This window comes from Xenopus tropicalis, chromosome 7, assembly GCF_000004195.4.
Source record: "Xenopus tropicalis strain Nigerian chromosome 7, UCB_Xtro_10.0, whole genome shotgun sequence".
Classification (NCBI taxonomy): domain Eukaryota; kingdom Metazoa; phylum Chordata; class Amphibia; order Anura; family Pipidae; genus Xenopus; species Xenopus tropicalis.
Window position 1 is genome coordinate 6,816,801 of NC_030683.2, and position 60,948 is coordinate 6,877,748.

The 60,948-nt window shown below is 42.5% G+C and overlaps 2 protein-coding genes across 2 annotated transcripts in view; both read right to left on the bottom strand.

Moving 5' to 3' along the window:
* LOC101730963 (alpha-2-macroglobulin-like protein 1) overlaps positions 1-14,015 on the bottom strand; it is a 50,092-nt gene extending 36,077 nt beyond the window's left edge. The window contains exons 1-7 of the mRNA XM_031905382.1: positions 13,738-14,015; positions 12,455-12,638; positions 9,918-10,080; positions 9,480-9,532; positions 7,587-7,607; positions 5,423-5,576; positions 5,256-5,340 (exon numbers count right to left, since the gene is read on the bottom strand). Coding sequence (XP_031761242.1) covers positions 5,256-5,340; positions 5,423-5,576; positions 7,587-7,607; positions 9,480-9,532; positions 9,918-10,080; positions 12,455-12,638; positions 13,738-13,808 — 731 coding nt within the window. The 5' untranslated portion in view covers positions 13,809-14,015. The remainder of the gene's footprint in view (positions 1-5,255; positions 5,341-5,422; positions 5,577-7,586; positions 7,608-9,479; positions 9,533-9,917; positions 10,081-12,454; positions 12,639-13,737) is intronic.
* A 3,237-nt stretch (positions 14,016-17,252) lies between these two features.
* LOC108645185 (alpha-2-macroglobulin-like protein 1) lies at positions 17,253-60,000 on the bottom strand. The gene is made up of 35 exons (XM_031905741.1): positions 59,904-60,000; positions 58,508-58,691; positions 56,185-56,347; positions 55,425-55,484; positions 52,531-52,698; positions 52,367-52,451; positions 49,933-50,056; positions 48,840-48,954; positions 46,933-47,042; positions 46,682-46,843; positions 44,502-44,735; positions 43,835-43,901; positions 43,455-43,618; positions 43,223-43,363; positions 41,702-41,815; positions 40,465-40,585; positions 39,055-39,141; positions 38,601-38,721; positions 37,809-38,034; positions 37,156-37,282; positions 32,801-32,922; positions 31,992-32,052; positions 31,013-31,096; positions 30,563-30,739; positions 28,115-28,193; positions 27,635-27,698; positions 27,094-27,171; positions 26,531-26,693; positions 21,438-21,646; positions 20,469-20,684; positions 20,263-20,387; positions 19,793-19,883; positions 18,908-18,976; positions 18,713-18,815; positions 17,253-17,519 (listed from the first exon to the last, which is right to left on the bottom strand). Exons 1-35 carry the CDS (start codon positions 59,972-59,974, stop codon positions 17,455-17,457), a joined length of 4,350 nt encoding a protein of 1,449 aa, XP_031761601.1. The 5' UTR covers positions 59,975-60,000; the 3' UTR covers positions 17,253-17,454.
* Positions 60,001-60,948: the final 948 nt, after the last annotated feature.

Here is a 60,948-nt window from a genome sequence, read left to right on the forward strand (position 1 = left end):
CTGGCCCATTGTCCTTTCCAATAAATATTTTATCTCCAAATCACCTTCACTAATCTCACCATCTTTCGGCTGCATTGCCTACTAAGGGGCACATTTACTCAGCAATTTTGGGAAAAAGTTGATTTTTGTTTTACTTCTAGATATTTTAGAGATTTACAAATGGGTTCGTAAATGCCTCCCATAATTCATGATTTATAATATTTAGTTAACGTTTTATTGTCAAAAAGAAATTCGGCAGGTTTGAGTCCTATGAAGGCTTAGAATAGTCACTGACGGTCTGTCCTTGACACATTTTTAAGGATAAATTAATCCCCTCATTGTTTTCTGTTTCATCCAGTTTCAAGGAGAAGTTAATCCCCTCATTGTTTTTGTTTCATCCAGTTTCAAGGAGAAGTTAATCCCCTCATTGTTTTTGTTTCATCCAGTTTCAAGAAGAAGTTAATCCCCTCGTTGTTTTTGTTTCATCCAGTTTCAAGGAGAAGTAACCCCCTCATTGTTTTCTGTTTCATCCAGTTTCAAGGAGAAGTTAATCCCTCATTGTTTTTGTTTCATCCAGTTTCAAGGAGAAGTTAATCCCTCATTCTTTTTGTTTCATCCAGTTTCAAGGAGAAATTAATCCCCTCATTGTTTTAGTTTCATCCAGTTTCAAGGAGAAATTAATTCCTCATTGTTTTTGTTTCATCCAGTTTCAAGGAGAAATTAATTCCTCATTGTTTCTGTTTCATCCAGTTTCAAGGAGAAATTAATCCCCTCATTGTTTTCTGTTTCATCCAGTTTCAAGGAGAAATTAATCCCCTCATTGTTTTTGTTTCATCCAGTTTCAAGGAGGAATTAATCCCCTCATTGTTTTCTGTTTCATCCAGTTTCAAGGAGAAATTAATCCCCTCATTGTTTTTGTTTCATCCAGTTTCAAGGAGGAATTAATCCCCTCATTGTTTTCTGTTTCATCCAGTTTCAAGGAGGAATTAATCCCCTCATTGTTTTTGTTTCATCCAGTTTCAAGGAGAAATTAATCCCCTCATTGTTTTTGTTTCATCCAGTTTCAAGGAGGAATTAATCCCCTCATTGTTTTCTGTTTCATCCAGTTTCAAGGAGAAATTAATCCCCTCATTGTTTTGTTTCATCCAGTTTTCAAGGAGGAATTAATCCCCTCATTGTTTTCTGTTTCATCCAGTTTCAAGGAGAAATTAATCCCCTCATTGTTTTTGTTTCATCCAGTTTCAAGGAGAAATTAATCCCTCATTGTTTTCTGTTTCATCCAGTTTCAAGGAGAAATTAATCCCCTCATTGTTTTCTGTTTCATCCAGTTTCAAGGAGAAATTAATCCCCTCATTGTTTTTATTTCATCCAGTTTCAAGGAGAAATTAATCCCCTCATTGTTTTCTGTTTCATCCAGTTTCAAGGAGAAGTTAATCCCCTCGTTGTTTTCTGTTTCATCCAGTTTCAAGGAGAAGTTAATCCCTCATTGTTTTTGTTTCATCCAGTTTCAAGGAGAAATTAATCCCCTCTTTGTTTTTGTTTCATCCAGTTTCAAGGAGAAATTAATCCCCTCATTGTTTTCTGTTTCATCCAGTTTCAAGGAGAAATTAATCCCTCATTGTTTTTGTTTCATCCAGTTTAAAGGAGAAATTAATCCCCTCGTTGTTTTCTGTTTCATCCAGTTTCAAGGAGAAATTAATCCCCTCTTTGTTTTCGTTTCATCCAGTTTCAAGGAGAAATTAATCCCCTCTTTGTTTTTGTTTCATCCAGTTTCAAGGAGAAATTAATCCCCTCATTGTTTTTATTTCATCCAGTTTCAAGGAGAAATTAATCCCCTCGTTGTTTTCTGTTTCATCCAGTTTCAAGGAGAAGTTAATCCCCTCGTTGTTTTCTGTTTCATCCAGTTTCAAGGAGAAGTTAATCCCTCATTGTTTTTGTTTCATCCAGTTTCAAGGAGAAATTAATCCCCTCGTTGTTTTCTGTTTCATCCAGTTTCAAGGAGAAGTTAATCCCCTCGTTGTTTTCTGTTTCATCCAGTTTCAAGGAGAAGTTAATCCCTCATTGTTTTTGTTTCATCCAGTTTCAAGGAGAAATTAATCCCCTCTTTGTTTTTGTTTCATCCAGTTTCAAGGACAAATTAATCCCCTCATTGTTTCTGTTTCATCCAGTTTCAAGGAGAAATTAATCCCTCATTGTTTTTGTTTCATCCAGTTTAAAGGAGAAATTAATCCCCTCGTTGTTTTCTGTTTCATCCAGTTTCAAGGAGAAATTAATCCCCTCTTTGTTTTCGTTTCATCCAGTTTCAAGGAGAAATTAATCCCCTCTTTGTTTTTGTTTCATCCAGTTTCAAGGAGAAATTAATCCCCTCATTGTTTTTATTTCATCCAGTTTCAAGGAGAAATTAATCCCCTCGTTGTTTTCTGTTTCATCCAGTTTCAAGGAGAAGTTAATCCCCTCGTTGTTTTCTGTTTCATCCAGTTTCAAGGAGAAGTTAATCCCTCATTGTTTTTGTTTCATCCAGTTTCAAGGAGAAATTAATCCCCTCTTTGTTTTTGTTTCATCCAGTTTCAAGGACAAATTAATCCCCTCATTGTTTCTGTTTCATCCAGTTTCAAGGAGAAATTAATCCCTCATTGTTTTTGTTTCATCCAGTTTAAAGGAGAAATTAATCCCCTCGTTGTTTTCTGTTTCATCCAGTTTCAAGGAGAAATTAATCCCCTCTTTGTTTTTGTTTCATCCAGTTTCAAGGAGAAATTAATCCCCTCTTTGTTTTTGTTTCATCCAGTTTCAAGGAGAAATTAATCCCCTCATTGTTTTTGTTTCATCCAGTTTCAAGGAGAAATTAATCCCCTCATTGTTTTCTGTTTCATCCAGTTTCAAGGAGAAATTAATCCCCTCATTGTTTTTGTTTCATCCAGTTTAAAGGAGAAATTAATCCCCTCATTGTTTTTGTTTCATCCAGTTTAAAGGAGAAATTAATCCCCTCATTGTTTTTGTTTCATCCAGTTTCAAGGAGAAATTAATCCCCTCATTGTTTTCTGTTTCATCCAGTTTCAAGGAGAAATTAATCCCCTCGTTGTTTTCTGTTTCATCCAGTTTCAAGGAGAAGTTAATCCCTCATTGTTTTTGTTTCATCCAGTTTCAAGGAGAAATTAATCCCCTCATTGTTTTTGTTTCATCCAGTTTCAAGGAGAAATTAATCCCCTCATTGTTTTCTGTTTCATCCAGTTTCAAGGAGAAATTAATCCCCTCATTGTTTTCTGTTTCATCCAGTTTCAAGGAGAAATTAATCCCCTCGTTGTTTCCTGTTTCATTCAGTTTCAAGGAGAAATTAATCCCCTCATTGTTTCTGTTTCATCCAGTTTCAAGGAGAAATTAATCCCCTCGTTGTTTCCTGTTTCATTCAGTTTCAAGGAGAAATTAATCCCCTCATTGTTTTCTGTTTCATCCAGTTTCAAGGAGAAATTAATCCCCTCGTTGTTTCCTGTTTCATTCAGTTTCAAGGAGAAATTAATCCCCTCATTGTTTTTGTTTCATCCAGTTTCAAGGACAAATTAATCCCCTCATTGTTTTTGTTTCATCCAGTTTCAAGGAGAAATTCTTCCCCTCATTGTTTTTGTTACATCCAGTTTCAAGGAGAAATTAATCCCCTCGTTGTTTTCTGTTTCATCCAGTTTCAAGGAGAAATTAATCCCCTCGTTGTTTTCTGTTTCATCCAGTTTCAAGGACAAATTAATCCCCTCGTTGTTTCCTGTTTCATTCAGTTTCAAGGAGAAATTAATCCCCTCATTGTTTTTGTTTCATCCAGTTTCAAGGACAAATTAATCCCCTCATTGTTTCTGTTTCATCCAGTTTCAAGGAGAAATTAATCCCTCATTGTTTTTGTTTCATCCAGTTTCAAGGAGAAATTAATCCCCTCGTTGTTTTCTGTTTCATCCAGTTTCAAGGAGAAGTTAATCCTCTCGTTGTTTTCTGTTTCATCCAGTTTCAAGGAGAAGTTAATCCCCTCATTGTTTTTGTTTCATCCAGTTTCAAGGAGAAATTAATCCCCTCGTTGTTTTTGTTTCATCCAGTTTCAAGGAGAAGTTAATCCCTCATTGTTTTTGTTTCATCCAGTTTCAAGGAGAAATTAATCCCCTCTTTGTTTTTGTTTCATCCAGTTTCAAGGAGAAATGAATCCCCTCTTTGTTTTTGTTTCATCCAGTTTCAAGGAGAAATTAATCCCCTCATTGTTTTTGTTTCATCCAGTTTCAAGGAGAAATTAATCCCCTTGTTGTTTTCTGTTTAATCCAGTTTCAAGGAGAAATTAATCCCCTCATTGTTTTTGTTTTATCCAGTTTCAAGGAGAAATTAATCCCCTCATTGTTTTTGTTTCATCCAGTTTCAAGGAGAAGTTAATCCCTCGTTGTTTTTGTTTCATCCAGTTTCAAGGAGAAGTTAATCCCCTCATTGTTTTTGTTTCATCCAGTTTCAAGGAGAAGTTAATCCCCTCATTGTTTTTGTTTCATCCAGTTTCAAGGAGAAGTTAATCCCTCATTGTTTTTGTTTCATCCAGTTTCAAGGAGAAATTAATCCCCTCATTGTTTTCTGTTTCATCCAGTTTCAAGGAGAAATTAATCCCTCATTGTTTTCTGTTTCATCCAGTTTCAAGGAGAAATTAATCCCCTCATTGTTTTTGTTTCATCCAGTTTCAAGGAGAAATTAATCCCCTCTTTGTTTTCTGTTTCATCCAGTTTCAAGGAGAAATTAATCCCTCATTGTTTTCTGTTTCATCCAGTTTCAAGGAGAAATTAATCCCCTCATTGTTTTTGTTTCATCCAGTTTCAAGGAGAAATTAATCCCCTCATTGTTTTCTTAACTTAAACACATTATTGTTTTCCAAGAATGAGCGCCATTGCTCCTAAAATGGCTGCTGGAGCACTTCCTGTTTGCTCATGACATTTTATAAATACAGCAATGATTGAGTTGAATTTGAATTTATTTCATGTTGAGTTTATACGACTTTCAAGGCCAGTTCCTTTCTTATTCATTCTTTTTTTCCTCTGTCCTTTATTATTCCCTTTCTATGGAACAAAAATACTCCAGCTATGTGTGTAGTTAGGTACTAGAGATAAATGAATGCTCAATTATTGGTTGGCCCCAAAGGCCCAGCCAATAAAGTTTGTGGATTTGGGGAAATACTGTACAGTTAAAGCCATTGCTGGAAAAGGATGAAAGTAAAATTGCAGACGACTTTAGCTATGAACTCAATGCAGAGATAATGCACAGATACTGACCTGCCGCATATTTTCAGCTGGAATTGTTCACTGTTGGATAAAACAGCCTTGGGGAACTGAAAGACGACCTCATATTTATGAAGGGCTGCCAAAATGACATAAACACATGTGTGAAACAATAACAATGAAATGGTATTTGGTATGAGGAAAGGCAAACAATTTCTCACCGAATCTTGTCACAAAAAAGTGCTGCTTAATGTCCCCAACATGAATGTAATAAAAACCAAACGAAGGCTCCGGTGACAGCGGGAAAGAGAGCTCAGCGATTCCCTGTGTGAGATTCACATTCTGCCACCAGGCAATATGTCTCTGGTTTGGATCCTAAAGGGAACAGAACATTATATTTAAGGGATATTGTAATATTAATTGTTCAAATTTTGCATCTGGACTAGTAGCCCACAGAGTAATGAGCGAGTAAAATGTAATGGTCACCAATGTAAAGTAAACATCTGATTGGTTGTTTGGCGTTACTAGACATGGAGCAATTTCCCTTAATCATTTTTCAATAGATCTATGCACCTTTCTGGAGTGATCCAAAGTTCAGTGTTGTAAAGGATTACTATTACTAACTGGGAACTTTCCTAGAATAGGAGGGTGGGGAGTCTTTCAGGCAAGAGGCAGTTGGGGACCAAGAGGGAGAGAAACAGGATCTAGACAAGGAGAAGAGGGTGAAGATCTGGAGCCGACATACAAAAGAGAGGTGCTTTCCCTGGTCTCCTGTTTTATTCATGATTTAGTATCGGTACATATTTTTTTTTTAAAACAGGGGTTTTTAGTTACAAAGATATGATCATTGTGAAGCCACCATACCACATCAAGGGAATCCCTATATGTCACGCTATTTACCTTTGGGTATATTATTCATAGGTTGGTACCTCCATTCATGGTTGAATTTCTTGGGAAAAAGTGTTTCCTGACCAAAGTATTGGTCTTACAGGTTGATCTTCCCCTGTTTCTGTTTTTATAGGGAAGGGGTCTCCAAGACCAACAGCCATTTTTAAAGACATAATACCAGTGTTAATGGGATGGATGATGGGAATACCAGAGGTTCTGGAACAGGACAGAACTGGGGAAGCAGCACAGGCTGGGGAGGGGTAGAGCAGGGGAAGACATAGACTAGAGGAGGAGAAAGTGGGCACAAGAACAGATGAAGAATAGGACTAGGCACAATGGATTTGGATAAGAAGAGCAGGCTAAGCAGGGATAGCAAAGTGAGAGCCAGGAGGAGCCAAAGCTATGGACAGGCTTTAGTGCTCAGGAGACCAGAAGAGAATAATATTTTAGTGAAACTGAGCCAGCCAGACCAGAACCTGTCAGGCCCACTCAAGATAAAAACCAGGATTGTACAGTCTCACGTTCAAGAGGTGAGGGGTATCCCTCATACCCAGGTGGGTAAAGAGAATGAATTGAGAAGCTGGTGGTAACTGAGGACATGATTTCTTGGTATCCAACAGGGTCCCCAGGATTTTTTTTTCCCCAGGACCCACAGGTGTTTAGTTATCACTTCTCAACTTAAACCTTGTAGGAAAACCAAGTTTAACCCAAACTAAATCAGATACGAGCACTGTAGCTTCTGACCTAAAGCCCTTGTTGTTTGGTTGGTGGTGGACTAAATATTAGGGCGTCTTACCCACCAACCCCTTGCATGTTGCTCTCAGTTCCCCCAAACCAGGTACCAAATAAATCGTCCTGTAAGCTGAGGTACTAAGTGTGCATAGAGGCCCCTAATAGCCAATCACAGCCCTTATTTGGCACCTCCATGAACTTATGGTGCTTGTGTTGCTCCCCAAGTCTTTTTTCATTTTATTGTGGCTCAGGAGTAAGAAAGGTTGGGGGCCCCTGGCCTGACATATGTTAAAGTGCAGTTCTCAGCAACACATTCAGCTTAGTGGCTCTTACTTGGTCCCCCAACAATAATGGTCACTCAGCCACTCCCTATACCTACCTACATTCCTGAAACTGGGACTTGTTGGGCAACTCTTCAAATCCATGCCCTGTTACACGTAACCCATGCCCCTCCCAATGCCGAACCACACCTACATTTCAGTACGACCAACCCATTTTATGTCATTCAGGTCTTTCAGGTCTGTCACACAAAATATAGGGGTGACTGGTTGGTGTGACCTGCACCTAGCATTTGTACAACACACAGCGCTGCGTAATATGTTGGCGCTTTATAAATAAATGTAAATAATAATAATAACACTGAGGCAAGAACTCAAGGATCTGGCAATCTATTGGATTTAAACCCACTGGGTTGGATTTGTAGAATATACACTAAACCCCAAATCTGTGATAAACGTTGAATCTACACTTTTGTAAATCACTTACCTGTATATAAATGACTCGGAACTGTAAGACACAGAGAGAAGACAACCTTTTAGAAAAATATTAATAAGATATTCCCGGCAGTTAACCGTTAGGAGACCGGTGCAGGTACAAAGAATCTATTGGTTATTTTGGCTTATAGAGCTATAGGAAACCTTCTTTTGTTTCTTCACAACCATAATTTTGAAGGTGAATCCTCTCCCAGCAGATTAGAATGAGGAGCCGCTGCATTAAGATGTTTTGATCATGGTTTTTTCAATCAAAACGATGAAGGATTTTAAACCCCAATAACAATGAAGCAAACTTCTCTATCAACTGGTAGAGTATTCATCCCATCAGTTAAACAAGCTTCACTGAAATGTACAAAGTACCCTTGTTGGTGAGGAACTTCTTCCTTATGGTTATATACCAACTGGCCCTATACTGTATGTAGGATTCCAGCTATAAATACCAACTGGCCCTATACTGTATGTAGGATTCCAGCTATAAATACCAACTGGCCCTATACTGTATGTAGGATTCCAGCTATAAATACCAACTGGCCCTATACTGTATGTAGGATTCCAGCTATAAATACCAACTGGCCCTATACTGTATGTAGGATTCCAGCTATAAATACCAACTGGCCCTATACTGTATGTAGGATTCCAGCTATAAATACCAACTGGCCCTATACTGTATGTAGGATTCCAGCTATAAATACCAACTGGCCCTATACTGTATGTAGGATTCCAGCTATAAATACCAACTGGCCCTATACTGTATGTAGGATTCCAGCTATAAATACCAACTGGCCCTATACTGTATGTAGGATTCCAGCTATAAATACCAACTGGCCCTATACTGTATGTAGGATTCCAGCTATAAATACCAACTGGCCCTATACTGTATGTAGGATTCCAGCTATAAATACCAACTGGCCCTATACTGTATGTAGGATTCCAGCTATAAATACCAACTGGCCCTATACTGTATGTAGGATTCCAGCTATAAATACCAACTGGCCCTATACTGTATGTAGGATTCCAGCTATAAACACCCAGGTGTTGGGTTCCTTGCTTTTATAGTGACAGGTAGAAGACTAGCCAGTAAGTAGGAATATTAAACTCCATACCCATAGGAATCCCTGGTTGAAGTATTGTGGATTTGTGGGTGAAGTTCAAAGGGAGTGGGGAGATAATAAATTGACCAACTAGAGTATCACGGCTGTAACTAGAAATTATAGCCCAGAGACCACTAATATGGGAATGTCTCTTACAAGAGGCCGGCCATCATTGTAGATATATTTTTTCATTTGCCGGAAGAAGACATTTTGAGTTTGATACATTCTATTGGCCAACTGATTTGTGTAGCATTTTAGTCTCCTTACTATAGGTCTCATTAGCAGGAGGGTTACTGAGTTTGCCTGCTTGGTTTGAGACGATAGCTGGCATTTAGTCGACATGCCCATCTTATTATTATCCCACCATAACTGTACAGTCTTTGAGTGTCTTTAAAGGAGAACTAAAGCTTTACAAAGAAGTGGAGATGAAAAGCTGCACATTATTTTTTCAGATTCTGTACAATCCCAAGGAACCCATAGCTCTTTAGCAATGGAGATCTGTGCCTCTCAAGATGCCCCCAGTAGCCCCCCATCTTTTTTTCTGCTGATTCCCAGTATATTCTCTTGCTGCTGTCACTTACCTGCACATAGGGACCGACTTAAAGAACCTCATTCTCTTCTTAATGATTTACAGAGCCCCCTAAGCTTAGCTTCTCAGCAGCTGCCCAGAGAGCACTGAGCATGTGCGGTGTCACTGACAATCCAAGATGGGTTGCTCCTGTGACAATTTGCTAAACCTTTAGGGTTTAGTTCTCCTTCCAAGTTGCCTTAATTCCTGTTCATTCTCCACTTACCCGAGTTTCTTTCAGTTGTAGATTTTCTTCAAGATTTACAACTCGTATTTGCACTGTGGAGAAATATAATTAATGTGACACAATCAACTTTGCATGACTCCAAGGGAATAACACCAGTATAGCAACATCTGTGGCTTCTCAGGGTGGGGGCCCAGTAGAGCAGCTATAGAGGAAGTTGACCCTACGGTTTGGCCTCCCCCTGCAACCTGCTTCCTGCTGTGGAGTCTGTTATTCCACTGATTCATGGATTTTACAAATGTCTTGGGCAGTTCAGCTATCCGGGCAATGTTAGCCGGCAGTGGATGTTTCGTTGCAGGCCAGGCAGGCAATTATTAACTAGAGTTAGAATTTTTTAATGGTTCTGTTAGGCTGAATTTAATTATATGTTCAGTTCATCTCCATCCAATAGGAAAGAACATATCCAATTAAAAATCGTACCTGTGTCCCCTGGTTTGTATAAAACTTTGTCCGTCTGAATGAAAGTGCTGGTTCTTCTCTTCCTCACTAGAACTTTGCTGCTGTTGGTTATGGTCTCCCCTGCGCTCTCAATGAGAATTTCCATGGTGGCCACTTCTTCATTCCCTTCAGAGGGCGGAGGCACCTGAATAGAAGACAATACCCATCATCTCTGGGTGGATTGTCAAAATCAATGATTTCTTTTAAAAATCTTTTTTTTTTGAAGGTTCTGGTTGCAGTCAGTTACTGTCTATTGCTGAAGAACTTCTTTATTGCTTTGTGGGTACAGTTGGGGAAGAATTATGACTGCTCAAGCTGAACGTCAGTCACTGTCTGCTGCTGAAGAACCTCCTAATTGCTAAAGTGTTTGGGGGTACAGTTGGGGGCAAGACTTTCAGCTTGAGCAAGTCCACCACTGGCACAAACCCTATTAGCAGTCTCTTTCTTATGGCCAGGAAGTAGGGACAGGTTGTGTCTGAGCTGGAGAGACTGTTTTGCCTTTGTGTTCATCTCTATGAGCAATATAAATGAAGCTGAAGCTGTGCCTCAAATTGTCCACAGATATGTAATATCCCAGCCCATATGATTCATTTTCACCTTGATGTGTATTTCCAAATATTTTACTATTACAATCAATCAGACACAACAAAGGGTGAAGGGAAAGTGGTGTTTACTTGGAATCTACCTTGCAAGGGCCATACATGGATAGCTTCAGTTTCAATGTTTGCCCTGACTTGCTGCAGAAATAACAAACAAGTAGATTTCCTTGATTGAAACAATAGACACAGAGTATGTTTGGTACAAGTCCTATTCATTGCACTTATTATTGAACAATGTACAAGGGTCTCATACAAAAAGTTCCCTCTGAACAATAATGAACTCTTCTATTCATGGGCCTAGGAATGCCAGGGCCAATTACCCCTTAGCTCAGTGGTCCCTAATCTTTTTTGCACAACGGACCAGTTACAAGCAAGACAATTTTTCCAAGGACTGGGGGTGGGGACTCCCACCTAAGTGGTAACTTTCCCTGATGCTTAGCATGGAACTTTAACTACTTTGGTTCTTGTCGCGATCAGTAGAAAGCTGTCATGGTGTAACCATTGGGGAGCTGGGGCTAGAGGTGTCCCGGTTCAGCACAGCCCACGGCCCGGTGGTTGGGGACCCCTGCCTTAGCTGGCTGCACTTACATAAATACAAGGTACCAGCAGGGGGAAAAGTTGTTTCTCGGTAGGAAGTGCTTGGGGGAACCTCACCTGAACTCCCCCTATATACATTACATGTAATGATTAGCTAGCTGACTTCATCCCTGTTTATCCAAATCCAAAGAGTGAAGCAAGACTTATTTAAACATAGTTGAACAGCTAACATATTAGCACAGAGTACACAAATGAGAAGAGCACCTCTCGCAGAATTCCTGCTTAAAAAAGCTTTATTACTGACTACTCACACAACATGTTTCGTGCTCCCTCAAGCCCTTTTTCAGCTTGAAAATTCTGTGAGAGGTGCTCTCCTCATTTGTGTACTCTGTGCTGTTTTGGTTTGTGGATAGCCATTTGGAAGACGGATGCATCTGGTCTGACAGGCTGAGCGCTTGAACAACCCACAATCGAGCTAACATATTAGGTTTGGCAGGGTTCTTGTGAAGATCCAGGGCAGGATGGAAACCAGAGAAGGGTCACTGGTGAGGAACCCTACTGTATTAAGGCCATAAATCTGTAATCATCTTTTACTCTGTTAGTAAGAGAAAGTCCTACAGTAAAGCAAAAGCTACGACATACTGAGTCAGACTCAATTTGATGAAAAATGTATCTACTAATTTAATTCAAGATTTACCCATAGACATCTATTGAGGTTTAGTGGGTTAGAACACAAGACTATTTCACATTGAATGCTGGTCTATTTTGGGAGGACTTTGGAAAGACAATTATGCCTGGAAGAGTGGAAGACAAAAAAGATGACCTGGAAAAATAAAAATGGATTCAATCACAAGAATCATGAAGATGCTACTAAAGCAAATAAAGTGCTGTCTCGTATAAAAAGGGCATTGACTCAAGGGATGAAACATAATTTTGCCTCTTTATAGGCCCCTGGTAAGGCCTCACCTTGAGTACGGGGAACAAAAATCTACAATTAGTATCAATGTTGGTATTTATAGTTTATGCACAGTGTGTGAGTGTATAGATAAGCCAGTATGGGTTTGTGGGTGTTGGGTTGAACTTGATGGACTTAGGTCTATTTTTTCAACCCAAGTGAACTAGCTATGTAATTACTCTGGAATTAAAGTGTTTAGTAATTTGTGAGCTGGGATGGAAATCAAGTCATACCATGTGCCATACCATAGTGAGACTGATCAGGTTATCTGATTGCTTGATATGAGTTTGCTAGACTGAGACGTTATGGAAGCTACTTAAATACCCGTTTGAATCCAAAACGTTATTTGGGTGATTTCATTCTAAACTTTTCACTATCAATATAAGTAGAGTGTATCACTGTGTGGGTGCTGTGGGGCTGATGGGTACCTGGAATGTCACACAGCTGAAGAGGGATTTCTGCTGGAGGTTCCTCTCTATCACCGTTGAGTTCCGTTCGGCCATGTTCAAGGTAACCTGTATCCGGCTGTCTCCCTCCGCCCCACTGAGGTGCACACAGGCTTGTTCAGAATGGGGGGCCACCAACTCCGAGGGGAAGATCACCACATAATGCCTGTGGGGGAAATCATTTAGATTGTACTACAGCAGGGAATGGTAATTATCTGGCTATTTCACGTGATTTTTTTATTTAGTCAGAATGACCAGTCTGGTATGGAAACCAGGAGAGCACCATGGCATTGGGACAATGTCTCTTTGGCCTTTGGCCTCTAATAAAGATGCACAATCCTGGTGAGACCACCCAGAGTGTATAGTGGTGGTCTCCACAGTAAGGGCTTCTACCCAACTTCAATAAAATCCAGTGAGTGTGAATAGCAATACCATATGAGTGTGCAATATAAGGCATCTATTCCCAGCATCAGGCTGGGACCCCAGGGGCCCACCAGAAAACCTTAGACCATGGGCCCATTCTCCAAACTATGTTCCCTCCACACCTTACTCAACCATTATATTTTACTAGTGTTTTATCATTACATACTATGATCTATTCTTCTATCTATTTAGTTTCTTTGTTCCCATAATGAACTAGGGAATGTCCATGTCATAGGCCAAATGGTTAGAAGCAGGAGGTCCCACTGACACCTGGGCCCATCGGGAGTTTTCCTGGTATCCTATTGGGCCAGCCTGATACTGTCTATTCCTGTGGGTACAGACCCTCACGGATCAATGGAACCAACTCACAGTGGCGTAACTAAGGAGACAAATCCCGCAGCAGCAGATGGACCTGGTGACACAGGGGGCGCAGTAAGGACCCATGATTCCTGCTATCTCTTAGGCCAGGGTCCCTGTTATGGCCCCCTTGTACTTGGGATCTCTGTTCCTGCTGCTGACCAAAGCCAACTATCCCCCCCTTACAGTCCCCTTCCACCTGCCTTTTACATCAAGCACTGGAGCAGGCATTGGGGGGTAACTAGGGGCCCACAGATAAGAGTATGGGGGCAGCCTGTGAGTGAGGGTTCAGGAGGGGGCAGGTGGCAGATGCTATGCTACACCATGTGCTGAAACCTGGTCAAACAAGAAGTTAGTGTTTACCCTTATGCGGAATCTAGACTAGCTTCCAATTAGACCCCCATTCACTGCTGTGGGCCAACCAATGGGGATGAATAGGTACAACAAACATGCGTATTCAATATCAGCTCTACACAAATACTCACAGCTTTGCCTCCAATGTCCCAGAGAGATGCAGTAGGACCAGCGCCAAGCCCAGGGCCCTGAGCAGCACCATGTTGCACGTCCTCAGTCTGTCTGTCTTTGCCGGGGGACTCAGTGCTGAAACAACAACCTTTCAGTCTAAGCTAAAACCTTTTCCCAAACCAGAGGGTCAAGAGAAGTAAAATCACTTGTATTAATTGCTGCTAATGCCCAGTCTGGCACTGTTAGAAGACACCATAAATGACCCTTCTGCACAAAGGCAAATGCTCGGTAATGATCTACACCCTTATTTCAAGGGGATCTAAGCCCACCCACAGCCCAACTAGTTTCACATTCACTCTCAGACTTGGCCACTGACCAGGGAACGGCAAATATTTGTTCTACTGATCAACCCAAGGTCTGCACTAGGGGGTTATGAGTAGTAGTTATGTCAGAGTAAACACAGTGAGTATCTACGAAACCCCAGTAAGCCTGGTCAAAACAAGTAGCAGTGAGAAACACGGATAATCTCAACATTAGCAAAAGGAAAATAAAACTGCTGAGATACGGAGACACTATGTATAGGAACTTGTGGTCTTGTAGATTGTGTTAAACAGATCATTTTCATTTACCAAAAATGAGGAAAAGGGCAAAAAAAGTCCATCAGTTTCAACCTCTCATGTCTATATGAAACCTGCCTAACTGCTAGTGATCTGGGGCAAACAAACTCCATCTGAAGCCTCTCTAATTTGCCTCAGGGGGGTAAAAAATTCCTTCCTGACTCCAAGATGCAAATCGGACCAACCCCTGGATCAACTTGTAGTAAGAGCTATCTCCCATATCCCTGTATTCCCTCACTTGCTATAAAGCCATCCAACCTTTTTGAAGCTACAGATGCAGCCAGTAAGTTTTCACATTTTGTCCCACCATGTCCAGACACCAATTTTTAAGTGTTAAATCCTGCCTCTAGGTGGTGCTAGAATGAAAAGACTTTTCAGCAAAACGCAATAGACCATGTGCTACCTGGTGATGAATTTTGTTAACTGGAAGAGACATAATGCAACAACATGGTAAAGGAATATTCCTGCATCTGTACCTTATTTATGTTAGTATCAGTCTCCTGATACCCCCTTTTAATACAGCTCAAACCCCTATTTGCCCTACAGCTGCTGCCTGGCATTGCTTGCTACAGCCTAGTTTATTATCTACGAGGCTCCAAGGTCCTTCTTCATTATGGATATGCCTAGTGCCGTCCCATTAAGGGTCTTTATTAAGACCAATAGACCTTAGCTTAGAAAGCAGTCGTTTGTGGGGAACTCTTGCAAAATCCAAATAGATCCCGCCTACTGCACCCCCAATGTCCAGCTTTTTACTTACAAGCAAGCAACGAATCCAAACCCGCACTCCCTCAGCCCTCCAACGAAAACTCACCGCTCGGTGCACAATGCTAGAGAGGGATCGGCACCCTCCCCACAGATTCCAAACAAGCAAATAGCAACGGCACTCAAGAGCTGCATACGGGCCTTGCCCTTAAAAAATCCTTTATTGCGGAAATGCAACGTTTCGAGACGTTGCATTTCCGCAATAAAGGATTTTTTAAGGGCAAGGCCCGTATGTAGCTCTTGAGTGCCGTTGCTATTTGCCAGCTTTATACTTACCTCATCATAAAAAGCTATCAAATTTGTCTGCCATGACCTGTCCTTCATAAAGCCATGCTAATTACTGCTCATAATGCCATTCTCCATAGGTAATATAACAGATGAAAATCAGAATCACAAAGAGGTGTGGCTAAACCTGAACTAAGCTCTCTTACTACCCAAGGGTGTATTCCATCTGCCCCTGGTGCCTTGTTTGCATTAATTTTGAGTAACCCTTTATGTACCATGTCCTGCGTCAACCACTGACTAGACTTGAGCTGAGTCATCAGTGTCCATATCAGGTGGGTCTTGAAACTCTGACTCTGTTGTATACACTGAAGAAAATAACTGGTTTAACACATTTGCCTTTTCTGTATCGACTATAACCACTTTATTTCCATTAATTTATTAACTAATAGGGCCACGCTCCCAACCTACATCTTTTTACTATTAATATACTTAAAAACCTTTTTGTGGTTAGTCTTGGCCTCTGACACAATCTGTTCTTTATTTTCTATCTTTGCCTTCCTGATTGCTTTTTACAATATTTGTTAGTGTTTATATTGATTGAATGCAGCTTCTGTCCCCCTCTTACATTTACTTCTTCAGAGAAAACATTTGAAAACTTTTATACAAATTGATTTGTATAAATAACATCCCATTTGGCCAGTTTGGTAGGGCAAAATGTAACTCTTGCACAGTGGAAAATGTTGAAACAGACACGAAAATGGGGAGATTTTTGGAGAAAGGTTGTGAAAAGGGGTCTGTGCTGTGGGCAAGAGATAGGGCCTTCCAAACTGAAAGACCATATATGTTAAGTAAGAAATATAGGGTATAGAAATGACCATTTTTAATTGCTAGGTACAATGTAACTATAGGATTTAATAAAAGAATTGAATAGACACTGTGACATTTTACACACAGGTATTTGTACTTGTAGGTTGTAATAAAAGATATGACACTTAAATACTTTTTAAATCACAGTGCTGAGTTTGTGCCAGCATGGCTTTATGTGCAATACATCTTGCCAGACAAAAATAATTGCCTTCTATGAGAGAGTTGAGCAGAAACCTAGACTCTAGGGTGGTGGTGGATGTGATCTAATTGGATGTTGCTAAAGCATTTGATACAGTACCACACCACAAGCATACTCGTTAAATTAATGAAAGTAGGCCTGGGACATAATATTTGTACTTGGAAAGAGAACTGGCTAAAGGATAGACCACACAGAGTGAGGGGAAATGGAGCATTTTCTCATTGGACCAGTGTTGTTTGTGGGGCCTGTCCTTGGTCCCTTGCTTTTATTATTAATAACCATGCAGTGGGCATTGTAGGTGCTATCTCTTTATTGTTGATTATACTACATTGTGCAAAACTATAAGTAACTAAAAGTAATCTTTGCAACATTTCACAGAGTGGGGTCCCACTCTCCATCCTTATTTCTGAGGGACCCAGCCTCTCTGGGATGTTCTTTTTACACCCGATCATGTTACAGACATGTTGACAATTAACCTAATGAGTTATAAGATGTTGCACCACATGTTTAATTTAACATTGTACAATTGTCCGATCTTTTGTTGCCTTATATTCAAAAAGAGCATTTATCTTTCAGGAAAAAAATTCTCAGACTGAGCATCTGACATAGGGAGGCTTATCTACATCTTATCTTCAGTTGCCCGGTTCTTCATCTAGGAAACAGAATGCAGGTCAGTGTCATTAATAAAAAGAACCCAAAAGTATTAATTTAGCCACAAAATATTTTCTAGTCTAGGAGCTAGTGACGTGTGGGTATATCTGATACCAGCAAGTTAACCCATGGGTTGGGGTAGATTTGAGTAAGAAAGTGAGATTGCTGGTGTGTGGGTGGCAAGTCCAGCTTTTTCCAGAAGGTCCCGCCCCCCTGTTGATGATGTCAGTGGAAAGCCTCTACCCATCCGGGACATCATCAGGCATTCTGGAACTCTACATGTTAATCTCATGAGATCCGTCTTTGACTGTGGGATCAGGTGACAAGATTTTCTCAGTAAATGAAATTTGGCCCAAATGAGCAATATCACGGAATAGCCAAGAGGGGCGCTGAGCTGTAGGGGGAAATGTATGAACTCAGACCTGTACTGGGTTCTTACCCGAGCTGCAGGGGGAGTTGTACTCGGTAACTGCATGTTCCGCTGGAAGCAGAATAAGAACAGAGCAGGGATTAGTTTAGCCCCCAGTACCTTAGTGTGTCATGCCCAATGGGTAAAATAGTGAGAAATTAGTACATGGTTAGGACATAGTTAAGGTTTATGTTGATCAGGGTCAGGCTATAATTCTGATTAGTTATCAACCTTTAGGGCAACAATGTCAGGCCTTGGGTAACTGATTCACATTCCAGGGGCAAAAGGCCTTGGGTCGATCCTCAGTGCCTATGCAAACTCCTTTTGACCCATACGCCATTAATAAAAATGTTTCCTGTAACGTTGGTTTGGGATGTGGAAATGCCAACAGTTTGCATGAAATCAAAGTATTAAGTTACTCTGCCCATTTAGTCAACTTTTAGTATTTTATAAATGGCCTATTGTAAGCAACTTTTCACTTGGTCTTCATTATTTATTTTTTATAGATGTTGAACTATTTTCCTTCTTTGTCTAACTCTTTGCAGCTTTCAGATGGGGGTCACTAAAGACCAGTTGCAAATTGTCTCAACATATTACTCTCTACATCAGTGATCCCCAACCAGTGACTCGAGGGCAACATGTTGTTCACCAACCCCTTTAATGTTGCTCCCAGTGGCCTCAATGCAGGTCTTCATTCTTGAATTTCTAACTTGGAGGAAAATTTTGGAGGCATAAAGACCATGGGTTCTACCAAACAGAGCCTCCTGTAGTCTGCCAATCCACATAGGAGCTACAATAACCAATTACAGCCTTTTTCTGGTCTTCTCCACCTTTTCATACTTGTGTTGCTCCCCAACTTTTTTTATGCTTAAATGTTGCTCATGGTCAAAGTTAATTCAAAGGTAAACAACCCCTTTAATGGTCAGAAATATATCAGGCCAAATTTGTGGGCTCTTTCTCCAGGGAGTGTGCCCACAGGGTGCGTTATGTTGGGGAGCATGTTTTGTATCTGTACCCTGAAGTTCACCCCCAAGGAGGTCATTTTATTGAGGAAACATATTGGACACTGCCATTATACTGATAACTGATGAGCGACATAAGCACTTCAATCTTTTTTATATAGAATAAACATTTTGTAAACATATCACACCAGAGTATCTTCTTATAACAACGTCCATTTTTTTAAAAATATGTAGGAAAGATATTATTTTACCCAAAATGGCTCAAGTCACACTGGATTTTCTACCTAAAGAGAAGCCCCTTACTTGGCTCATAATAATCATAGACCTTCACTGTGGCCGGCTTTAGGTTCTTCACCACAATGTCTTGTTCCACCATGAAGGAGAGATGAACTGGATCATGTCCTAACTAGTAGGGGAGAGAGAGAGAAACCTCAGACCCCAGTTCTTCTTTACAAATATTATGAAAGATGCTGAGAAATCAGAGACCCAAGTTCCCACCTCATTCAGGTATAACGCCAGGACATCATTTTGGGTCTCAATGTGCTTTATCGTATTGCTGCTCACTAGCTGTGAAAATGAAACCAAACCTGAGATCAAAGTCCAAAACACTTACAAAAGTTTCCCCAAACATGTCTGGCTCTCAGTCCATACAAACCGCTGTTCTGCCTGGGATCCATAACAACAGTATCTAGGCTTCAGCATCCCCTTAATCACTTGAGATTCTTTCTACTCCTCTAACCCACTCGGTCCCCTCCCTTAGGAATTTACTTTGGCTCTTGACTACTGAGCATGCTCAGTTCTTCTTAACTCTGGTTACCAAACACGCCCTCCAGTCTAGCAGCCAATAAAGAGAGGGCAATGCTGGTTTCCATACAAACTCTGCTGTAGCTGTGCACTCTCCTAAGTTCTGCCTGTGTAAGCCTGCATTCTTCATTACATGAACTTTACATCACTGATGATGTCAGAGAGAAAATAGCCGCCGGGGGAAAGCTGCTATTTGTTCAAAGAAAAATGTGATGGTGCTGGCGAACGGAGGGGATATATGCAATACAGATGGTGTGGTTTGGGTGGGGGAGATGGGCCCAACTTATATACATGGTAGGAAAATGTAGGGTTTACATGTGCTTTAAAGATGTCATTTGTATCACATAATATGATAGAATATTAGAAGTCACCTTGGAGTTCCATGGCTTGTAGAAATAAGGTCCTATAATGCCATGGTGACTAATATCCTTATATTTTACAATCATTCTTAGTATTCCTGGTATCTCACTGCAGCTACTTTCAAAGCTGGCACTCCTGGACCCCATTGTTGACTCATTAAAATGCCCCATGTCAGTTATAATCTAAAAACCCGTGTTCTACAGAATAATTACTACTTACCTGATGCGTTGTGCTCCACGCGGGTATAAAGCCTGAGAGCATCTTGACCTCAACCAGAGCCAAGTTGGATTCCTCCCGAGACCCTGTGTATCTGCAGGAAGAGAAGCACAGAAGAGTCAGTGACTGTGGGACTCATTCTGCCCAAGTGAAGTTGATGCAGACTTCATTCCTAGGAATAATACTAGTTCCTGAGCTCCAGAGATAACTATCTTGGGCAGTCTAAGGTTTCTTGACATGTTTCTTGATTGTGTTAATAAGCAATGTAAGAAGAATAAGATCACGGGGTGTGTATGTGTCTAAGTACACCAGATGTGTAGCAGTATATCAGGTTGCATATGTATCTTACTGGAAAAGTAGAGGGAAACAGTCAGTAGTTGCCCCTAAGTCAATGAGACAATGTGTGAGCTTCTGTACTAGAGCAGTAGGGAGACACAATGGTGGAATATATTGGAATAAAAGAGAACACTCACTGAATGTAAATGTCTATGCCCATCTGTTTCATTGGCTCCTGGGGACATTGCTTTGGTTGGGTCTCCACTCGTACTGAGAAGGTGGCGTCACTTCTAGGTGGGGGAATGTTGTATCTCAGGACAGTCTGTGGGACGAGAACAAGGGACTGAATCGGACTGGGAATCTATCAGATTGAAGAATAGTAAGAGAGTGAGTGTCCCCTCACCTGTACATACACACAGCCGCTCCCAGTGGCTGACAGAGAGTACTCCCCAGGGATATCTGGCAGTGAGGCTTTCTGTAGCAGGAGCCGGTTAGTCTGATCCACATGGAACTGTTGATGGAACCCAGTCTTGGAAGTGACTGTGACTGTGACATCTCCCTTGTCAGAGAATGTGGCCTCGGCATACTCAGCAAGAGCCTGTAGCGCTACAACTGTGTCCTGTGAGATGAAGGAGGAGGGTAAAGCAAGCTCAGATATAGCCAGATACATCACAATAGAGTTTTCAGGCACTAAGCGTCGAGCTTTTCTGAATTAAATTGCTTCTCAAATTGAATCTTGCCCATGAGTTTTCACATTATAAACCTTTTTCTCACTGAACTGCAGCTGGCCCATATTTTGAACATTAGACTTTTTATGAACTGTAATAATGGATCCCCCTCATATCTAAATGTTATAGGCATGGGCAAAGTAGCTCCAGGCCCAAGAAGAGGCCATATAACCTCTGACTTATTAGAAAGAGAAGCCAGATGGACCTTCTATTTAGACATTAGAGAACCTAATGGTTTAAAATTAGAATTCGTCATATCGTGTTATGTATAATACATGTAGCTATGGGTGTCATAATATAGCTTTTTGTATACTATACTATAAATAAGTATGAGATTGTAATTTGATGCCCCCCCCCCCCAGTATGATTGGACTAGGTTCCATTACATATATCAATGTGAACTCATTGGATTTAGCCTATGATTAAGTGCCCTTAGGAGGCACAAAATGCGTCAGGCTACTAATATGATTGTTTAAAGATATGTAAAGTGAACAACTGCTTAAAATCTTCTACCTCTGTGGGTCAGGAATAGTGCCAGACTAATAATTACCACTGGTTTTATTTCCCACCCTTGCTGAAGGTCCAGGGCACTATCATTTTTCCTACAATACTTGACTCCCTTATATTGGCTTCCTTCCAGTTACCTGAGTAGAGTAGAACCCCCCATAAGGATTTTGCTGCTTGCTCAGCCAGTTGACTATCTCAGAAGCTTTTCTCTGGTCCTTCTTAGTTTCTGAGCGAAGGGCCAGCAGCACGTAGGAGGCTAACTCCACTTCAGCTGAGGGAGCGCGGTGCCAGGATGAGAGGTTGAAGGCCTCAAAGGCAGGTATCTGCTCCCAGTGTAACTGTCCATCTAGGGATACAAAGAATAATGTTTTTATTGTCTTTACTGCTGTTAACATTAATTGTTAGTTCTGTGTCCACTTCATAGAGTGGAGGGAACATCAAAAGGCCCCAAAATAGCATTCTTTTCAGTGGATAAAGGAGTGACCTGTTTGAATGGAGTGACACGGTGAGCCGTCTGAACCTAAAGTCTAGGTACATCGTTACAGTGCCTACCTAGTTAGTTTTGGTGGTTAGTACAATATTAAATGCAAAAGAAGAAAAATTCTGGATAAAAAATGACTAAACTATGAAATATAATAAGAAACCTAAATAGTCAAATAGGCACTTTGTGGTCACAGTTTAATCACCTTATCTCACCAGTGGCTGGAATACAGACCATATTATCCATCTTGTCCCTGACTATGCCCTGGGAATATCATTCAGTTGTTCAGCCTATTCTCTTTGTAACATAGTGAGTGCTTTCCAAGATCTTCTATGCTGTGGGCCTAATGTCCTCTATTTATGTATTTGGTGGCCAAATTAATGTAGAACAATGATGTCATACAAAGAGTTGAATGGAAAGCTTGGGCAAGCTGGGGGTCATAGTATTTTCTTGTAAGGACACGTTCAGCCCTCGGGCCTCTAGCTGGACAGACATGACCTAACTAATTATAGCCAGAAGATGGAAAAAAAAGTAATATTAGCAAACCTCCACCAGATATTGGCTGAAACTGACCTATATTTTCACACGGAACAAAGACAGTCATTACGTAACAAAATGAGGAAGGCCACTTGTTAACTGAACAAGAACTAGTGGGGTCAGATAGTAGGGGGGGAGGGGAGCAGCAAAAGGATGATAGGGCAGTAAGCTGGGTGACAGTTAGAAAATCTAGTGTGGGGAAAAGGAAAAGGGAGGCTGCTCCAGGGTTTGCGCATCCCAACAGATTTGCCAGATTGTGTGAAGAAGATGGGAGTGTGAACTCTGGATTGGCGGTTCTAGGTGAGGCTGATCTCTCTAACAGCCGGGAGACCAGTTTCACTAGTAGTGGTGGGGAGGAGAGCAGAGCTAGGCCTAAACAGATGGTGGTTATAGGGGATTCGATCATTAGGAAAGTGGACAGGGTAATCTGTCAAGCGGATCGCTTCAACCGGACAGTTTGCTGTCTTCCTGGTGCCAGGGTTCGGCATGTGGTTGATCGGGTTGACACATTATTGGGAGGGGCTGGGCAAGACCCGGCTGTCTTGGTACATATCGGTACTAACGACAAAATGAACGGTAGGTGGGGGACTTTAAAGAGTGAGTTCAGGGATCTAGGCTCTAAGATTAGGCAAAGGTCCTCCAATGTCATTTTTTCGGAAATTTTGCCGGTGCCGCGTGCAAGTTTAGGGAGACAGCGGGAGCTTAGGGAGCTAAATGCGTGGCTAAAGTCTTGGTGTAGGAAGGAAGGGTTTGGGTTCCTAGAGCACTGGGCTGACTTTTCCTTGGGGTACAATCTATACAGCCCTGACGGATTGCACCTCAATGGAAGGGGGTCTGCTGTGCTAGGGGAGAGAATGGTTAAGAGGTTGGAGGAGTGTTTAAACTAGACAAGGGGGGGGTGGGTGAGCTAGAATTCCATGGGAAAATTAGTGTAGACGGGGTAGGGGGACTAGCAAAGGGTTGTGGGGGAGGAGTGAGGGGGGCATATAGTTTATCAGATAAGGAGCTTCCGTTACAAGGAAAGCAGTCTCATAATTGCCTTAGCTCTAATTCTCCCTTAGCTAATGTAAACATCAGAGGGAGAAGTAATAATCTCCGCTGCATGCTGGCTAATGCGCGTAGCTTGTCGGGTAAATTAGGGGAGCTGCAAGCTATTGCATGTATTGAAAATTATGATTTAATAGGTATCACTGAGACCTGGTGGGATGATAAATGCGACTGGGCTGTGAATTTAAATGGGTATACACTTTTTAGGAGGGACAGAGAGATTAAAAAGGGTGGAGGGGTTTGTCTTTACGTAAAGTCAGACTTAAAGCCATGTAATAAAGACATTACCAATGAAAACGTCGAATCTCTTTGGGTAGAAATTTCAGTAGGGCTGAAGGTCACAAAGAAAATGATCATTGGTGTATGTTATAAACCACCCCGTATAGATGAGGGGGATGAGGCCCAGCTATTGTTGCAAATGGAGGAGGCTTCAAAACTGGGTCAAGTTGTTGTTATGGGGGACTTTAATTATCCGGACATTGACTGGAGTAATGGGGTGGCTAAGTCAGAAAAAGCTAGTAGGTTTGTAAATATGCTAAATGACAACTTTTTATTTCAGGCAGTTCAAGAACCCACTAGGAATGACGCTATTTTGGACCTGGTGATTTCTAATAATAATGAACTTATCTCTAACATTTGTGTGGGTGAGCATTTGGGGAACAGTGATCACAACATGGTCTCCTTTGAGATAATGCTGCAGAGACAGCGCTATAAGGGAGTAACTAAACACTCAATTTTAGACGTGCAGACTTTGCCAGTATAAGGGCATCTCTGCAATGTGTCAACTGGGAAAGGCTTTTCATGGGGTTAGACACAGAAGGAAAATGGAACATCTTTAAAACATTGCTTTGTAGGTATACGCAACAGTATATCCCCCTAGTAAGCAAGGAGAGGCATCGCAAAGCAAAACCTTTATGGCTGAATAAAAGTGTTATTGTCGAGGTTGGTAAGAAAAAATGTGCTTTTAGGGCATTCAAGTTAGCTGGGACAGCAGAAACTTTCATCAGGTACAAGGAAGCAAATAAAGCATGCAAAAAAGCTATCAGGCAAGCTAAAATAGAGATGGAAAGGGATATTGCTGCTAGGAGTAAAAAGAATCCAAAATTATTTTTTAATTATGTGAATAGTAAAAAAATGAAGCAAGAAGGGGTGGGAACTTTATTATCACGGGGGGGTACGTTGGTTGATGAAAACGGGGAAAAAGCTGAAATTTTGAACTCTTATTTTTCATCTGTCTATACATCTGAGGAGCCAGATAATGAAGGCTTCCCTTGTAATATGCCCAGTTCTAGTAATTTAGCTACTGACGCATGGGTCACTCGGGAGGAAATTCAAAAGAGACTTGAACATGTAAAGGTAAACAAAGGTCCAGGGCCGGATGGGATTCATCCCAGGGTATTAAATGAGCTGAGCGCTGTGATTGCCAAACCTCTTCACTTAATTTTTCAGGATTCATTGAGGTCTGGCATGGTGCCAAGAGACTGGCGGATTGCTAATGTGGTGCCGTTATTTAAAAAGGGATCCCGTTCTCAGCCTGAAAACTATAGGCCTGTTAGTCTGACATCAGTAGTAGGAAAACTTTTGGAAGGGGTAATAAGGGATAGGGTACTTGAATACATTGCAGTTCACAATACTATTAGTTTGTGCCAGCATGGTTTTATGCGTAACAGATCTTGCCAGACTAATTTAGTTGCCTTTTATGAGGAGGTGAGTAGGAACCTTGATGCTGGAATGGCAGTTGATGTCATCTACTTGGACTTTGCTAAAGCGTTTGATACAGTACCTCACAGAAGGTTAATGATCAAATTAAGGAATATTGGCCTAGAACATAATATTTGTAATTGGATAGAGAACTGGCTGAAGGATAGAGTACAAAGAGTGGTTGTAAATGGAACATTTTCTAATTGGACCAGTGTGGTTAGTGGAGTACCGCAGGGGTCAGTCCTTGGGCCTTTGCTGTTTAACTTGTTTATTAATGACCTGGAGGTGGGCATAGACAGTATTGTTTCTATTTTTGCTGATGACACTAAATTGTGCAAAACTATAAGTTCCATGCAGGATGCTGCCGCTTTGCAGAGCGATTTGACAAAATTAGATAACTGGGCAGCAAACTGGAAAATGAGGTTCAATGTTGATAAGTGCAAAGTTATGCACTTTGGTAGAAATAATATAAACGCAAACTATCTACTGAATGGTAGTGTGTTGGGGGTTTCCTTAATGGAGAAGGATCTAGGGGTTTTTGTTGATAACAAGTTGTCTAATTCCAGGCAGTGTCATTCTGTGGCTACTAAAGCAAATAAAGTGCTGTCTTGTATAAAAAAGGGCATTGACTCAAGGGATGAGAACATAATTTTGCCCCTTTATAGGTCCCTGGTAAGGCCTCACCTTGAGTATGCAGTGCAGTTTTGGGCTCCAGTCCTTAAGAAGGATATTAATGAGCTGGAGAGAGTGCAGAGACGTGCAACTAAACTGGTTAAGGGGATGGAAGATTTAAACTATGAGGTTAGACTGTCGAGGTTGGGGTTGTTTTCTCTGGAAAAGAGGCGCTTGCGAGGGGACATGATTACTCTGTACAAGTACATTAGAGGGGATTATAGGCAGTTGGGGGATGTTCTTTTTTCCCATAAAAACAATCAACGCACCAGAGGTCACCCCTTTAGATTAGAGGAACGGAGCTTCCATTTGAAGCAGCGTAGGTGGTTTTTCACGGTGAGGGCAGTGAGGTTATGGAATGCCCTTCCTAGTGATGTGGTAATGGCAGATTCTGTTAATGCCTTTAAGAGGGGCCTGGATGAGTTCTTGATCAATCAGAATATCCAAGGCTATTGTGATACTAATATCTACAGTTAGTACTAGTGGTTGTATTTATAGTTTATGTATGTGAGTATAGATTGGTAGGTGTGGGTTAGGTGTGCTGGGTTTACTTGGATGGGTTGAACTTGATGGACACAGGTCTTTTTTCAACCCTATGTAACTATGTAACTATGTAACTATGTAACTAGAATTTAGTGCCCGAATGGAGTTATAGATAATATATTCCCTTATACAACTAAAAATAGTTCTTTGGTTCCAGGAAGAGTGTCCCCAGTTGGACCTGCACCCAACCTGAACCCACAAAGGGAGGAACATGTGCAATAAGGAACATATATACACACAATTCCATACCTTTCCTTATGGCCTTCTCCTCCAGTTTAGCCAGCAGCATCTCCCTGAATTTATTATCTCCACTCAGAGAGAAAGTGTAGGCCAGTAGAGCCTGGGTGTAGGCACTGCTCACGTTTTTGGCAGCCTCCCTGAGACAGTATAGAGCGTGCCTGAGTATAGTGTCCTACAGAAAGAGACAGGGTCAAAGAGATTCTGATTAATGGTTTTAAACTGAATTGGAAGCAGCGTTTGTTTTCCCATTGTTTATGTTACAATGTCCTATTTCATAGATAATTAATTCATGTTGGCAGTGACTTGGATGGCCAATAGGGTAGTGGGTCAGCTTCTCAGCCTATAGTTCTTTGGTTTGTATATTATATTAGTATATTAAAAACAGAGGAGTCAGAGTCGTAGTCCGGGTACCATAAATTCAGGAGTCGGAGTCAAAGTCGAAGGATTTATCCACCCGCTCCTCAGCCCTGGCTATGGTGTCACCGTGTAAACATTTATCCCTACAGTGTATATAGCGATGAGCTTCTGTCATTATTAGCAAATTCATAATTACACAACACAATTTTGCTCACCGTTTGCGGCATACCGGCGTCCATTAGAGCTACGGTGACGTAAGCAGAGAGTGATAGTTCATCATCTTCTACTCCCCCCTATAAGACAAAAAGTCATTATCTAAGTTCTTCTTGATTATTGTTATAGAGTGAATGTATAAATATATACGGGGATCATATAATAACCTCTCTAATACTTTATTTACCAGTAAGTCCTTCTAACTGACCCAAGGGCACCCACTCCGATTAAAAAGAAGTGTGAATTTGTGGAATTCTCTCCCTGAATCAGTGGTACTGGCTGATACATTAGATAGGTAGAAGAAGGGGCTGGATGGCTGTTTAGCAAGTCAGGGAATACAGGAGTATGGGAGATAGCTCTTAGTACAAGTTGTCCCAGGGACTGGTCCGATTGCCATCTTGGAGTCAGGAAGGGATTTTTCCCCCTCTAGGACAAATTAGAGAGGCTTCAGATGGGGTTTTGCCTTCCTCTGGATCAACTAGCAGTTAGGCACGTTATATATAGGCATTATGGTTGAACTTGTCTTTTTTCAACCCAACTTACTATGTTTCTATTATATAGGATGGCTGGAGAACACAGATGCGCCATCGAAGAGTTTTCTATGGACCTGGGAAAACCTTTCAGTGAAACTCTTGTGAGTTTGTAATCAAAGCTTCCTCTTGCCCATCTTCATATATCATCTTGAAGCGTATGAGGCTTATTTAGAAATCATCGGCCTAGGTGTTGCCATTGATATTATTTCATCTTTGACACATTTGTCTATAGTGTTGGGCACAGAATGACTGCATGGATATCTATATGATTGGGATGCCATGAACTGGATTTAAGCACAAATGTAATAAAATCCAGTGTGACAGCTGGTGTAACCCCCCCCCCCCATCATCCTCGTGAACATCATGTACCTAAAAATCCCTCCAATGAGGCTTCTGATGTTTATAATGTGTGGGTCCACATCATTTAGCATATAGAGGAGCTTTTGCCCAGGAGCAGTAACCCACCAATAATGATACAGTTATTACTCACCATGAGTTTTCCTGTGACTGTGACCTAAATAAATAGTAGTATCGATCATATACTTTGTATGGCAGTTGTCTTTGGTACCCTGCAGAAGAGCACACAATATAAATCATCCCATAATAACGATCTATATTATGTTAGCACCGAAAGTGCTCCAGGATGTGAGTGGCTGAACCAGCACCTCATCTTCTAAACATTAGATCCTATGAGCTTGATCAATGGCCTGTCCCACAAGGTATAAAGCATAGTTCCTAGATCTCTATTGCATCTCCAGCACCGGCAACTGGTGTTTTTGTGTTTGAGCTTTAACTCGGAAGGAGTGTAATACCAGATTGTGAGTTGTTTGTTATTCATCTCTTGAATGCAGCTACATTGAGAGCTTTCAAAGAGGTCTTGTAGTAATGTATCAAGCTGTTTCTCTTCTAGCTGTGGTTTAAGTCTCTAGACCAAGCCTTGATGTATGAAATATCAGAGTTGGAGGTTTATGGGCTTAGTAGTGTGGAGCCAGTTTGCATCCTAGAGTATTAGGTCCACCTAGCTATGGAAAACGTGAGAAATTTGATCAAGTTGGGTTTGTGGTTTCCCCTGGTGCAGTTGGACCTTCTCTAATATGTGTCTATTGTCTAAGACAGGGATTCCCAACCTTTCTTTCTCGTGAGCCACAGTCAAATGTAAAATGACTTGGGGAGCAACACAAGCACCATAAAAGATCATGCAGGTGGCAAATAAGGGCTGTGATTGGCTATTAGGGGCCTCTATGCACCCTATCAGCTTACAGGGGCTTTATTTAGTAGTAAATTTTGTTTTTATTCAACCAAAACTTGCCCCCAAGTCAGGAATTCAAACATAACTACCTGGTTTGGGGGCACTGAGAGCAACATCCAAGGGGTTGGGGAGCAACATGTTGTCCTGAGCCACTGGTTGGGGATCCCTGGTCTAAGTCATGGTACATCTGGAGTTTACATTCTATGAGCCATTTAGTGAAAAATTTCACATTTAGACCTGGTGAGAAAGTGTGGAAGGGGGTGGGGTGCTTGGTGAGTTTGAATTTAAGGCAACATTTATCCCAGACGAACGTGTTTATAATGAGGAGATGGTTCTAAAATCAAAAGTGTCTGTGAGCTTGGTCTATCCAAGTGCAGGTGTATGGGGAGGGCATGTACATTGTTGTTCTAAGGGTGCCCGTGATTTCTACTCTTAGTGGTGGGACCTGCCAATAATTCTATTAAGGACAGAAGCTTGATAATAAGTATAATAATCGGGCAATTAATCTAGAGTGTACCGGAGTTTATTGAGATGAGTGTCCTTTCTGATATTTTCCCATTTTGTAAGGATTGATGGTGATATAGCGCAGTGTTTTTCAACCTTTTTTGGGCAAAGGCACACATGAAAAAAATCACGAGGCACACCACCATTAGAAAATGTTAAAAAATTTAACTCTGTGCCCAGCAGCAGTGCCCCCCTAGTACATTGGTGCCCAGCAGCAGTGCCCCCCTAGTACATTGGTGCCAAGAGCAGTGCCCCCCTAGTACATTGGTGCCCAGCAGCAGTGCCCCCCTAGTACATTGGTGCCAAGAGCAGTGCCCCCCTAGTACATTGGTGCCCAGCAGCAGTGCCCCCCTAGTACATTGGTGCCCAGCAGCAGTGCCCCCCAGTACATTGGTGCCAAGAGCAGTGCCCCCCTAGTACATTGGTGCCAAGAGCAGTGCCCCCCTAGTACATTGGTGCCCAGCAGCAGTGCCCCCCTAGTACATTGGTGCCAAGAGCAGTGCCCCCCTAGTACATTGGTGCCAAGAGCAGTGCCCCCCTAGTACATTGGTGCCCAGCAGCAGTGCCCCCCTAGTACATTGGTGCCAAGAGCAGTGCCCCCCTAGTACATTGGTGCCCAGCAGCAGTGCCCCCCTAGTACATTGGTGCCAAGAGCAGTGCCCCCCTAGTACACTGGTGCCCAGCAGCAGTGCCCCCCTAGTACATTGGTGCCAAGAGCAGTGCCCCCCTAGTACATTGGTGCCCTGCCTACGGCACACCAGGAAACATCTCGCGGCACACTAGTGTGCCGCGGAACAGTGGTTGAAAAACGCTGATATAGCGTATAAGCCCAATATGGGAGCAGGAGCAGCCATCAGACCACTCCCCCTTGTATTTCCTTTTTAACCTCAAAATGACAATTACTACTGTTTAACCAATCAAAATACCAAATGCTCTTTTTACTTGATATCCATCTATTTACCAGTGAAACAAACGCTCATGTCCACCTTCCTTGGAAGGGAATTTCCTAATCTGATTGGCTTCACAGTAAAGAGCTGTGCTATGTGTGAATAAATAGCCTCAGTAAATGCCCTTTCCTGGGTACCTTGTGTATATTTCCTTTAGTTATAGTATAGTAGTAAATGGCTACTTCTCAGTTTTATAGAAACCAAGGAACAAAAATAAAGGGCAATAAGGACATCTCACCATCCGTAAGCAATCGTTTGGCTTTGCTCTGGATCTCAGGGCTCAGTTGGAGAGTGTTTTCCAGATACTGTAGAATGTAGATACTGGGGGCAAAAAGAATCATTTTCTGCTCCGCATTTCCAAATGGCATGGGCAGGAGCCAGTCCAGGTTCTGCATGGCTGTTCCCATCAGGTCTCCTGTAGGAAATAATGTTAAATGGAGCAGAGATGGGGAAATAAACACATGAGTGTATATATTTCTATGAATATCTAAAACCCTATCGAAATCTCTGGGCAGCGTTGATTTCTAAAGACGGGGCATTTCCGTATCCACATATCCATTCCCCTTGCCTTTAAAAGTTTAACACCAGCCACAGACAGTGCCCAAGGTGCCAAGTTACACCAACTAAATACGAGATTCTAAATATTTGCCAGTGCCTGTAGATAGAAATAAAACAAGGTTCTCCTTACCTAGCACTGTTATGTAAGCTCTCTCAGAACCCTTCAGAACATTTTCAGGAACTTTCAGGGATATCTTCTCTTTTTTTGAATGGGCTAGAACAGAAGGAAACAGAACTCTCAGGTCTACATAATGCACTGCTGTGGTGACACATAATACAGAATATGTGGTTCATTTTGGCACATCAAAAGTCCTGAACATGACTTTGCCTTGAGTCCTTGGGGATGATGGTTAAAACAAGCTAATGGAGAGACAGGCATTGGCCACTTTTAATGCCTTTGATTAAGGCTTGTTTGGATATTGGACAGATTGGAAAATGTAATTGGCCCAGTTGGCAATGGATGCAGCCTACGGTATGATGAGTTGGCGGGGGCCGACTGCTTCAGTCACCAATGATTATGGCTTATGGAAGTGCCTGGTTTGGCTCAGCAATTGGATGGTCAGATCAGGTGACTATTTACCCATCTGGCAAGAGGATCCTTATGTGTTTAGAGAACAGAAATTTCAGTTTATTATCCCCATAAATGAATCTGACAGGTTAATATTGGAAACGCCTGTTTTTGGTTGACAGTTTATTGTTCTACAAAAAAAATTGTATTCCAAGTTTCTGCTTGAGACTATCAAAATGTCAATTCCAGAATGAAATCTATTCATTGAGAGTGAAGGCTCAAGACTGAAACCTGCTAAGCACAATAACGACACCTTGAAGGTATATACGAAAGTCAATGTAATGGGATGAAGCAAAAGAAACTCTTCAATATTATATGGTTTGCCCTCTGAAACAGGAGCAAGTCAAATGGTACAAAGTTGTGAGGTTGGAAAGAGACCTGGGCAAATCTCAGTTTCAGTTTTGGCATTCTTACAGTACATCTGTTTGCAGGACGGTCAGAATGAACCCCAGTTGCCCCTCATACTCAGATAGCGGAGCAGTTTGACTGAATTCGACTTTAGAAGATATTTCTAACCCTCCGTACCCCGACCACATCTTACCTTTTGCATTTTGTCTGCAGATCAGAGAGTTGTGAGACTTTTCTACTAGAATTCCCCCTGGCTGATATAAATCAGATGAAGGCATTAGTAATGAATAAAAGGACCACACGTCTATCATAATCTGCACATACACTATTCTATCCATCTATCTATCTATCTATCTATCTATCTATCTATCTATCATCTATTTATCTATCTATTTATCTATCTATCATCTATCTATCTCTCTATCTATCTATCTATCATCTATCTCTCTAGGTAGCTCTACCTATTTTGAGGCATATAGTACACTATAAACCACAGGGTAGACCAACCTTTTATGTGGTTGTAGCCACTTTAAATGGAGGGTTTGGTGGTGCTGCAACCACATGAGAATATATTGTATCTTTCTGCAGTATAACTGCTCAACTACAAATATACCAGTGGCTGATGGGGGCACTCCAGGGCTAAATATAATATGGTTGCTATGGAAGTGCTGCTGATCTGGCAAACACTGGAACCAGGCAGGAAGGTACCAGCCTAGGAAAATGCTGACCAGTGATAAATAGTTAGGACCACCATACGGGGTTTTCTTTAATGTTGCTATGGTGACTTTGCAATTCTATGATTCTTAGATATTTATATCTAAATATAAACATGGTTTGTGAGGATGTGCACTGATCAGTGTGTTAGTATCACTTTCAACACATGCTACTAAGCTGAGTAATAGAAAGCCCAACACAATTTGGACCACTGACTACCAAGAAGCCAGAGATTATTTAGCGGGGGCTGAACCCCATTTCGGAGATGAGGGTTCCCCTGAGCCGTACCTGCACCAGCAGTGGCTTAATCACAGTGTCGGAGTGACCCTGCTTGGGCACAATAGGAATCTCATTATTGCACATGTCCTGAGTGTTCAGAGCCTCCGTCCTCACCGTGACGTTCACCTCTCCTGGGGGGTGGGACAGACACATGAGCAGTTACATAGTGCTATGGTACTTAGTACATATTTTGACTTAGAATCTGAGTTTCATTAGTTACATCTGTATGTTGCCAAGGTGGTGGTAGCTCCAGGGTCCCTCAGATTGAATAGACTCAAGCTCCATTTATAAGAAAAGGCAGAATAAAGGGGTTGGTTACCATGAGAGGTGCAGGAGGATGCTTGGACTCAAAAGCCCAAGTGTCATGTCCGACAAGCACTATTAATAGAACATTGACATGTGATTGGCTGAATGCATACTTTGCTGCATCCCTCTAGGGGAAATGCCCTGTAGCTTGCACACAGAAGAGGCTGAATGGGCAAAATGAAGCTATGTGCAAGATGTAAGGTTTTTGCATGGGAAAAAGTACTTTATTATACAATTTTGCCTCTACTATATCGCTTAGCTAGATATTTTAATGCATTTTTACTTTAAAAAACATTGCAATATGTATCCAAATTGTATCCAAATAATCCTGGTGAATTTCACTGGCTTTAAATCTCATATACAAAAGACTGCTCATTGTGTATCTATCTATAATCTGTAACCCAGTTTTACCACATATACTAGCATGTAGCTTTTCTACTTGTGTGAAAGCTCCTGAGCCATATCTCACCCAGGTTGGAGGCTTTAAGGTTCTATATATATGTGTGTGAGAGCCCCTGAGCCATATCTCACCCAGGTTGGAGGCTTTAAGATTCTATATATGTGTGTGAGAGCCCCTGAGCCATATCTCACCCAGGTTGGAGGCTTTAAGGTTCTATATATGTGTGTGAGAGAGCTCCTGAGCCATATCTCACCCAGGTTGGAGGCTTTAAGGTTCTATATATGTGTGTGTGAGAGCCCCTGAGCCATATCTCACCCAGGTTAGAGGCTTTAAGGTTCTATATGTGTGTGTGAGAGCTCCTGAGCCATATCTCACCCAGGTTGGAGGCTTTAAGGTTCTATATGTGTGTGTGAAAGCCCCTGAGCCGTATCTCACCCAGGTTGGAGGCTTTAAGGTTCTATATATGTGTGTGAGAGCCCCTGAGCCATATCTCACCCAGGTTGGAGGCTTTAAGGTTCTATATATGTGTGTGTGAGAGCCCCTGAGCCATATCTCACCCAGGTTGGAGGCTTTAAGGTTCTATATATGTGTGTGTGAGAGCCCCTGAGCCATATCTCACCCAGGTTGGAGGCTTTAAGGTTCTATATATGTGTGTGAGAGCCCCTGAGCCATATCTCACCCAGGTTGGAGGCTTTAAGGTTCTATATATGTGTGTGTGAGAGCCCCTGAGCCATATCTCACATAGGTTGGAGGCTTTAAGGTTCTATATATGTGTGTGAGAGCCCCTGAGCCATATCTCACCCAGGTTGGAGGCTTTAAGGTTCTATATATGTGTGTGAGAGCCCCTGAGCCATATCTCACCCAGGTTGGAGGCTTTAAGGTTCTATATATGTGTGTGAGAGCTCCTGAGCCATATCTCACCCAGGTTGGAGGCTTTAAGGTTCTATATATGTGTGTGAGAGCTCCTGAGCCATATCTCACCCAGTTTAGAGGCTTTAAGGTTCTATATATGTGTGAGAGAGCCCCTGAGCCATATCTCACCCAGGTTACATAGTTACATAGTTACATAGGGTTGAAAAAAGACCAGTGTCCATCAAGTTCAACCCATCCAAGTAAACCCAGCACACCCAACCCACACCTACCAATCTATACACTCACATACATAAACTATAAATACAACCACTAGTACTAACTGTAGATATTAGTATCACAATAGCCTTGGATATTCTGATTGATCAAGAACACATCCAGGCCCCTCTTAAAGGCATTAACAGAATCTGCCATTACCACATCACTAGGAAGGGCATTCCATAACCTCACTGCCCTCACCGTGAAAAACCACCTACGCTGCTTCAAATGGAAGCTTCTTTCCTCTAATCTAAAGGGGTGACCTCTGGTGCGTTGATTGTTTTTATGGGAAAAAAGAACATCCCCCAACTGCCTATAATCACCTCTAATGTACTTGTACAGAGTAATCATGTCCCCTCGCAAGCGCCTCTTTTCCAGAGAAAACAACCCCAACATCGACAGTCTAACCTCATAGCTTAAATCTTCCATCCCCTTAACCAGTTTAGTTGCAGTCTCTGCACTCTCTCCAGCTCATTAATATCCTTCTTAAGGACTGGAGCCCAAAACTGCCCCCCATACTCAAGGTGAGGCCTTACCAGGGACCTATAAAGGGGCAAAATTATGTTCTCATCCCTTGAGTCAATGCCCTTTTTTATACAAGACAGCACTTTATTTGCTTTAGTAGCCACAGAATGACACTGCCTGGCATTAGACAACTTGTTATCAACAAAAACCCCTAGATCCTTCTCCATTAAGGATAACCCCAACACACTACCATTCAGTAGATAGTTTGCGTTTATATTATTTCTACCAAAGTGCATAACTTTGCACTTATCAACATTGAACCTCATTTTCCAGTTTGCTGCCCAGTTATCTAATTTTGTCAAATCGCTCTGCAAAGCGGCACATCCTGCATGGAACTTATAGTTTTGCACAATTTAGTGTCATCAGCAAATATAGAAACAGTACTGTCTATGCCCACCTCCAGGTCATTAATAAACAAGTTAAACAGCAAAGGCCCAAGGACTGACCCCTGCGGTACTCCACTAACCACACTGGTCCAATTAGAAAATGTTCCATTTACCACCACTCTGTGTACTCTATCCTTCAGCCAGTTCTCTATCCAATTACAAATATTATGTTCTAGGCCAATATTCCTTAATTTGATCATTAACCTTCTGTGAGGTACTGTATCAAACACTTTAGCAAAGTCCAAGTAGATGACATCAACTGCCATTCCAGCATCGAGGTTCCTGCTCACCTCCTCATAAAAGGCGACTAAATTAGTCTGGCAAGATCTGTTACGCATAAAACCATGCTGGCACAAACTAATAGTATTGTGAACTGCAATGTATTCAAGTACCCTATCCCTTATTACCCCTTCCAAAAGTTTTCCTACTACTGATGTCAGACTAACAGGCCTATAGTTTTCAGGCTGAGAACGGGATCCCTTTTTAAATAACGGCACCACATTAGCAATCCGCCAGTCTCTTGGCACCATGCCAGACCTCAATGAATCCTGAAAAATTAAGTGAAGAGGTTTGGCAATCACAGCGCTCAGCTCATATAATACCCTGGGATGAATCCCATCCGGCCCTGGACCTTTGTTTACCTTTACATGTTCAAGTCTCTTTTGAATTTCCTCCCGAGCGACCCATGCGTCAGTAGCTAAATTACTAGAACTGGGCATATTACAAGGGAAGCCTTCATTATCTGGCTCCTCAGATGTATAGACAGATGAAAAATAAGAGTTCAAAATGTCAGCTTTTTCCCCGTTCTCATCAACCAACTTACCCCCCGGTGATAATAAAGTTCCCACCCCTTCTTGCTTCATTTTTTTACTATTCACATAATTAAAAAATAATTTAGGATTCTTTTTACTCCTAGCAGCAATATCCCTTTCCATTTCTATTTCTATTTTGGAGGTTTTAAGGTTCTATATATGTGTGTGAGAGCTCCTGAGCCATATATCACCCAGGTTGGAGGCTTTAAGGTTCTATATATGTGTGTGTGACAGCCCCTGAGCCATATCTCACCCAGGTTGGAGGCTTTAAGGTTCTATATATGTGTGTGTGAGAGCCCCTGAGCCATATCTGACCCAGGTTGGAGGCTTTAAGGTTCTATATATGTGTGTGTGAGAGCCCCTGAGCCATATCTGACCCAGGTTGGAGGCTTTAAGGTTCTATATATGTGTGTGTGAGAGCCCCTGAGCCATATCTCACATAGGTTGGAGGCTTTAAGGTTCTATATGTGTGTGTAAGCTCCTGAGCCATATCTCACATAGGTTGGAGGCTTTAAGGTTCTATATATATGTGTGTGTGAGAGCCTCTGAGCCATATCTCACATAGGTTGGAGGCTTTAAGGTTCTATATATATGTGTGTGAGAGCCCCTGAGCCATATCTCACCCAGGTTGGAAGCTTTAAGGTTCTATATATGTGTGTGAGAGCCCCTGAGCCATATCTCACCCAGGTTGGAGGCTTTAAGGTTCTATATATGTGTGTGAGAGCCCCTGAGCCATATCTCACCCAAGTTGGAGGCTTTAAGGTTCTATATATGTGTGTGTGTGAGAGCTCCTGAGTCATATCTCACCCAGGTTGGAGGCTTTAAGGTTCCAGTAGAAGGTCTTGCTTTCCTCTGCACAGAGACAGCTGCTATACTGACAGTCGGCACATGGTTCCAGCTCTAACTCTTGTGAAGGCAGCAGGATGGTCTGAACCTGTTAGCAAGGAAGAGATCAAATCTGAGGCTTATACCAAAAGAAAATACAATAATACAATATACAGTAATTTTGTGGAGGGAGTAGCTCAAAAATATGAGTACATCTTGAGGTAACCATTGGACATAAGTTGTTACAGTCAAAACAAATTTAACACAAAAAAGTTACATATCTGTAAATCTATAAATGGGCACTTTGTCCTATATGCTTGTTCCTTGACTATAGGAGTAATACTACCAGGTTATTTCACTGATTAGAATTATAAATCAGTACAAACTGTCAATGTAGTCTACAAAGCCCTCATTGGACATGGAAAATGTGTAGGCACCAAAAACTTTTGGATCAGAGTTATTTTAATGCTGATGGCCTTGTGTGAGGGTCAGTCTTGGCCCGGCTGCCTCTGTACCTGCTCCTGCTTGATGCTCATTGCCGGGGACAATGATGGTGACCGCTAAAGGCTTGGAAGGAAAAGGCAAAGATTAGGCTGAGGAACATGGATCCTAATGAAAAGCTAGGCTTTTGTCACCTTTATACAGTGCTTGAGGTAGTTAAACACAGAAGCCTTGAGAGTGAATGACTCCCCTCGCACCACAGAGTACGGCAGAGTGAGCTCCACAAAGAATGGCTGGAAGGCTCGAAGGGAGGTTGGTGGGGAGATGCCAAACCCACTGGGTCCCATACAGAAAGCTCCTGCATTCCACTCGGTGATGGTGTCTGGGGCTGAGCCATGGACCTCGGCTCTACCCGACTCACTGAGAAAAGACAAAAGAAAAATTTTAGTGAAAATGAATCAACTATGTTTTTTATGTACCTCCTATAGTCCTGTGGGACTCTGCCCTAAGGGGATCCTATTCAGGATCATTAGTTGAGGAGACTATACAAACAATATGAAATTGCCTTACAGATTCCTGTATCTGTCAAGAAACAAGAAGATATTAGACATCCAATGGTCAATACAAGGGGAGGAGGAACAGTGGATGTAAAAAAAATGATATGTGTTTTGCAAATCTTTTAAAAGATTTTTCCAAATTTTCCAGCGAACCGGGACAGATTCGCTCATCACTAACCCGCACCAATTGCTGACAGAGGTATATCATTAAGAACACAGACATATAATTAGCAATAAACAGGCAGTGGAATAGTTTGTATTTAGGTTTAGGGGTGAGATTCTGGACAGGGAGGTTGTCCCTATACTTTGGGTCACACTGAGTAAATGGCGCCACATCATCTTTCATAAATAACTGACTTCAGTTCCGTTTCCCAGACTTACTGCCTATCAGCTTTTGGTCATGGGTTTATCTGCTCCCCGGACACTTACCCCACGGCCGCTAGCTCCCAGATCCAGGTCTCTGGCAAAGACACCGGGATTATTTCAGCAGCTCCTTTAGTGATTTCATTTTTGTCTCTGAAATCGTTTGACATTGAAATTACTGAAAAATCTATAAAATAAAATCAGTAATATTTTTGTGATTGTTTAGAATTTGCAAGAGTTTTCTTTGTTGCCTACTCAAGAGATACAAGCTACTGGCCTCCATTTATAAATCCTGACATTTCCTCCCCGTCCCTATTAGTGCCGGAGTCATAACAAATTACTTTGCAATATCATCAATTACAAAAATATGTAAAGCAAAAAGCAGGGCCCTTGGGGCACTTCCATGCTCCCACTACTTATCTGACTCCTTACAGCCATTCTCCAGTACTACTGACCAGCTGGGGTCCATTCTTAGGGCAAATAGCTTTAGAACGGGAGAGCCATTTAAACAGTACATTACCTTCTACTCTTCTAAATTTTGGTGTAGGTTCAATATGGGTGGGTAATTCAACTGTCCAGTCTGGATTGACTCCGAATAGTTGGGCCACTGAAAATGAGAAAGAAAATCAGCTGGAACATTTTGGTAACAAGGAGCAATTTGAAGTTAATGTTATGTTTAAATCTAAACTATGAAAGCACTATCAAGGAGTAAAGGTTAGAGTGTTTATAGCAGTCTAGAAGCCAACCTATCGGTTACTCAGTCGCCACAACTATTGGAAATAGCTCCAGTAGGGTCCATTGAGACCAATGGTCGGGGCATCACTTCATCCCCAGCTGTTACAGAATATCCCTTAGCTGCCTAGTGATTGGAACAAAGTGGTGGACAATGACAACCTTCTAGAGCTGGGGTCCCCAACCTTTTATACCCATGAACCACATTCAAATAGAAAAAGTGTTGGGAAGCAACACTCCCCAACACCAAAACTTGCCTCCAACCAAAACTTGCTCCTAATCTCTAGTATAAGTAAATCTAAAGCTACTGGACTTGCTTATACTAGATATACCATGGACTGGATGAATGAAAATCTTCATAGGCATGTTGCTCCTAAGATACTGGTTGGGGATCCCTGTTCTAGAGGAAACCCTTCCAATGGGTATAATACAGCAAACAAAGACCAGGAGGCCCAAGAGTGACTGCATCTGCCGCAGAGTCACCTTCTTAGCAGTTCTGACCTCCATTACTGTGGCTTTTAGGGTGTCAAATTTCTCATCTGGGAGTCTAATAGGAGAACTGGTGTGGGACCTTCAGCTGAAAGGGTTATATGAAAAGCCCCAAAACACCGGGCAACTGTTAGCAGAACGTTGGGGAAGAAAACAGAAAAAGGAATGGAGCTGCCTAATTAGCAGACATTGAACTTGCCCTCAAATAGGTATCCCATGGGTTAAAGCAGTCCCTATGCACCAGAAAGAGTCATTCAAATGAATTTACCTGGCCCCCCGCTGCGTCCTCCCACCTGGCAGTGGAGAGAGAAGACTCAGCAGGGAGCGGCACAGGGGAGCTGAGATGGAGGATGGACTGCAGACCGGGGGGAACTGGTACAGGTAGCGCCGGGGGGGAGGAGCTGGGAGGTAATGTGAACAGTCTGGTTTCATGGCGGCGGCGGCGGCGGACGGGATATGAAAGAGGATGTGGCTAATTCACCAGCACCCCCCCCCCAGTCTGAGGGGCCCTTGATCCGGCTCCTTGGGTCAGAACTTTGGGGACCCCTGGTCTAAATATTACCCTGTACTATGTATACCCAATTGGACTCTGAAGGTAAGTTCTGCCCGCACAGACCCCCTGCTGGGTATTGGCCATATCTTTCCTGGGCTTAACCAGCCATATCAATGAGAAGTACATTATGTGGCAATGCTCACAATAAGCTCTTACATGCTTTCAAATATGATAACTGTATTTCAGTGGGAACGTACAACATTTCTTCTACATCCTTTTCCCAGCACCCCGAGGGCCTCTTATTATAGGCGTTGGTGACAATTTTCAGGCGCATATCCTACAATTAAAAGCATTTAGTTAGCATTTACATTAGCAATTGTGATGTATAACTTACTGTATAAGGAGGTTCTGGCATACGGGGCTGTCCTTGTAAGTAAGTAGCGAGGGGCAAAATCATTCGGCAGGCATGGATTCACTGTGAAATTCGGCGTTTCCCCATTGGTGAATTTTTTCAAGGAACGGGAGACAATAATTTAGCTTTTTTGACGCAAACATCAATAAAATGGTCACTGGTGTCAAAACAATGAGGCGTGCAACACTTTTTTTCTGTTGTGCGACATTTTCGCCAGATTTGTTCATCACTAGAAGTAAGTGATTGGGGCAACTGTGTGGGGCAAAGGCAAAGACGGAGCAGAATGTAAAGCAAGAATCCAACAAATGGGAAGCATAAGAGACAGCAGCAACTAGTGATGAGCAAATCTGTCCCACGAACCGGCAAGAAAATTCACGAAACGGCGACAACGTAGAGAAACACATTTGTTGCATTATTTTTTTGTTGCCTGCGTCTTTTTTTGGCGTCCATGTCTATTTTTTTGTCGCCCGCACTGTTTTGACGTGACCGCACCTTTTTTTGACGCGGCCACGCCCAATTTGACGCATGAAAAAAAAAATCAGTGCGCAAAATTTTTTTGTGCCGAATTTTCACTGAGGTTTTGTGAAACAATTCGCCAATGGCGAAATGCGTAAATTCGCTGCGAATCCATGCCCGCCAAACTTCCCCACGGTCAGTTGCACATAAAAAGCCAATGAACCCATCTACAACTGAACACGAAAAACTGTGATGTTGGAGTGTGTATAAGGTGATTCTTCCTTGGCCACTCTTGTTGAGCTATGGGCCTGTTTCTTGTAAGAGTATTGAGCTAGTGGGCGGAGCTCTCATTTTCCTTTTTAGATATATCAATAAAAACGTTGAAAGAAAAGATTTCCACTTTTTGGGAGTGTTACTTGGGGTGACTGTGACATAAAGGAGCAGTCCAAGGTTCATATAATCTGTCCCCGGATGCCGGGGATGTTTATAGCTAAGGAAGGTACATAACTATGGCAATCGCTAAGGAGACCAGAGGGTATCAATAAGATAAATAGCCTTGTATTTTTTGTTATCTTAGTTTGATACCTTAAACAGGCTGTAGACATCAACGCGATATTTTTGATTTAATGGACAATTAACATCAGCGTCTTTGATCCGATAATCATATGTTCCAGTAAAGTAGGGGAAGAGCTTCTCAATCTGAAAATAAAGAGCAGATGTGGATGGTCAGCAATAAATAAAGAGGCCTCCTGATGCATCATGGGCCAGAGGTGCTGCGATGCTATGATTGGTTGGAGGGTTCACACTGATCCTCCGCTCAGTCGCAACCATGCAACATCGTGTTTCTAAAAGGGCCAGTGATACCAAAACCCGAACATGATCCATTTGAATTGATATTTTATTTGAAGCAGACGCTTCTGTGTTTGCCATCAGCTCCTTTGTGTTTAGTGGAGCCTTAAAGGGGACCTGTCACCCTAAGAAATCATTCTAAATACTTTTCTATTGTGTTTGTCACGTAAAATAAACTTAACTTACACAATAAAAATGATTTAAATCTTATTTCCTTCAGTCTTGGATTTACACAGTCACAGCCAGCAGGACGGCGCCATTTTGGGAACACTGTTATTAAGGCAAAGCTTTGTATCCCCCCAAAATCTTATGCAGCTTTTTGTGTCTGGGTGACAGGTCCCCTTTAAGTAATGCGCAGTCACTACCAGCCCTTATAACCCTGCAAAATAATTTATGTATTTAGGTAAAAAGTGTATTTTTTTTTTAGTTTCTATAGGAAAAGGGGTTGTTTTACTTAAAGGAAAACTATACCCCCCCGAACAATAAAAATATATTGTAAAACCCTGATTCATCTAAATAAACCATTTTGATACAAATATACTTGTTTAGCAGTATGTGCCATTGGGTAATCCTAAATAGGAAACTGCCATTTTAAGTACTAAGGGCCGCCCCCTGGGATCATAGCAGTCACAGTGCACACAAACAAGCCAAGGCACACATACATGCTAGGCCCCATCAGCCAATGAATGGGCAGAGTTCTGCCTTTTGCTCCCACACTACTTCCTGTTACAGTTAGAGCTGCATCACTTCCTGTCAGCTGATCTCTGAGGGAGCACACAGCCCATCACTAAATGGCGGCTGAAGGGAAAGGATGTAATAGGGCAATATTTACTGATATATATATTCCAGTTTGGGGAGATTCTTTAATAGGTCACTTAACATAATATAAACTGTCTGTTGGTTACGTATTCATTCTGGGGGTGTAGTTTTCCATTAAAGGGGACCAATCCTGAATTTGTAAAGGGGCCAATGCTGCATCCCTTAGAACCCATACTCTTTAACACTTGTGCCCCAGCTTTTTGTGTAGGGTATAAATCTGAATAACACAGGTCCCATGATGCATTTCTCTAAAGCTATTGTGATACTAATATCTACAGTGAGTATTAGTGGTTGTATTTATAGTTTATGTATGTGAGTGTATAGATTGGTAGGTGTGGGTTGTGGGTGCTGGGTTTACTTGGAAGGGTTGAACTTGATATACTCTGGTCTTTTTTCAACCCTATGTAACTATGAGATGGATATGACAGTGGCTCCTACCCTATCAGCCGTCACATCCACCTCAGGCTCAACAGTCTTATCCACCACTCTCAGGCCACACAGGGACCCGGCGGCTGCCTGGACTTGTAGGGAAACATCAGCTCCTGGGAGAACTTCATCTGGGGAGAAGCCAACTGATACCTGGGCAAACAGAGAGACATGTTGATTGGGGAGAGCTAAGGTGTTACAGATACAGGTACAGGGAGGCCATGGGAACATCTGTACAACTTACTTTGTTCTTGAAGCACCTTTGCAGTTTGAATGTTGCAGAATCGGCCACTAATTCCCCATTAGGGAGGGAAATGAAGGCGAGAGCGCGGAGAGTCGGAGAGACGTCGGCACTGAGTGTGAGTTTGATGGAGACCTCACCCCTCACCTCACCCCTTACTGAAGATCCTACACAGTAACAAGGGGAAAGGGGAACATTCAGGCACTAAGTTATAAATAAAGAAGTGCAGAGGGGCAGAACAGGCCCTGAGGGGCAGAGTAGCAGGGCAGGTAGGAGCCATCTTATAGCCAATGTATTAGCTAAAGGAGTAAGTTGCTGATATGGGGGAGCTGAGTAGGAGGCAGATTTCTCAGAAAAGGTTATGGGATTTGGCAGAGTCTCACCTCCTACTTCACTAGTAATGGGCACTTCCACTGATCCCGAGTCCTTTATAGATTCTTTAGAAACAACCTGTAGAAAAGATAAAACAGTTCTAAGGTCTTACCTTTAGGGTATGTCCAGCTAAGGAAGGGGGTGGCAGACTAGTTATTAGCCCTCTATATAAACACTTGAAACTGACAAATTTCAGTAATATTTACATCATTATATTATCAGCCCAATAAGGTCGAACCAAGTCCTTAGGGGTCATTTACCGAACCGAGCAGAATAAAGTGAGCAATGTACAAAGAAACATGGCAATGGGCCATACAGTATGTACTTGTGTGTAGCTTCTCATACAACTGGCAGTATCACAATTGCTTATTGATACCATTGCAGCAAGACTTAGCACTCAGTTGGTCACTGCTGGTCAATACTGTCCAAGCAAGTGCCCTTAAGAACCATTAGATGATCCAGCCTGATTCTGACCAGCGAGTACTCGCGGAATCAAATGTAGGAGAGCTTTAACCTGTCTTAAATATAGGACTATCGACTCTGAAAAAATATACATAAATTTGCACTGTAACTAGAAATAAAACCAGCCAATGAAAGCTCCGCAGGCCAAACTCTGATTTGGGGGGCACATATAAGACCCCAGAATGTGAGTGATGAAAGAGTAGCAGAGCCCATTACCAGGTAGTGCAGCTCCATGTGCTTGGCCTCCATCCCCAGGGCAGAGTTTGGGATAATATATTCCACTCGGACATCTCGTTGCCCCTCACATGGGAGCTCCCCCTGCTGGGAGTGCAGTTTCAGGAAACTCTTGCTGGGGGATTCAAAGGGTGTGAGTTCCAGAGAGTCTTTCCCTAAAACAGGTATAATGAGCCCGGAATACCAATCAACAGTGTTTTCCATTTCTGGACTCGCCTACAAAAAAAAAGAATTATGTGCAGTTAATGGTTACGAATGTTTATTGAAAATATTTATTTGTTGGATTGGGGTATTCAGGGCTGATAAACCTGGCCACAAAGGAGTCAAGATTTAAAAGGAAAGAACATGAGGAAATCTAAGGCATGACACATCACTCTGCCACGCCCACAATCCTGCTAAAACACCACCCCCTTTTTGGCATGCCCAGCCCATTTTCAGGGTTACCTCTCAAATCATCTGAGAGGTATTTGTTACTCAGAAACCTGTTATCCAGAAAACTCTGGGTTGGCAGTCATAGCAAGGTGGTGAGCAGTCTTAGGTGCATGCTAGGTGGTGATGGGTTGGCAGTCATAGTAAGGGGGTGAGCAGTCTTGGGTGCATGCTAGGTGGTGATGGGTTGGCAGTCATAGTAAGGGGGTGAGCAGTCTTGGGTGCATGCTAGGTGGTGATGGGTTGGCAGTCATAGTAAGGGGGTGAGCAGTCTTGGGTGCATGGTAGGTGGTGATGGGTTGGCAGTCATAGTAAGGGGGTGAGCAGTCTTAGGTGCAAGGTTGGTGGTGATGGGTTGGCAGTCATAGTAAGGGGGTGAGCAGTCTTAGGTGCAAGGTTGGTGGTGATGGGTTGGCAGTCATAGTAAGGGGGTGAGCAGTCTTGGGTGCATGCTAGGTGGTGATGGGTTGGCAGTCATAGTAAGGTGGTGAGCAGTCTTAGGTGCAAGGTTGGTGGTGATGGGTTGGCAGTCATAGCAAGGTGGTGAGCAGTCGTAGGTGCAAGGTTGGTGGTGAGGTTACCAAATCCTAAAATAAAGTAACCCAGCCCCCCTACCGTAAGGCGCAGCTTTCCCTCCCATGCGGTCGTGTTGTCCAACTGGAAGGAAACAAGTCCATTCTCATCCGATACCAAGTTCTCCGTTATATTCATAGGATTGATGGTTAGGGAGACTTTTTGGTTTGGAAGGGGATCATCATTGCCGTCCATCACCTTTATCTGCTCAGTGATAGAGAAGGGCCCAGTCTGAGAAACAATCTCAATGGCAGAAGACTGACTAATAGGGGTATTAACTAGTAAGCACTTACTGTCCCTCTGTATGGGATCCCCGGCTTGTAGTTACTGTCAGCATCCAGGAAACGGCAACTTTTTAGCGTGGATAAAATGGTGGTTCCATCTCTTCCAGAATATTTCATCCCTATATTCAGGGCTGATAAACCTGGCCACAAAGGAGTCAAGATTTAAAAGGAAAGAACATGAGGAAATCTAAGGCATGACACATCACTCTGCCACGCCCACAATCCTGCTAAAACACCACCCCCTTTTTGGCATGCCCAGCCCATTTTCAGGGTTACCTCTCAAATCATCTGAGAGGTATTTGTTACTCAGAAACCTGTTATCCAGAAAACTCTGGGTTGGCAGTCATAGCAAGGTGGTGAGCAGTCTTAGGTGCATGCTAGGTGGTGATGGGTTGGCAGTCATAGTAAGGGGGTGAGCAGTCTTGGGTGCATGCTAGGTGGTGATGGGTTGGCAGTCATAGTAAGGGGGTGAGCAGTCTTGGGTGCATGCTAGGTGGTGATGGGTTGGCAGTCATAGTAAGGGGGTGAGCAGTCTTGGGTGCATGGTAGGTGGTGATGGGTTGGCAGTCATAGTAAGGGGGTGAGCAGTCTTAGGTGCAAGGTTGGTGGTGATGGGTTGGCAGTCATAGTAAGGGGGTGAGCAGTCTTAGGTGCAAGGTTGGTGGTGATGGGTTGGCAGTCATAGTAAGGGGGTGAGCAGTCTTGGGTGCATGCTAGGTGGTGATGGGTTGGCAGTCATAGTAAGGTGGTGAGCAGTCTTAGGTGCAAGGTTGGTGGTGATGGGTTGGCAGTCATAGCAAGGTGGTGAGCAGTCGTAGGTGCAAGGTTGGTGGTGAGGTTACCAAATCCTAAAATAAAGTAACCCAGCCCCCCTACCGTAAGGCGCAGCTTTCCCTCCCATGCGGTCGTGTTGTCCAACTGGAAGGAAACAAGTCCATTCTCATCCGATACCAAGTTCTCCGTTATATTCATAGGATTGATGGTTAGGGAGACTTTTTGGTTTGGAAGGGGATCATCATTGCCGTCCATCACCTTTATCTGCTCAGTGATAGAGAAGGGCCCAGTCTGAGAAACAATCTCAATGGCAGAAGACTGACTAATAGGGGTATTAACTAGTAAGCACTTACTGTCCCTCTGTATGGGATCCCCGGCTTGTAGTTACTGTCAGCATCCAGGAAACGGCAACTTTTTAGCGTGGATAAAATGGTGGTTCCATCTCTTCCAGAATATTTCATCCCTATAAGAAGGGCAGATATGCAGGGAAAGCTGGGACTCCGTCCAATCAAACCTGCTTGTCTTACCCAAGGGAAACTTTCTATTTAAAGCAGTCATTCTCCATTTTATCTACTGATACAGACAGACTTGCACCTCACTCACTGCAGGAAGCACAACTATTCCCAGTATGTGGGCTATTCCAGACCTTGTGTGGAAATGGAAGATTAGATTATGCTTCAGTTTCATAGAGATTAAGCTTAGTTGTTCAACTATACCTCCATGTTTAGTGGAACGGCAGGCAGAGTAGGGTAGGCAAGCATCTACTATTCTTACTATACCTGCCCTCACAGGCAGGCAATATTATCTTCACTGATATGATAAACTACTATACAAACTTTCCCTATTATAATTCCCACACCAAAGTCAAAGTTCTTGTTACTATCCCCAATGCTACTATAGGCACCATCTCTCCCTACTATACCTGCTATCCCACAGCCCCAGTCCCTTCCCAGAGGCTATTATCCCCCCACTGCTACTATAGGCACCATCTCTCCCTACTATACCTGTTATCCCACAGCCCCAGTCCCTTCCCAGAGGCTATTATCCCCCCACTGCTACTATAGGCACCATCTCTCCCTACTATACCTGCTATCCCACAGCCCCAGTCCCTTCCCAGAGGCTATTATCCCCCCACTGCTACTATAGGCACCATCTCTCCCTACTATACCTGCTATCCCACAGCCCCAGTCCCTTCCCAGAGGCTATTATCCCACTGCTACTATAGGCACCATCTCTCCTTACTATAGCTGCTATCCCACAGCCCCAGTCCCTTCCCAGAGGCTATTATCCCCCCACTGTTACTATAGGCACCATCTCTCCCTACTATACCTGCTATCCCACAGCCACAGTCCCTTCCCAGAGGCTATTATCCCCCACTGCTACTATAGGCACCATCTCTCCCTACTATACCTGCTATCCTACAACCCCAGTTCCTTCCCAGAGGCTATTATCCCCCCACTGCTACTATAGGCACCATCTCTCCCTACTATACCTGTTATTCCACAGCCCCAGTCCCTTCTCAGAGGCTATTATCCCCCCACTGCTTCTATAGGCACCATCTCTCCCTACTATACCTGTTATCCCACAGCCCCAGTCCCTTCCCAGAGGCTATTATCCCCCCACTGCTACTATAGGCACAATCTCTCCCTACTATACCTGCTATCCCACAGCCCCAGTCCCTTCCCAGAGGCTATTATCCCCCCACTGCTACTATAGGCACCATCTCTCCCTACTATACCTGCTATCCCACAGCCCCAGTCCCTTCCCAGAGGCTATTATCCCCCCACTGCTACTATAGGCACCATCTCTCCCTACTATACCTGCTATCCCACAGCCCCAGTCCCTTCCCAGAGGCTATTATCCCCCCACTGCTACTATAGGCACCATCTCTCCCTACTATACCTGCTATCCCACAGCCCCAGTCCCTTCCCAGAGGCTATTATCCCCCCACTGCTACTATAGGCACCATCTCTCCCTACTATACCTGCTATCCCACAGCCCCAGTTCCTTCCCAGAGGCTATTATCCCCCCACTGCTACTATAGGCACCATCTCTCCCTACTATACCTGCTATCCCACAGCCCCAGTCCCTTCCCAGAGGCTATTATCCCCCCACTGCTACTATAGGCACCATCTCTCCCTACTATACCTGCTATCCCACAGCCCCAGTCCCTTCCCAGAGGCTATTATCCCCCCACTGATACTATGGGACAGTTACCCCTCATTAAGCCAGACAAAGACACATTCAGCAGGATCCTTACCTGTTCCTTCCTCTGTAATGGTTGCTACTCCCTCTAGATACATTTCATGAGTGTTGTAGGCAATTCTAAAGGTATCAGACTTGATTTGCAATATGGAACACCCAGACTGTTCCAACTAAAGAAGACAAACAGAATTAAGGACGTATATTCTTTTAAAGGGTCAAATCAATCTTATAGTAATATAGTTATGTCTAACCGTTGTTTTCTAAATGAGTATAGCTAACTGCCAGCTGATCCATAGATATTTGATATATATCACAGCAACTGGCGGGGGGGGGGGTTCCGCAAAGACAAATTCAGGACAAATGATATACGGGGAGCATTTAGGAACGGTGCAAGACCCACCAAGACCAGGGCCAACCATGATTTTTCAGTCTTCCAGCAAGCCTCTATCTTACTGCAGCCTATTTTTATATAATATTTTTTATAATATATTTATTGGAACAACCATTGAACAAAACATCTCCCTGAAATGTACTATTTACCCATGTATTAAAGGGGTTGGTCACCTGGTCTTTTTTTATTATTTGTGGCTTTTGAATTATTTAGGTTGGAATTTCAGCACCTATGCGGTTGCCACCTCTGGTAAAGTGCAGCCTGGGGCAAGGTTCCTACATTCCCTTATGGCTAAATGGCACTTCCAGCGGAAAATGGTTTGTGCCATTTGGTTGAAGATACACAGCCGGCAGTAAGTATGGGGATCTTCTGCACCTTGCAGCCAATAGTGATGCCTAACTAGGGGGCATCTAATGGAAGGCCACGTGCTTGTGAGCAATTAGACTGCCCTATGTGAAGGATGATTAATCCACATTAGGGTGTCATTGCTTATTATAAAACCAGTACAGGGAAAGAAGACCATTTACAGGTCCCTCATAAGTTCTTGACTGCCCATACAAGCTGAAAGGTGATTGTGACAGATTTTGGGTTCATATATTGAGTAGGATAAGTTCAGATTAACAGTTCCCACTGCTTATGGTGTGTATGCTATTAGGTTGGCTCCTCAGGTATTTTTGGCTACTCTAAAGCTCTGGGCTCTGACCTTCAGCCCTTACTTCACGTAGTTACCACTTCCAGTCCCATACAGTTGTCTCACCTTTCCACTGAAATCAACACACAGGTCCGAAAAATTTTGAAAATGTCCCGACCAGTAGACTAAAAAGGCCCAGCGACACACCGTAGCCTGATATGTTCCTTGCACGGGTTGGCCATATGGGTACCTGTATGTACAAATACAACAATACAGCGGAGCACAAACTTGGATATTTTATGATATAAGATATGGAGCTGGCATAGATGGAGCATTATGTTTCAATTTGGTACAGCCTTTTGCTTGAGCGGTAGTATGGTATGTAGCAAACTGGATACAGCTCAGCCAAGAACCAGTTCCTAAAACCAAGGGAATTGTGTTTAACTGCACAACATTGGTTCTACTTGTCTGGTCTGGGAGGCCTTCAGTGGAACCTGCAAACTGTACAGCAATGGGAATGAGTGAAACATACTGGGACAGGGATCCTTTGTGCTGGCAAACCTAGCAAGAGGCCGCGATTGGCCAGACCAAGAACACAATGAGCACTAAGGAACCTACTTTTGCACTTCCATTTGGGGGTCTAAGCAAATGACCCCTATGTCTCTATTAACAGCTTCTATCAACATTATATTCTGCATTATAGACTCCTCCTCTATAAACACCTTCTCTCATCAACTTACCCTACATTGGGCCGGATAGATTTTAGTCATCTTATGGTTTATCATGTGGAAACTCATGGACGTGACTCCTAATTCAGCTCCAGTTTTTTCCCATAGACTTCAATTGAGTTTTCACAAGATAAGTTTGAGATAAGTTTAACCGAACTGAATAGAATCTGTCCCATTGTCCTTTCGAATAAATACTGGGGCACATTTACTAAGCAATTTTGAGAAAAAGTAGATTTTTCTTTTACTTCTAGATATTTTAGAGATGTACGAATGGGTTTTTGCCAGTACTCGATTTTTCTGATATTGTTTCTTGACTTTTTCGGAAATTTTTCTTTGAAAATAACTCCCGTAATTTCTGATTTATTAATGTTTGGTAAACTTTTTTTGTCAAAAAGAAATTCATCAGCTTTAATCTATCGAGTACCTTTGAGTCCTATAAAGGCTTAGAATAGTCAGTGATGGCCTGTCCTTGACACAGTTTCAAGGAGAAGTTAATCCCTCATTGTTTTCAGTTTCACCCAGTTTCCAGGAGAAGTTAATCCCCTCATTGTTTTCAGTTTCACCCAGTTTCCAGGAGAAGTTAATCCCCTCATTGTTTTCAGTTTCACCCAGTTTCCAGGAGAAGTTAATCCCCTCATTGTTTTCAGTTTCACCCGGTTTCCAGAAGTTAATCCCCTCATTGTTTTCAGTTTCACCCAGTTTCCAGGAGAAGTTAATCCCCTCATTGTTTTCAGTTTCACCCAGTTTCCAGGAGAAGTTAATCCCCTCATTGTTTTCAGTTTCACCCAGTTTCCAGGAGAAGTTAATCCCCTCATTGTTTTCTGTTTCACCCAGTTTCAAGGAGAAGTTAATCCCTCATTGTTTTCTGTTTCACTCAGTTTCCAGGAGAAGTTAATCCCCTCATTGTTTTCTGTTTCACCCAGTTTCAAGGGGAAGTTAATCCCCTAATTGTTTTCTGTTTCACCCAGTTTCCAGGAGAAGTTAATCCCCTCATTGTTTTCCGTTTCACTCAGTTTCAAGGAGAAGTTAATTCTCTCCTTGTTTCTGTTTCACTCAATTTCAAGGAGAAGTTAATCCCCTTGTTGGTTTCTGTTTTACCCAGTTTCAAGGAGAAGTTAATCCCCTTATTGTTTTCTGTTTTACCCAGTTTCAAGGAGAAACAAATCCTTTCATTGTTTCTGTTTAACACATTTTCAAGGGAAGGTTAACCCCCATTGTTTTCTATTTCACACATTTTCAAGGGGAAGTTAATTCCCTCTTTTTGTTTTTTTTCACCCAGTCTCAAAAGAAACTTAAACACCTTATTGTTTTCCAAGAATGAGCGCCAATGCTCCTAAAATGGCTGCTGGAGCACTTCCTATTTGGGAAAAATAAAGAGGACTCATGGAACCGAACGTCTGTTTAAAATCGAATTTTTTGATTTCCAGCTCAAAAAATTTGGGATTTTCAAATGTAAACTTGAAATTTTCATACAAATGATTCAAGCGTTATTGTGACAATTTATAAATACAGCAATGATCGAGTTTAATTAGAATTTATACCAGTTTATACGACTTTCAAGGCCAGTTCCTTCCTTATTCATTCTATCTTTCCTCTGTCCTTTATTATTCCCTTTCTGCTGAACTAAAATACTCTCCAGCTATGTGTGTAGTTAGGTACTAGAGATAAATGAATGCTCAATTATTGGTTGGCCCCAAAGGCCCAGCCAATAAAGTTTGTGGCTTTGGGGAAAATACTGTACATGTTAAAGCCATTGCTGGAAAAGGATGAAAGTAAAATTGCAGACGACTTTAGCTATGAACTCAATGCAGAGATAATGCACAGATACTGACCTGCCGCATATTTTCAGCTGGAATTGTTCACTGTTGGATAAAACAGCCTTGGGGAACTGAAAGACGACCTCAAATTTGGGAAGGGCTGTCACAATGACATAAACACATGTGTGAAATAATAACAATGGAATGGTATTTGGTAGGAAAGGCAAACACTTTCTCACCGTATCCTGCCACATTAAAGAAGTGCACAGTGTGCCCAACACGAATGGCATATTGACCAAACAAAGGCTCCGGGGACAGCGGCAACGAGAGCTCAGCGATTCCCTGTGTGACAGTCACATTCAGCCACTGGGTAATATGGTTCCACCTTGGATCCTGAAGGGAACAGAACATTAGATTTAAGGGATATTGTAATATTAATTGTTCACATTTTGCATCTGGACTAGTAGCCCACAGCAAGTAATGAGCGGGTGAAATGTAATGGTCACCAATGTAAAAGTAAACATCTGATTGGTTGTTTGGCGTTACTAGACATGGAGCAATTCCCCTAAATAATTTTTCAATAGATCTATGCACCTTTCTGGAGTGATCTGGAATGATTTTAGTTACAAAGATATGATCATTGTGAAGCCACTAGTGATGAGCGACTCTGTCCCGTTTTACTTCGCCATAAAATTCGCGAAACGGCAAGAAAATTCCTGAAAACGGCGAAAAATTTGCAAAACGCATTTGTTGTGCTATTTTTTTGTCGCCCGCGTCTTTTTTGTCACCCCCGGATTTTTTTTTTTGTTGGCCGTGCTTTTAGCCGTGACCTCACCCGATTTGACGCATGACAAAAAAATAATACTGTGCAACAAATTTTTCCCAGGTGAATTTTCATGGAAGTTTCACAAAACAATTTGCCAATGGCAAAATGCGGAAATTCACTGCAAATCCATACCTGGCGAAAAAATTCACTCATCACTAGAAGCCACCATACCACATCAAGGGAATCCCTATATGTCACGCTATTTACCTTTGGGTATATTATTCATAGGCTGGTACCTCCCTTCATGGTTGACTTTCTTGGGAAAAGTGTTTCCTGACCAAAGTATCTCCCAGACCAACAGCCATTTTTAGAGAGGGGTAGAGCAGGGGAAGACATAGACTAGAGGAGGAGAAAATGGGCACAAGAACAGATGAAGAATAGGACTAGGCACAATGGATTTGGGAAAGAAGAGCAGGCTAAGCAGGGATAGCAAGGTGAGAGCCAGGAGGAGCCAAAGCTATGGACAGGCTTTAGTGCTCAGGAAACCAGAAGAGAATGATATTTTAGTGAAACTGAGCCAGCCAGACCAGAACCTGTCAGGCCCACTCAAGATACAAACCAGGATTGTACAGTCTCACGTGCAAGAGGTGAGGGGTATCCCTCATACCCAGGTGGGTAAAGGGAATGAATTGAGAAGCTGGTGGTAACTGGGGACATGATTTCTTGGTATCCAACAGGGTCCCCAGATTTTTTTTCCCCAGGACCCACAGGTGTTTAGTTACATCACTTCTCAACTTAAACCTTGCAGGAAAACCAGGTTTAACCCAAACTAAATCAGATACGAGAACTGTAGCTTCTGACCTAAAGCCTTTGTTGGTTTAGTTGGTGGTGGACTAAATATTAGGGTGTCTAACACAGTGATCCCCAACCAGTGGCTCGGGGGCAACATGTTGCTCCCTAATAGCCAATCACAGCCCTTATTTGGCTCCTCCATGAACATTTATGGTGCTTGTGTTGCTCTCCAAGTCTTTTTACATTTGACTGTGGCTCACGAGTAAGAAAGGTTGGGGGCCCCTGGCCTGACATATGTTAAAGTGCAGTTCTCAGCAACACATTCAGCTTAGTGGCTCTTACTTGGTCCCCCAACAATAATGGTCACTTAGCCACTCCCTATACCTACCTACATTCCTGAAACTGGGACTTGTTGGGCAACTCTTCAAATCCATGCCCTGTTACACGTAACCCATGCCCCTCCCAATGCCAAACCACACCTACATTTTGGTAAGACCAACCCATTTTATGCAAGTCATTCAGGTCTTTTAGGTCCGTCACACAAAATATAGGGGTGACTGACTGGTGTGATGTGCACCTAGCATTTGTACAACACACAGCACTGTGGAATATGTTGGCGCTTAATAAATAAATGTTAATAACAATGAGGCAAGAACTCAAGGATCTGGCAATCTACTGGATTTAAACCCACTGGGTTGGATTTGTAGAATAGACACTAAACCCCAAATCTGTGATAAACATTGAATCTACACTTTTGTAAAACACTTACCTGTATATAAATGACTGGGAACTGTAAGACACAGAGAGAAGCAAGGCATTAATATCATATTCCCACTGTCCCAGTATGAAGTAATATGGCACCTGTTCCCCACAGTTAGCCGTTAGCAGACCAGTGCAGGTACAAAGAATCTATTGGTTATTTTGGCTTATAGAGCTATAGGAAACCTTCTTTTGTTCCTTCACAGCCATAATTTAAGGTGAATCCTCTCCCAGCAGATTAGAAGGTTTAGCATTTTAGTCTCCTTACTATAGGTCTCATTAGCTGGAGGGTTACTGAGTTTGCCTGCTTGGTTTGAGACGATAGCTGGCATTTAGTCGACATGCCCATCTCACTATCCTAGAAAATCACAGGCTTCACATTGAGACTCCCACCATAACTGTACAGTCTTTGAGTGTCTTTAAAGGAGAACTAAAGCTTTACAAAGAAGTGGAGATGAAAAGCTGCACATTATTTTTTCAGGTTCTGTACAATCCCAAGGAACCCATAGCTCTTTAGCAATGGAGATCTGTGCCTCTCAAGATGCCCCCAGTAGCCCCCCATCTTTTTTTCTGCTGATTCCCAGCATATTCTCTGGCTGCTGTCACTTATCTGAGCTTAGGGACCAACTTAAAGAACCTCATTCTCTTCTTAATGATTTACAGAGCCCCCTAAGCTTAGCTTCTCAGCAGCTACCCAGAGAGCACTGAGCATGTGCGGTGTCACTGACAATCCAAGATGGGGGGCTCCTGTGACAATTTGCTAAACCTTTAGGGTTTAGTTCTCCTTCCAAGTTGCCTTCATTCCTGTTCATTCTCCACTTACCTGAGTTTCTTTCAGTTGTAGATTTTCTTCAAGATTTACAACTCGTATTTGCACTGTGGAAAAAAATACTTAATGTGACACAATCAACTTTGCATGACTCCATGGGAATAACACCAGTATATCAACGTCTGTGGCTTCTTGGGGAGAGGTGGGGCTATTGGGAAAGCGGGCGGGCCTGTGCCTGACATCACTGCATGTTCACTCCACATGTAACTTATGTTCTCTCTTTCACCCAGTCAAACATGCTAATACACTCCAGTCCCTCCCCCGAGGAGCATATAAGCAGAAAAGCAATAATTTATTCAGCAGCAGAGAATACTGTACTTCCCAGGGGTATGCCAAACTATCTTATTGGTGAATCTGCTGTTCCTGTTCCAAAACAGATTGGACTGTAGAGTAACATCATGTAATATCATTTGATGATATAGTTCAACTATTCTGTATCTAAACCAAATAAAGAATGGCATCAGCGTAACAACCAAATAAACAAAAAATCTTTGGAGGGGCCCAGTAGAGCAGCTACAGGAGAAGTTGACCCTACGGTTTGGCCTCCCCCATGTTTACCCCTGTGGGGTCTGTTAAACCACTGATTCATGGATTTTACAAATGTCTTGGTCAGTTCATGTTTCATTGCAGGCCAGGCAGGCAATTATTAACTAGAGTTAGAATCTTCAAATGGTTCTGTTAGGCTGAATTTAATAAAATGTTCATCTCCATCTTGTAAGAATGAACATATCCAATTAAAAATAGTACCTGTGTCCCCTGGTTTATATACAGCTTTGTCCGTCTGAATGAAAGTGCTGGTTCTTCTCCTCTTCACTAGAACTTTGCTGCTGTTGGTTACGGTCTCCCCTGCGCTCTCAATGAGAATTTCCATGGTGGCCACTTCTTCATTCCCTTGAGTGGGTGGAGGCACCTGAATAGAAGACAATACCCATCATCTCTGGGTGGATTAGCAAAATAAATTATTTCTTTTTTTTTTTTTTTTAAAGGTTCCAGTCAGTTACTGTCTATTGCCGAAGAACTTCTTTATTGCTTTGTGGGTACAGTTGGGGGAAGAATTATGACTGCTCGAGCTGAACGTCAGTCACTGTCTGCTGCTGAAGAACCTCCTAATTGCTAAAGTGTTTGGGGGTACAGTTGGGGGCAAGACTTTCAGCTTGAGCAAGTCCACCACTGGCACTAACCCTGTTAGAAGTCTCTACCTGGGTAAAAGGTTTCCTGAATAATCTCTACTCCCTGTTGCTGGGTGACTCTCTTTCTTATGGGCAGGAAGTAGGGACAGGTTGTGTCTGAGCTGGAGAAACTGTTTTGCCTGAGCTGTGCCTCAAATTGTCCACAGATATGTAATATCCCAGCCCATATGGTTCACCTTTATGTGTATTTCCAAATAATTTACTATTACAATCAATCAGACACAACAAAGGGTGAAGGGAAAGTGGTGTTTACTTGGAATCTACCTTGCAAGGGCCATACATGGATAGCTTCAGTTTCTCTGTTTGCCCTGACTTGCTGCAGAAATAACAACAAAGTAGATTTCCTTGATTGAAACAATAGACACAGAGTATGTTTGGTACAAGTCCTATTCATTGCACTTATTATTGAACAATGTACAAGGGTCTCATACAAAAAGTTCCCCTCTGAACAGTAATGAACTCTTCTATTCATGGGCTTAGGAATGCCAGGGCCAATTACCCCTTAGCTCAGTGGTCCCTAAACTTTTTTGCACCACGGACCAGTTTCAAGTAAGACAATTTTTCCCAGGACCTGGGGGTGGAGACTCCCACCAAAGTGGGACATCCCCTGTCGCTTAGCATGGAGCTTTAACTACTTTGGTCCTTGTCGCCATCAGTAGAAAGTTGTCATGGCTGTGTAACCATTGGGGAGAGGTTCAGCACAGCCCACGGCCCGGTGGTTGGGGACCCCTGCCTTAGCTGGCTGCACTTACATAAATACAAGGTACCAGCAGGGGAAAATTTGTTTCTCAGTAGGAAGTGCTTGGGGGAATCTCACCTGAAATCTGAATTCAGACTCTGTAAGGACATGTTTTTTTACAAGTAGAATTTCGTCTCATGATGTCACTGAAAATTTACTCCCCCTATATACATTACATGTAATGATTAGCTAGCTGACTTCATCCCTGTTTATCCAAATCCAAAGAGTGAAGCAAGACTTATTTAAACATAGTTGAACAGCTAACATATTAGGTTTGGCAGGGTTCTACTGAAGATCCAGGGCAGGACGGAAACCAGAGAAGGATCACTGATTAAGAAATCTACTGTATTAAGGCCATTAATCTGTTATCATCTTTATTCCTGTAGTTACTGAAGAGAAAGTCCAAGTCCTACAGTGAAGTAGAAGCGAGGACATACTGAGTCAGACTGAGTAAGAAAATGTACAGTAACTACTAATTTAATTCAAGATTTACCCATAGACATCTATTGAGGATTAGTTGGTTAAAACACAAGACTATTTCACATTGAATGGATTCTGGTTTATTTTGGGAAGACTCAATACATTGAAAGGACAATTATGCCTGGAAGAGTGGAAGACAAAAAAGATGACCTGGAAAAATAAAGATGGATTCAATCAAAAGAATCATGAAGATACTTTTAAAGCAAATAAATTGCTGTCTTGTATAAAAAGGGCATTGACTCAAGGGATGAGAACATAATTTTGCCCCTTTATAGGTCCCTGGTAAGGCCTCACCTTGAGTACGGGGGACTAAAATCTACAATTTTGGTTGGTATTTATAGTTTACGCACAATGTGTAAGTTTATCGATAGGTCAGTATAGGTTTGTGGGTGTTGGGTTGAACTTGATGGACTTAGGTCTTCTTTTCAACCCAAGTGAACTATGTAACTAAGTAATTACTCTAGGATTAAAGTAATTTGTGAGCTGGGATGGAAATGAAGTCTCTCCATGTGATATGAGTTTGCTAGACTTAGACTTTATAGAGGCTACTTAAATACCCGTTTGAATCCAAAACGTTATTTGGGTGGTTTCATCCTAAACTTTTCACTATCCATATAACTAGAGTGTATCACTGTGTGGGTGCTGTGGGGCTGATGGGTACCTGGAATGTAACACAGCTGAAGAGGGATTTCTGCCGGAGGTTCCTCTCTATCACCGTTGAGTTCCGTTCGGCCATGTTCAAGGTAACCTGTATCCGGCTGTCTCCCTCCGCCCCACTGAGGTGCACACAGGCTTGTTCAGAATGGGGGGCCACCAACTCCGAGGGGAAGATCACCGCATAATGCCTGTGGGGGGAATCATTTATTGTCAGTTAGACTGTACTACAGCAGGGGATGGTAATTATCTGGCTATTTCACGTGATGTATTTATTTAGTCAGAATGTCCAATCTGAAATGTAAACCAGGAGAGCACCATGGCATTGGGACAATGTCTCTTGTGTCCTTTGGTTTCTTATAGTGTATAGTGGTGGGCTCCACAGTAAGGGCTTCTACCTAACTTCAATAAAATCCGGCGGTGAGTGCAAATAGCAAAACCATATGAGTGTGCAATATAAGGCGAGTGTGCATCCTACATTGAGTATTGGTTTCATTCATATCATTGTGTCTTTACTCACAGACATACTGTAGTCAAATAATGAAAGAAATAGGTTGTTCTATATTTTTGTAATATATATATCATTTGCATCTATTCCCAGTGTCAGGCTGGGACCCCAGGGGCCCACCAGAAAACCTTAGACCATGGGCCCATTCTCCAAACTATGTTCCCTCCACACCTCACTCAACCATTTTATTTTACTAGTCTTATATCATTACATACTATGATCTATTCTTCTATCTATTTAGTTTCTTGGTTCCCATAGAGAACTAGGGAATGCCCATGTCATAGGCCAAATGGTTAGAAGCAGGAGGTCCCACTGACACCTGGGCCCACTGGGAGTTTTCCTGGTATCCCATTGGGCCAGCCCGATACTGTCTATTCCTGTGGGTACAGGCCCTCAAGGATCAATGGAACCAACTCATACACAGTGGCGTAACTAAGGAGACAGATCCCGCAGCAGCAGAGGGACGTGGTGACATAGGGGGCACAGTAAGGATCTATGATCCCTGCTATCTCTTAGACCATGGTCCCTGTTATGGCCCCCTTGTACTTGTGATCTCTGTTCGTGCTGCTGACCAAAGCCAACTATCCCCCCCTTACAGTCCCCTTCCACCTGCCTTTTACATCTAGTACTGGTGCAGGGGTTGGGGGGTTACTGGGGGCCTACAGGTAAGAGTATGGGGGCAGCCTGTGAGTGAGGGTTTAGGAGGGGGCAGGTGGCAGATGCTATACTATGCCATGTGCTGAAACCTGGTCAAACAAGAAGTGGGTGTTTACCCTTATGCGGAATCTAGACTAGCTTCCAACTAGACCCCCATTCACTGCTGTGGGCCAACCAATGGGGCTGAATAGGCACAACAAACATTCATATTCAATATCAGCTCTACACAAATACTCACAGCTTTGCCTCCAATGTCCCAGAGAGATGCAGTAGGGCCAGCGCCAAGCCCAGGGCCCTGAGCAGCACCATGTTGCACGTCCTCAGTCTGTCTGTCTGTCTGTGCCGGGGGACTCAAAAACAACAACCTTTCAGTCTAAGCTAAAACCTTTTCCCAAACCAGAGGGTCAAGAGAAGTAAAATCACTTGTATTAATTGCTGCTAATGTCCAGTCTGGCACTGTTAGAAGACACCATAAATTACCATTCTGCATAAAGGCAAATGCTCGGTAATGATCTACACCCTTATTTATAGGGGATCTAAGCCCACCCACAGCCCAACTAGTTTCACATTCACTCTCAGACTTGGTCACTGACCAGGGAATGACAAATATTTGTTCTACTGATCAACCCAAGGTCCGTGCCAGGGGGTTATGAGTAGTAGTTATGTCAGAGTAAACACAGTGAGTATCTATGAAACCCCAGTAAGCCTGGTCAAAACAAAAAGCAGTGGGAAGCACAGATAATCTCAACATTAGCAGAATGTACAGGAGCGTAGAAGGAAAATAAAACAGTTGAGATACGACACTAGGAACTTGTGGTCTTGTAGATAGTGTTAAATAGATCATTTTCATTTAACAAAAATGAGGCAAAGGGCAAAAAAGTCCATCAGTTTAAACCTCTATATGAAACCTGCCTACCTGCTAGTGATCTGAAGGAGGGCAAACAAACCCCATATGAAGCCTCTCTAATTTGCCGCAGAGGGGAAAAAATTCCTTCCTGACTCCAAGATGGCAATCGGACCAGAACCTGGATCAACTTGTACTAAGAGCTATCTCCCCTATATTTCCTCACTTGCTAAAAAGCCATCCAACCCCTTCTTGAAGCTACAGATGCAGCCAGTAAGTTTTCACATTTTGTCCCACCATGTCTAGACACCATTTTTGAGTGTTAAATCCTGCCTCTAGGTGGTGCTAGAATGCAAAGACTTGCCGGGAAAACGCAACAGACCATGTGCTACCTGGTGATGAATTTTGTTAATTGGAAGAGACATAATGCAACAACATT

Bases quoted from the DNA above. Each gene is read 5' to 3' on its own strand.
- LOC108645185 (XM_031905741.1), bottom strand. From the start codon at position 59,974: ATGGTGCTGCTCAGGGCCCTGGGCTTGGCGCTGGCCCTACTGCATCTC. The intron at 52,699-55,424 runs GAGAATGAACAG...TAAATCTAATGT, and splicing joins GAAAGAAACTCAGGTAAGTG to TCTGTTCCCTTCAGGATCCA. The intron at 39,142-40,464 runs GTAAGAGCTTAT...TCTCATTTTCAG, and splicing joins GTTATCATATTTGAAAGCAT to TGGCCCAACTATTCGGAGTC.